This window comes from Coregonus lavaretus (assembly GCF_964263955.1).
Source record: "Coregonus lavaretus genome assembly, chromosome: 8".
NCBI lineage: Eukaryota > Metazoa > Chordata > Actinopteri > Salmoniformes > Salmonidae > Coregonus > Coregonus lavaretus.
In genome coordinates, this window is record NC_139995.1 from 6,040,849 (window position 1) to 6,112,937 (window position 72,089).

The 72,089-nt window shown below is 44.5% G+C and overlaps 1 protein-coding gene across 1 annotated transcript; it reads left to right on the forward strand.

The window, feature by feature from the left end:
• Nucleotides 1-9,542: 9,542 nt before the first annotated feature.
• On the forward strand, nucleotides 9,543-44,179 carry r3hdm2 (R3H domain containing 2). The gene is made up of 24 exons (XM_084167327.1): nucleotides 9,543-9,666; nucleotides 9,803-10,042; nucleotides 11,659-11,700; nucleotides 15,882-16,083; nucleotides 16,583-16,661; nucleotides 17,156-17,215; nucleotides 18,434-18,574; nucleotides 18,752-18,860; nucleotides 19,170-19,265; nucleotides 19,693-19,724; nucleotides 20,864-20,917; nucleotides 25,046-25,281; nucleotides 25,545-25,747; nucleotides 25,954-26,046; nucleotides 27,449-27,745; nucleotides 28,665-28,815; nucleotides 30,433-30,593; nucleotides 31,154-31,326; nucleotides 33,386-33,483; nucleotides 33,842-34,011; nucleotides 34,178-34,325; nucleotides 42,063-42,154; nucleotides 42,320-42,404; nucleotides 42,724-44,179. Exons 2-24 carry the CDS (start codon nucleotides 9,845-9,847, stop codon nucleotides 43,101-43,103), a joined length of 3,300 nt encoding a protein of 1,099 aa, XP_084023453.1. The 5' UTR covers nucleotides 9,543-9,666; nucleotides 9,803-9,844; the 3' UTR covers nucleotides 43,104-44,179.
• Nucleotides 44,180-72,089: the final 27,910 nt, after the last annotated feature.

The following is a 72,089-nucleotide window of genomic DNA, read 5'->3' on the forward strand; positions in this document are numbered from 1 at the left end:
AGTCATGAGTGAACATGGAGTACAGGAGGGGACTGAGCACGCACCCCTGAGGGGCCCCCGTGTTGAGGATCAACGTGGCGGATGTGTTGTTACTTACCCTTACCACCTAGGGGCGGCCCGTCAGGAAGTCCAGGATCTAGTTGCAGAGGGAGGTGTTTAGTCCCAGGGTCCTTAGCTTAGTGATGAGCTTTGAGGGCACTATGGTGTTGAACACTGAGCTGTAGTCTGAGTAGCATTCTCACATACAGTTGAAGTCGGAAGTTTACATACACTTAGGTTGGAGTCATTAAAAATCTTTTTTCAACCACTCCACAAATTTCTTGTTAACAAACTATAGTTTTGGCAAGTCGGTTAGGACATCTACTTTGTGCATGACACAAGTAATTTTTCCAACAATTCTTTACAGACAGATTATTTCACTTATAATTCATTGTATCACAATTCCAGTGGGTCAGACGTTTACATACACTAAGTTGACTGCCTTTCAATAGCTTTGAAAAATACCAGAAAATGATGTCATGGCTTTAGAAGCTTCTGATAGGCTAATTGACATCATTTTAGTCAATTGGAGGTGTACCTGTGGATGTATTTCAAGGCCTACCTTCAAACTCAGTGCCTCTTTGCTTGACATCATGGGAAAATGAAAAGAAATCAGCCAAGACCTCAGAAAAAAGATTGTAGACCTCCACAAGTCTGGTTCATCCTTGGGAGCAATTTCCAAACACCTGACGGTACCACGTTCATCTGTACAAACAATAGTACGCAAGTATAAACACCATGGGACCATGCAGCCGTCATACCGCTCAGGAAGGAGATGCGTTCTATCTCTTAGAGATGAATGTACTTTGTTGCGAAAAGTACCAATCAATCCCAGAACAACAGCAAAGCACTTGTGAAACGAGTCCTATATCGACATAACCTGAAAGGCTGCTCAGCAAGGAAGAAGCCACTGCTCCAAAACCGCCATATAAAAGCCAGACTACAGTTTGCAACTGCACAAGTGGACAAATATCGTACTTCATGGAGAAATGTCCTCTGGTTTGATGAAACAAAAATAGAACGTTTTGGCCATAATGACCATCGTTATGTAGCAAGCCGTAGAACACCATTCCAACTGTGAAGCACGGGGGTGGCAGCATCATGCTGTGGGGGTGTATGTAAACTTCTGACTCACTGGGAATGTGATAAAAGCTTAAATAAATCATTCTCTCTACTATTATTCTGACATTTCACATTCTTCAAATAAAGTGGTGATCCTAACTGACCTAAGACATGGAATTTTTACTAGGATTAAATGTCAGGAATTGTGAAAAACTGATTTTAAATGTATTTGGCTAAGGTGTATGTAAACTTCCGACTTCAACTGTATGTGTAACATTTGTTTTGATTTAGAATTGAGCATTATCATGCACCTGTATCGAAACAGGGGCAATAGCGAATGGAGGACAGTTTTCCCCGTGGTTTATTTTCATGCCAGCCGGGTAAATATAAGCAATGGGCTTAATATTAGGAAAGTTAAGAAATAAATATATTAGCCTAGCCTACAGAAAGCTGATGGGATCCTCCTCTTTTATTAGCGTCCATCACTCTGTTTTCTCCCGCAATTGCATAGCCTACAGAAATGTTACACAACTTGAGCTCATGGGCTCTCATGAATTGTTTGATCAGATTTTTGAATACATTTGCATTGATGTCAGAGTGATTAGACGGACAATAGAGTGCTGAGTACCAGGCAGTTAACAAGTGTGGTAGGCTATTAATGACCATCAGCAGCATCAGCATCATTACCGTGACTGAACGTTCATGTGGAATTTGACTGCCTTCATGACTTGTCTGCCGGGTGTGTCAGTAATACGGTCACCGCAACAGCCCTAGTGTCAATGTGTCCATATGGCAGAGGCTGGTGCTCTCGCATTAGTTGAATTTGGACTTTTAGATTTTTATTATTTGTAATACATTACAATGATTTTGAGAAACAAAAACTTTATTATTGAAATTAAACTGTTCCACGAAAATGCGCATATGATAATCGTAACTGGCACGCAGATCGGGAGAAATAGTAGGATAAATTGTAAGCTTCCACAAACTTGAAACTCACGAGAGCTGCCTGTGGTCTTCACTATAACACCCATAAAAAACAATATGTGCACAAGCGCGTGCACACATAGGTCCCGTGAAAAAAAATCTTGCCCCCCTAAAATCGAATGCCCGTCTAACTGATTCGTTCTGGTGCGTGCCCTGGCCTCATGTCCGTTTTGACTGATGATATTGATCTAGTGTAGGCTTCAGGGCAGGAAGTTTCAGCCTAATACAGCACACCACACAGTAGCTATTGCATTTCAGTAACTTGGAACAGCACAGGGCGATCTAGCCATTTTGGCCGCACACAGGTTTTAATGCGTCTATTTATTTGGCATATTTTCATTGATGGGTTGTGGTTACTTTCAGCCAGGCCCTGGATGAAAACCACTGGACTGTAGTGATGGGGTGGAAAAATCGATAGTTACCAATTGGGATATTAGTTTTGACGATATATTGTATCGTTTTGACTATCGCAATATTATTTTTGCGCCAGTTGGCTGTACCTACACCAAAACTCCTGTATTTTTCCTTCATAGCTTATTCTCCATCTTTTTAATTAGGTCACCAATTTGTTTTCAGCACTTTTATTTCCATGGCTGATCAAAACTCACTTTCTCATAGCTCTCTTTTGTCCCTCTGCAGCAGACATATGGTGAGCAGTATGTTTTGACCATGGAATCGCAATACATATAGAATCGCAATACATATCGTATCGCCACCTATCGTGATAATATCATATTGTGAGGTCCCTGGCAATTCCCAGCCCGACTGGACAGGAGCGCTGCCCAAGTCTGTAGCCCTGTCTAGTGTTGGATGTCTGGGGGAGAGAGGGGGGTAGCAGGAGGCCTGGCTGGATGGATGGAGGGCTGGAGGAAGGGAGAGGGAGGAAGGGAAGGACGTAGCATGGTGCCAGGCTGGCTGGCTGGCTGGCTGGCTGGATGGATGGATGGATGGTGTCCTCTCCATTCTAATCATCCTGTCTTTCCCCACGGGCTGCAGTCTGGCTCAGGCATTCCTGGAAAACTCCTAGACGGATGGATGTGTGGAGGGAGGGAGTGGGAGGCATCTCCACATCAACCACATAAACAGAAGCCTACTGTATTAACTAGCTTTGTGAGATCAATTATAAGGGCCATGTGTTTTAACTAGCAGTGTTTGGAGAAGTATTAAGGTATTTGGTGAATGCTTTTGGCTACGCTGGCGCAGCATGTGGAAAGTAGGGAATAAGGCTGATGTATTGGGCTCACGCTGGGCTGAGTAGGCTACTAGCTGTCCATATGTGAGTGTAGGACCCCGGAAAGGGAAGTTCACCTCCCTATCTGTCGAGGTTTACTAGTTAGCTCCTCAGACCTCACTCCTCCTCCCTCTCTCTGTGTCCTCAATCTGCTTAGTTCAGGGTTCACTTGGAACAGATCTGCTGCAGCCTGCACCAGTTAGCTTATTCACCAACATAACACAGAACAGAGCAGTGTGTGTGAGGGAGTCAACCATCTGTACCTGGGTTTCTGTTAGCCAGTAATAGCTATTCATATTATGTACAGTGCTTTCGGAACGTATTAAGACCCTTTTACTTTTTCCACATTTTGTTAGGTTATAGCCTTATTCTAAAATTGCTTAAATATTTTTTTCCCTCATCGATCTACTCACAATACCACATAATGACGACGCAAAAACAGGTTTTTTGAAATTGTCATGTGCCTTTTACTGAGGAGTGGTTTCCGTCTGGCAACTCTACCATAAAGGCCTGATTGGTGGAGTGCTGCAGAGATGGTTGTCCTTCTGGAAGGTTCTCCCATCACCACAGAGGAACTCTAGAGCTCTGTCAGAGTGACCATCGGGTTCTTGGTCACCTCCCTGACCAAGGCCCTTCTCCCCAGACTGCTCAGTTTGGCAGGGCGGCCAGCGCTAGGAAGAGTCTTGGTGGTTCCAAACTTCATCCATTTAAGAATGATGGAGGCCACTGTGTTCTTTGGGACCTTCAATGCTGCAGATATCTTTTGGTACCTTCCCCAGATCTATGCCTTGACACTATCCTGTCTCGGAGCTCTATGGACATTTCCTTCGACCTCATTGCTTGGTTTTTGCTCTAACATGCACTGTCAACCGTGGGACCTTATATAGACAGGTGTGTAAGTCGCTCTGGATAAGAGCGTCTGCTAAATGACGTAAATGTAAATGTGTGTGCCTTTCCAAATCATGTCCAATCAATTGAATTTACCACAGATTGATTCCAATGAAGTTGTAGAAACATCTCACGGATGATCAAGGGAAACAGGATGCACCTGAGCTCAATTTCAAGTCTCATAGCAAAGGGTCTGAATACTTATGTAAATAAGGTATTTTTGTTTTATTTTTAATACATTAGCAAAAATGTCTAAAACCCTGTTTTTGCTTTGTCATTATGGGCTATTGTGTGCATATTGCTGAGGATTTGTATTTATTTAATCAATTATATATATATATATATATATATATATATATATATATATATATATATATATATATATATATATATATATATATATATATATATTTTTTTTTTTAAACCTGAATTTTTTATTATGAGTCATGTCTTACCCTTCTTCAAAGTAGCCTAGCCAAAATCAGACCATATCCGTGGAGGCTATAATTTTTTCATCAACTTTCTTTCATTGTCCAGTAGCCAAACGCACAATCCGAGTTATATTAGCAACCCATGCTAGTTGTTTAAAATTAGATCTCCTTTCTAAATGTCTAAAGAATATTTTACATCTCTGTCACATGAAACTGTTCTCATGTGTGCTGTGCTTTTGACAACAGTATTTTCCCGCTAATTGCATTATGGATCAAACATTTCCGCTTAGTCTACTGCCTTGTACGCATTGCTGCACTTATAATGTGAAGAAATAATAGTTTATCAACATGTTAAGCTAAACGTTCTGATCTATTGCGTCAGACTCTTGCTTTTTACCGTTTTTTTGGGGGTTGTAGCCTAGGATCTATCATCCCAGAGCTGTCCCAGAGTCTGTCTGGAATAGGCTATTTCTTTCTCGACCAATATTTGCTGTTCGTGACTCGTCTTTTTGGCTGAGGAAAAGTAAATGTGGACAGTTATTCTAAAATCTTCAAAGTGCGCATCAGAATTCGATAAAAAGGGCCGCGCATCGTTGCATCCTCAACTTTTATGCTCTGTTAATATGAATTACCATAATCTAAAGGGGATTTCTGTCATTCTGAGCACCGTGGGTGGACGCCCTAATCAGGTTACTTATACATGTCCGGTAAATTAAAATGCCGCCTGTCAAATGTCCTGGTGAAACCCTGATCTGTACACAAACCAGTGTGCGAAACCCTGATCTGTTTCTCTCCCCCCGGTGTGTGTTTGTGAGAGAGCTGAACTCCTTAAATGCACAGACACAGATAATTCGGGAAGGAAGCGGGGTGATATAGCCTAGAGAGAGAGAGAGAGGTGTGTGTTCGGCAGGCAGGAAGGGGGGTACTACAGAAAGTAGTCTTGGTGACAGAGCCTGTTGCCATGGAGCTGGGCCTCCCATTGGTGGTGGCCTGGGCCAATCACATGGCAGCACAGTCTGTTTCATCATTGAGAATTTCTTTCTCTGCTCTCTGCCATTTCTCTCTCTCCCCCTCTCTCCCCCTCTCTCTCATCACTCACTCATTCACTCACTGCTCCCCCCTTCCTAAACTAGAAAAAGTGCAGAAATTACATAAGATCTGTAATGGGAGCGGGAATAGCTTCTGATGTTTGTCTTGACACATTTATATGTTGTGTTAGTGAATGAAAATGTAGCAACCGATCCGTTGCATGCAGCATCTTTTTGAATGAGGCTAAGCAAGATACACATTCATTGGCACAGACTTATCCTAGATTTCAACATCAGGTGTAGCCTAGTACTAACATCATGCAGTGCATGCAACATGCAGCCGAACTCCAGTGCGTGTAACTCCAATGGTATTTCAGTGTCTTGAATCATCTGCCCGTTTGTTAGAAAATGTGAATGTAAAGACTTGTGGACGTGAATTGATGCTGCATGGTGGAGTCCGCCGTCTGTGAGTAGCAGTGCTGAGAGGTGACTCATACAGTTGTTTTGGGCTTAGGCTACATCCCATCCCAGTAACACACTCATCTGCACTAGTGTTAACACACTCTTAGGTGTACTTGTGACTTGGCCTGACTCCTTATATTCTAATGATAATGATGAACGATATTGACAAGTGTGGCTGAAAATAGTTGTGAGGTAGGCAGAAGGCTAGTGGGTCATAAAGAAGTGCTCTCATGGTAGTGTCTGTGTGTGTCTTCTGTTGTCTCATGATGACTTGTCTTACTGCTGTATGATAAGGAAGGTTTAACCCCTGTCTTTCTCTCGCTCGCTCCCCAGCCCACATTCCAGCACTCCTTCCCTCATCAATAATGGATAGAAAGATCACAATCCCCTCTTCCTTTCTTTCTCGCCGCTCTGTCGTTCATAATGAATGAATGAGGGAGGGGTGACATCCTGGCCAACACCTTTGCTCTTACGCTCCATCTCTTCATATCACTCTCTCGCTTTCTCTCCCCCCCTCCCTCTCTCTCTCGCTTTCTCTCCCCCCTCCCTCTCTCTCTCAATCCTGACCTGCCACACACACTCTTTCCTCTTCTGTGTCATAGAGGATACCCCTGCTCTGCCCCTCCTCCTCTCTCCCTCCGCCTCTCTTCTCTGCAGTGTTGTTTTTTTCTTCTCTTCCTCTTTTAATGTCTTCTCTTAAATTGTCAGCCTGCTGACGCCATCCTCCTCCTCTCTGCTCAGCCCACTCACTCCTGTGGGACACGCTCAGCTCTGACTCATTCGCTCCCTCCCTCCCTCCATCTCCCTCCCTCCCTCCCTCCCTCCATCTCCCTCCCTCCCTCCCTCCCTCCGTCTCCATCTCCCTCCCTCCCTCCCTCCCTCCGTCTCCATCTCCCTCCCTCCGTCTCCATCTCCCTCCCTCCCTCCCTTTGTCTCTCTCTCCCTCCCGCCATCACTCTCTCCCTCCATCACTCTCTCCATCCCTCCATCTCTCTTTCTCCTTCCATCTCCCCCTCTCGTCTCTCTCTTTCTGAGACACACACTCACCCTCCTATCGCTGTCCCATTTTCTCACTATTTCTCTTTTCGTTCTCTTTCTTTGCCCCTTTCTCTCACTATCTCTCTCTCTCTCTAGGTTCCCTCCGTCTGTTTGACAGGACATGTTGCTTTTCTAACCCTTCTCCTACAATTTCCGCGGCCCTTTGGAAATGTGATTAAAATCCCCATCAAAATCTGTCTAAGCAAGAGAGATGTTTTTTTTTTTGCATGGGCTGCGCATCTGCGGTGAAAGGTGGCAGAGCTAGATGTTTTCGTAACTGTTTGGCCTACAAACTATTATGAGACTAAAGATGAGACTCTCACGAAGTCATGAGACAGATATTAAAATTTTTCACACTAATCATCTATGAGGGACTTTGTTGAGCTTGTCAATCAATTTGAGATACTTTCGGGTTGATTTGGACATGCGCGAAAAATGCTAATATCGGTCCAGTGAATTGAATGGGATTAGTGCCACAAATGCTAAAACGTTAGCATTAAAACCATTTTTTTACATTTTCGTCATTTAGCAGACGCTCTTATCCAGAGCGACTTACAAATTAGCATGTGGAAATAGTGCCAGGGAAACTAAACCAAAGTATGGATTGCTGTCATACCTTGTCCATAGACTGCTTGCAGGGTAAGGAAAACAATATAATTTTGAAATTTGAGTTAACTATCCCTTTAAAGGATGCTGTGTAGGCTATTGTTAATTATTGCAAATGTCTAGTGTTGACCATTGAGACCATTTATGTCTTTTTGAAGTTTGAGCCCTGCTCCACCGATGATGCTATAGTTTGTACCATACTGTTGGCACTTGGCAGGCTGCAGGCAAAATAGAGACAGTGAACTGGACAAAGCTTGCCGGGCTTCTCACAGAACCGGGCCAGTAGTGCAATTGTGTTTGTGCTAATGTGTGTGCGGGCGCTGGCACTGCCATGTGTAGATTTGTGTGCGTTAGATGGACAATTAGAAAGCTGTTATGTGATGTGGATGATTGGTGTCTCTTCCTGCTCTCCTCGGCTCTGTTCTCTGCAATCCACATATTTATTTATAAAATCATCCTTCTTCCTGTCTCTCTCTCGCTCGCTCTATCCCTCACTCTCTCGCTCTCTCGACACCAATGGCAGCAGCTGATAATTACGTCACCGTCTCCCTGGCAACTCTGAGCCTGTGAAAAAGGGAGGAAAAGCAGAGGGAGAGAGAGGAAATGGTAGCTGAGAATGGGCTGGCTGGCGTTGCCCGGTTCATTCATAGGCGCCTCAATTTCACACTCATTCAGTTTTTCTGGCAGAGAGCGAGAGCTAAGTGTGTGTTTTAGCACAGAATGTCCCCCATCTCCTCTGCCCCTCAGAGCCACAGTCTCTCAGCCATGTTGTTCTCCACACTAAGAATTACACATTTGTTCTGCTCAGACCTTATCTAGTCATTTGATAATGTTGACGTGTGTGTGTGTGTGTGTGACTGTGTGTGTGTGAGAGAGTTTTGCAGCGTGTCTGTGTCTCCCTGTCTCTCTGCGTAGGCTGTTCAGTGGTGCAGAGTTGTATAAGCCGGGACTCCTCAGCGCTGAGTGCAGTTGGTTGGCATTCATCCGTGTGCGTGCCCTGGTCATTGATGCTGTGCGGCGCTGCTGTTGCCTCAGTGATGACGCTCTTGCTGTGCCTGGGTCCTCCCCTGCTGTGGGAATCCCTGCATGCCATACTGCCTCCTCTCCTCTCTGCTGCAGCAACACACACACACACACACACACACACACACACACAGGCTTCTGATGACGCCGGAGGAAACTGTGTTAAGCTGAAGAGTGTGTTTGTGGGACAGATGGACAGTTTCTCAAAGCTTTCGGTGTTAGTCTGCCTAGCTGTGTTTTTGTTGTCGAGTAGTGAGAGCGCCGCCTGTCCTGAAGGTGTTAGCAGTATGTTGTCATGTTAACGTTAGTGGAGTGTTTTGTTTATGAGTGGGAGCGAGAAACATGCCGTCTCACCTGTGTCAAAACCTAAAGTTTCTGAACGAAAACAAATACTTTTTCAGCCCAGGTCTGCAAGTGGTCATTCATGCATTGGCTGAATTCATACTTCCACAGTCAGCCCTATAGCCTACTCATCCCACGCTTTGAGCTGTGAGTCAGACTGGACCCAGTCAGAGAGCCGGTGTGTTGTAACTGTTGGTGACGTCATTCTGTCTTCCTGTTTTCCCCAGGGGTCCTGGCTGGTGGAACTATCTTCAACATGCTGCTGCACTGAGACTCACAGACAGACAGACGGAAGGATAGACGGACAGACAGACTGATAGACCCATTCAGCGGGTGTTCCCCCCCTTTCCCCCCCCCCTCCCCCCTCCTCCCACTCCTTCCCCGTGTCAGCTGTTTCTCCCCACAGCTACCTCCTCCCTGTACAGAACTTGCTATGGAATGCCCTCACCCAGCAGACGGGCACAGTCCTCTTTAGGACCCTCTCCTGGGTACCCACTCCATAAGGAATCAGCACAGCTGATCACAGAATCAGGTACTGTTCACTGTATACATTAACTACATTGTCTGTGTCTCCTGATTCCTACCATGTTTAGGGTTTTCCTTGGCCCTATACTGCATTGAAACTCAGGACCATTTAACGGATCTATCCTCTCTCCCTCATCTTAAAGTAGTCTCTGGATCCTCCTACCCCTCCACCCTTTCCTGAGAAGATGTCTGTGAGCCTGGCTGGGGAGGATATCCAGATGGAGGGTGAGAGTGGAAGTAGTGGAGTGCTCAATGAGATCAATGATGACTCCAGCAACAGAGGGAAGCTCTCCCCATCCCCTGAGCCCTGCCAGGGGAAAGAGGGCAATGGGGGCACTGGGGAGGGCATGGAGGCAGAGGAGAGTGCCACACATGACTCACAGGTAACTGACCTCCAGGCGACTTTCGTTGCATCCCAATAATCTCTCCTTTCTCCCGAAGTGTGAACTTGTTCACTTTTCTTAATGGATTTGAAAGGAAATGACTGGTATATGGAAATGACTGGTATATGGAAACTCTAGTCCATGCCAACATCATTAAATGTGTGGGCAGTAGTGAACAAGTGCACACTTCAGGAGGAAGGCGAGATTATTGGGAAGCACCCTTTGCCTCCTCGGCACTGCACTAGAGTTGCAATTTCTGGAAAGGTTTTTAAGGAATACTACAGTCCAGAATTGAATGTCTATGAATTTTGTGGCTGTTTAGATTACGACATATTCATCCATTTTATATTGGGATGACAAAGTATATTTTCGCTGACATGGGCTCAAAATAAACTGCACTGAGAGGTATTTTTCAGCTCTGTTTGAACTTAATCTCCCATCATGCATTGCGTCGTTGCTTACGGTCATGATGCGTGTGCTGCAAGCATACGAAAGGAGTGTAGTGGGGGTGGTTTGGAGGGGTTGGATGTGGTTATGGTTGAGACAAATTGCCCCTTCTTTGGAATGACTGTCATTAAAACATTACAAACAAATTGCATGTTATCTTCATGCCTTGCTTGAATATTGAATTTGAAGCAGAGGTGTCTATCTAGCTAGCTCGATTCACTGTAGTTAGCTGCTACTTGCTTCGTCTGGCTGATTAGCTAGCTAGCGACTATGCTGTTACCAGCCAAGCACTCCAAACTAGTTAGATAACAGGTTAGACTGCATAACTACATATAACATGGCATATCATCATGTTAGTTTGCAAGAGTATCTAGCTAGTTGTGTTTCTGCTTGCTGGATGCAGGCAGCTGACTAGTAGTGCCTGCTTGTGCTAGCTAGCAGCATAGCTAGCCATTGTTAGCGAGCCACATGGTCCAGTCAAAAGTAGCTAACTAGCTTGAAACTAGCTAGCTAGTTTGTTGAAACAGTAAAATATAGCTAGCTGTGCTTCTAGTTTCAAACATTATCTACATCTTAATGTAGTAGAAATGTCAGGTGTACAGTACTTTATCAGCAACGTTGTATTCCATTTTGTGCAAATCCAGTGGTTTCCCCTACCAGCTGTGCTTGGCGGGCTACACAGAGAAGCAGAACTGGTAGGCAGAAACCACTGGATTTGCACAAAATGGAATATAAGGTTGCAGATAAAGTTAGTAATTACACAATGTCATGTGTACAACATCCAAAGACCTGCATCACTATACTGAGAGCTTTGCCGTTTCTAAAAGGACGTATTTGGGTGTTTTTGGAGCCTTTGTTCATGTTGTTCCTGAGCCCCCGTACTGCAGAACGAGCAATGAGAAAGTATATTCCGGGTGCGGTAAGTATGTCAAAACCAAGTGAAATCGCAAAAAAAAATGGCTTCTGGACCCTTCTATAACATGCCATTTACATCAACAATAGAGATTTGGTTCTAAAATAGTGAACCAATCCTTTCAAAACGAAATGTTTTTTTCCCCCACTAAAATACGGTTTTCACATAAACGTTATTTAACATTGTAAATCATAGGAAATAGTCGTTTTGAGTGTAGCTAGTATTCTTAGTATTACCACATTTTCTCCCCTTGCAGAGAAGGGCTCAGAACCACGGCCATGGGAGGAAAAGGGCCAGGGTAAGAACTGCATTATTCTGTCTGTTGCATTGTTGTTGTTGGTGTAAGTTTGCATATCATGATCCCAATCCAGTCCACCCGTTAGAAAGGGTCATTCTTACTAGCCCTACTATCCCCAGAGTTCGTTCATCTTAGTGAGCAGGTTAGATAGACCAGGAGAATTCGCAGAGGTGAGGCCTGCCAATCCATGAGCTCAGCTTACCTAGTGTATTTATGGAAGTCAGCTTTTGTGTGTGTGCACTCAGTTTACATGCTAATAGGATAAAACATGTTCTCTTACCTTGCATCTAATTTCTGTCCACACACTCCTTGCAGCTGGGTCTTTGCAGCAAAACCACACTCCCTCTGTCTGTCACGACTTAATTTCTAGTGTAGGCTTCATCATGACATCATCTTCTCTCTCACTAGATAGGGACGATGCCAAGTGAGCTAGCCCTTCCACCAAATGAAATCCTTCCCAACGTTTGGATAATGAAGTCTATACATCTCAAAACGATCATATGCATGTCTGCTAGCGCTGAGCTATTTAGTGCTTTTTGTGTTTGGTAACACCTATCAATCAATTAGATGTATTGTCGGATAGACGTACAGTGCATTCGGAAAGTATTCAGACCCCTTCTCTTTTTCCACATTTTGTTACAGCCTTATTTTAAAATTGATTAAATAAAATTTTTCCCTCATCAATCTACACACAATACCCCATAATGACAAAACAAAAACAGGTTTTTAGAAAGCAATCGTGGGAGAAGTGCTTTGGTCAGGGAGGTGACCAAGAACCTGATGGTCACTCTGACAGAGCTCCAGAGTTCCTCTGTGGAGATGGGAGGACCTTCCAGAAGGACAACGAACTCTGCAGCATTCCACCAATCAGGCCTTTATGGTAGAGTGGCCAGACGGAAGCCACTCCTCAGTAAAAGGCACATGACAGCCCGCTTGGAGTTTGCCAAAAAGCACCTAAAGGATTCTGACCGTGAGAAACAAGATTCTCTGGTCTGATGAAACCAAGATTGAACTCTTTGGTCTGAATGGCAAGCATAACGTCTGGAGGAACCCAGGTACCATCCCTACGGTGAAGCATGGTGGTGACAGCATCATGCTGTGGGGATGTTTTTCAGCGGCAGGGACTGGGAGACTAATCAGGATCGAGGGAAAGATGAACGGAGGTTCACCTTCCAACAGGACAACGACCGTAAGCACACAGCCAAGACGACGCAGGAGTGCCTTCGGGACAAGTCTCTGAAGGTCCTTGAGTGGTCCAGGCAGAGCCCAGACTTGAACCCGATCTAACACAATTTAATCAATTTTAGAACACGGCTGTAACTTAACAAAATGTGGAAAAAAGTGAAGGGGTCTGAATACTTTCCGAATGCACTGTACCTAAGCAACTGTCTATCCCTCTCATTCATGAAGCTTTTTGTCACTCCTTTCCTCTCTGTGTCTGTCTGCTGGCCCCACAGGCTTGCCCAGGCAAGAACCAATAAGAACAGGCAGCTAGGTGCAATGGATTCTGGTCATTGTAGTTAATCACCACGTTTTATGCGCTAAACTATGAATATTGGCCTTTTGAAAACTACACCTTCCTGCAATGTCAGTTTATGCTTGGTTTGATTTCTCTCTACAGAAACGGCACGTTGAGCTCACAAAAAAAAGAACTAAATGGAATTCAAATAATTGAGCCGACGTACACTACCGTTCAAAAGTTTGGGGTCACTTGAAAATGTCCTTGTTTTCGAAAGAAAAGCAATTTTTTTCTCCATTAAAATAACATCAAATTGATCAGAAATACAGTGTAGACATTGTTAATGTTGTAAATGGCTATTGTGGCTGATTTTTTAAAATGGAATATCTACATAGGTGTACAGAGGCCCATTATCAGCAACCATCAGTCCTGTGTTCCAATGGCACGTTGTTTGCTAATCCAAGTTTATCATTTTAAAAGGCTAATTGATCATTAGAAAACCCTTTTGCAATTATGTTAGCACAGCTGAAAACTGTTGTGCTGATTTAAAGAAACAATAAAACTGGCGTTCTTGAGACTAGTTGAGTATCTGGAACATCAGTAATTGTGGGTTCGATTACAGGCTCAAAATGGCCAGAAACGAAGACATTTCTTCTGAAACCCGTCAGTCTATTCTTGTTCTGAGACGCCTATTCCATGTGAGAAATTGCCAAGAAACTGAAGATCTCGTACAACGCTGTGTACTACTACTTCACAGAAGAGCGCAAACTGGCTCTAACCAGAATAGAAAGAGGAGTGGGAGGCCCCGGTGCACAACTGAGCAAGAGGACAAATACATTAGTGTCTAGTTTGAGAAACAGACGCCTCACAGGTCCTCAACTGGCAGCTTCATTAAATAGTACCCGCAAAACACCAGTCTCAGCGTCAACAGTGAAGAGGGTGCTGACCTTCTAGGCAGAGTTGCAAAGAAAAAGCCATATCTCAGACTGGCCAATAAAAAGAAAAGATTAAGATGGGCAGTCTTTTTCTTTGCAACACTGCCTGGAAGGTCAGCATCCCGGAGTCGCCTCTTCGCTGTTGAAGTTGAAACAGGTGTTTTGCAGGTACTGTTTAATGAAGCTGCCAGTTGAGGACCTGTGAGGCGCCTGTTTCTCAAACTAGACACTCTAATGTACAGTTGTGGTCAACATTTTTGAGAATGACACACATTAATTTATTTTCTCTGATGAATCCCCTTTCCGATTGTTTGGGGCATCCGGAAAAAAGCTTGTCCGGAGAAGAAAAGGTGAGCGCTACCATCAGTCCTGTGTCATGCCAACAGTAAAGCACCCTGAGACCATTCATGTGTGGGGCTGCTTCTCAGCCAAGGGAGTGGGCTCACTCACAATTTTGCCTAAACACAGCCATGAATTTTAGAATGGTACCAACACATCCTCCGAGAGCAACTTCTCCCAACCATCCAAGAACAGTTTGGTGACGAACAATGCCTTTTCCAGCATGATGGAGCACCTTGCCATAAGGCAAAAGTGATAACTAAGTGGCTCGGGGAACAAAACATGGACATTTTGGGTCCATGGCCAGGAAACTCCCCAGACCTTAATCCCATTGAGAACTTGTGGTCAGTTAATTGACAGCATGCCAGGGCAGATTGTAGAGGTCTTGAAAAAGAAGGGTCAACACAGCAAATATTGACTCTTTGCATAAACTTAATGTCATTGTCAATAAAAGCCTTTGACACTTATGGAATGCTTGTAATTATACTTCAGTATACCATAGTAACATCTGACAAAAAATATCTAAAAACACTGAAGCAGCAAACTTTGAAGACCAATACTTGTGTCATTCTCAAAACTTTTGACCACGACTGTATTTGTCCTCTTGCTCAGTTGTGCACCAGGGCCTCCCACTCCTCTTTCTATTCTGGTTAGAGCCAGTTTGCTCTGTTCTGTGAAGGGAGTAGTAAACAGCGTTTGGCGAGATCTTCAGTTTCTTGGCAATTTCTCGCATGGAATAGCCTTCATTTCTCAGAACAAGAATAGACTGACGAATTTCAGAAGAAAGTTATTTGTTTCTGGCCATTTTGAGCCTGTAATCGAACCCGCAATTGCTGATGCTCCAGATACAGTGAGGGGAAAAAAGTATTTGATCCCCTGCTAATTTTGTACGTTTGCCCTCACTGTACTCAATTAGACTCAAGAACGGCAGTTGTATTGCTTCTTTAATCAGCACAACAGTTTTCAGCTGTGCTAACATAATTGCAAAAGGGTTTTCTAATGATCAATTAGTCTTTTAAAATGATCAACTTGGATTAGCAAATACAACTTGCCATTGGAACACAGGACTGATGGTTGCTGATAATGGGCCTCTGTACGCCTCTAGATATTCCATTAAAAATCATCCGTTTCCAGCTACAATAGCCATTTACAACATTAACAATGTCTACACTGTATTTCTGATCAATTTGATGTTATTTTAATGGACAAAAAAATGTGCTTCTTTCGAAAACAAGGAAATTTCTAATGGACCCCAAACTTTTGAACGGTGGTGTAAATAAGCCGACATTTCGGCTAACCGCTCAGCACTGTCTGCATGCAGCTTTTTTTTTCTCTCACATCAGTTAACTTCTAGCTTCTTTACGCTACAATATTTAATATATGTTGTCAAATATTTACAGTGTGCAATGTGTTTGGTCTATAAGTTTCTCCATTCATGTGTGTAATAGTCCAATGCCAAGCTGAAGCTGGTGAGGAGCCTGGCGGTGTGTGAGGAGTCATCAGGTCCGTTCTGTACTGACGGACCTCCAGACCAGGACATCATCCAGCTACACATCAGCTGCCCATCAGACAAGGAGGAGGAGAAGTCCTGTAAGGATGAGAATGAGGAAATGAACACGGACAAGACTCCACGCAAGATGCTTTCACGAGGTAAGCTGCTTTCCTAGAAAGAAAAAAAGTTATCCATACAATGAATAATCGGTTCAGGAGTTAGGGTTTTTGAAAGGGAGAGCTGAAGAGGGATATGCAGGGAGTATTTGTATTATTATTATTATTATTATTATTATTGTTAGGGAAAGGGTGTGTAAAAAAACGATCTGCCATTCGTGTGTGTTCAGAAACAACACACTGTGAGCCAAGCAGTCTTCCAGCCTTTCTGCTGCTAGACTCTGACCCCTCTGACCGTGTGTGTGCCTGCACACGAGCGTGATGTGTACGCTAGCGTGGTGTTTGTGTGTAGCAGAAAAGAGTTGACATAGAAACGATCCTCTAAGTGTGTTCAGAAACAACACACCCTCTCTGACCCCTCTGACCGATACTTTGTGTGTGTGTGGATGCTCCTGATTGCGTGCGTGCGGTTTGCAGATGGTGCGTGTGTGTGGTGTCATTTCTGGAGGTATGTTAAGCCTTCTGTCTCTTTCCCTTCCAGACTCCAGCCAGGAGTACACAGACTCCACCGGTATCGACGTGCACGAGTTCCTGGTCAACACACTGAAAAACAACCCCAGGTAACACACACACACACACACACACACACACACACACACACACACTTAAAAACAACACGAGGTATGGCAAGGGAGCCTTATTGATCTCCTATCACAGCCACAACACTCAATGGCATCTAGATGTAGTCTGTGGCCATCTGAGCCTGTAGTTCTACCAGTAATGGAAATGGATTGAGAAACTCTGCTCTCTAAGGGCCGAATCTTAATTTGAGATTTCCGTGAGCAACTCAAGTTTTCTTCTAACTCAAATCTTCTATCATCAATGCATGATTTAAGTGAAAATCCAAGTTAAGTGCACAGATCTCAAGTTGGGTTCTGGCTCTAAGCGAATGCTGCTGCAGCTGTAGTAATCCTGTGGTGGTCTGGACTACAGTAGCTGCCTAGCCTCTGTGAGGACGGATTGCTGAAGTATTCACTGCGATGAAATGAGCCTTTTGATCTTTGTATGAGTAGTTGGAACTCTCTTTCTCTCTCCCTCTCTTTCTCTCCAACAGGGATCGAATGATGCTGCTGAAACTAGAACAAGATATCCTGGAGTTTATTAATGACGACAAGTGAGTGAGACACATTCCCTATATATAGTACACTAAAGTAGCGCACTACAAAGGGAAGAGGATGTCATTTGGGACGCCTACACATTCTCTACTACAACTCAACTCACTCTACTTACATTTTAGCTTTCTATGTCTGTCCGTCACAGTATATTTATTGATGGTATATTGTGCTGTAGTTGGTATATCAGTATGGAAAATCAGCCTGCAACTCTGTGTCCCCCTGTCGATGGGATGGTATCCAGGGTTGGAAATGAACACCTGCCAAATGCGGGTAGATTTTGTCATTGGCGGGTAAGAATGTATATTTTACCATCCACGCTGGCGGCTGGTCACACGGACCATTTGGGAACAGTTATTTTATTTTTTTTATAATCCAAAGGCCACATGTAGAAGAAGTTGGTCAAACTGACAAGTAAGGCTACTAAAATGGGACTTTGTCCTCGTGTTTCATGGCCAGTTACATTGTTTTGTTCACATGCTAGGTTGTTGTTCAATGTTAGTTTGAGTTTGCTGCAACTGTCTGCTGCTAGGAAGACATCACAGTCTAAGATTTTTTAAATCACAGACAAGCGAGTGCCCAAGTTACCATGGTAACTGCCCGTCCCTTAAAGGGGCAGGTGAAAATGTTTGGTCTCACCTAATTATTGTGCTTGATTTAGCATGGATCACTCCTAAAAACTTTTATTCATGAACTTTTTTAGTAATTTCTTATCATTAAAACACTCAAATACTTTTGTTCTCCTAGATGTATTTGTGTGCTTCTATATTTCTACTCGGGAGCACATTATGTACTCCTTGTAAAAAATGTCCGCGTAAATAAACCATATCACTCAGCCTTTTGTGGCAGGGTAGGCACTTTGTTGATTCTTGATGTTCAGTTGTAGAACTGTTTCTATTTTTACTATTGTATCTAAATTATTTATTTTAACGTACTTTGGTTAAAAGACACAGGTCACAAAAAATTTACCACATTACTTCTTACTAGTAATACATTTATTGTTTTAGAAAAACAGAAAGCATGGTCATCCGTATTTTTTTTGTGTGTAAAAAAATCAGTGACTGGTAGATTTTTTTGATTTTTTTTATCTACCTGTCACAGTGGCTGGTGGACCAAAAAGTACATTTTCCAGCCTGATGGTATCCTTACTCTCATCTAAAGTTTATTTTGTTGTGCGTGATTATCCATTTTGTTGTGTCATCTTCTCCTCTCCCCTCTAGTAACCAGTACAAGAAGTTCCCCCAGATGACATCGTACCACCGCATGCTGCTGCACCGTGTAGCTGCCTACTTTGGCATGGACCACAACGTAGACCAGACTGGCAAGGCAGTCATCATCAACAAGACTGGCAACACACGCATGTAAGTGGGAGAATGGTAGAAGTTAGAGGACAATGAGTGGAACATAGAAGGAAATGAATGGAAGTTAGAGGACAATGAATGGAAGTGAGAGGACAATGAATGGAAGTTAGAGGACAGTGAGTGGAACTTGTAAGACAATGAAACACATAAAAAATATATATATGTTTACTTCTTCAGCCCAGATCAGAGGTTCTCAGAGCACATCAAGGATGAAAGGAACTTGGACTTCCAGAAGAAGTTTATCCTCAAGAGAGACGATGTTAGTATGGACAAGGACGATAATCAGGTGATGATAGACGCTTTTTATTATGTAGTGATTAAAATACTTAATTATTCCAAATATATGTTTTAACGTATTTCTTACTGTCTTTAGCTTTGTTGATCTTTATAGAACACGATGCACGAGATATGAGAAGAGTGAATATCATCTATCCAATTGACTCTAGTATTGATAACGAATCGTTGTATAATAAATCTGTTTTACCTTACACTTCTTGTATTGTTGAGAAGATGCTCTGAATTGTATTCAGTGACTACCACTTCTGTCCAAGAGGTTGCTGATCCCACCCCTCTTTTTTCTCTTGTCCAATCGCAGATCCGTGTGCCGCTGCAGGACGGGCGGCGCAGCAAATCAATAGAGGAGAGGGAGGAGGAGTATCAGAGGGTACGAGACCGGATCTTCGCCCGAGAAGTAAGTCGTGGGGGACACTCAACAGTGAGGATGGGCAGTTGACTAACTTGTTAACTTGTCCCCCACTCTGTCTGTTCCACTAACCATTCCTCCCACTGTATCAACTAACAGCTCATTTTAATAACTTATGGGTGGAGAGAGAACGGGTTACTTCATACAATACAGCCTATTCATGTGGTATAGAGTTAAAAGGCAGAGTAATAAGTGAAGTCCATATTCTTGGAGGTCATGAGTGAACCTTGGGTAACCTTGGCTAATACAGTATTTGACAGAATTGACATGAGTCAGTGTTCATTGTCCAGGCAGTTGCAAATGGGAATATGTTCTCAATAAACTACCCGGTCCAATTATAGCTAATAAATAAATCTAGTTCTGGGATCGACTAGCTCTAGCTATTCGTAATTTACAGGTGTCTTTTCCTTTTCAGTCCTCTCAAAATGGATACATCAACGACAACAGGTAAGCTCACGGTACAGTATGCATCACAGTGGATAGCTTCATGTGTGCACTTGTAAAGGGACCCCAGAGTATGGAGTTAGTCCCCAGCCAGTTTACTCCCCTAGGTGGGTAGCAGAAGCAGTCAGGGGGCGGCCTGGTCACATCAAGGCTCTCTAACCCTGTTCCAAACCCCCTGGCACCATCAAACTAGGCCACCAAGTTACATTTAGGTGTATTTCAAGAGATTTTAAAAGTTCACATGCGATAATGCTGGCAATATAATAATTCTGGCAGTATATCATAAGTTGAAGTTTCAAGGACCAGGGTTCGGTTTTGCCGAGTTGGAATCAATGATGTGTATAAACCCTGGATTGCTGATGATATGTATGGGCCATTGAGAGGCTTTGAAGCTACCGGTCAGCCATATTGGCACTCCCCAGCAGGAGCAGTCCTCCATAGGAATGAATGCAATTCTACAGTATTTCAATTAAATGTTTCAAGGACTAAATTAAATGTATTTAGGTATTTTGTTGTTGTAGTGGGGACAGTAACATTAGTTATCTCTAAAAACTATACTTTAATGAAACATTTTTTATATTTTTATTTTATTTGTATGTTTAGCTCACATAATATAATTTAAACGTATGCATTAAGGTGTTTGTAATAGATTAAATGTGGCAAAAACCCCAGAATGTAGACATTAATAAATGCATTTCTATAGCTTCCAAAATATTTTTTACAATGGTAGGGGAGTTCCAAGATGCAAGCCATGGTGGCTTCAACACAGCGCCCCCTAGCAGTCATCTAGTGTATATTTAAATAATTGGTTGGAATGTGAGTTGAATTGATATTCATGTATAGCTGAGAATATTTTTCCAAATATATTCAAAATGAATAAGTACAGCTTTCAACCCCCCTCCATTTCTGATGGAGATGAACGATTATTAAACAGATGTGCTGAGAGAAGGAAAGAAGAAGGCAAACTTTGTTCCTTGTTTAGAGCTGTCAACATTTCTGCTCTGTGTGCATTATTTCTCTGTTTTGGGGGTGGTTAGATACAGTGCAGCACTGTTACCTACCTACCTACCTGGCCCCCTCTCCTATACCCACCCACTAACCCCCCGGCATTGCCTTTCTCTCCCTCCACTATCACCCAACAGACTTTCCACTGAAGGCTACTCCTCTAGCTCTCAAAAGAGGAGGCAGATTTTTAGGTACTGACACAATCGGGTGACGTGTGACTCTAGCAGTCTGTGATTGTGTTGCCGTACCCATCTACCCTCTATCTAGTAGTGATTTTATATGACTGACTGGGTGCGTCCGGAATGGCACCCCTATTCCCTACGTAGTGCATTACTTTCAACCAGAGACCTATGGACTCTAGTCAAAAGTAGTGGACAATATAGGGGATAGGGTGCCATTTCAGATGCAGCCACTGACTGTGGGTGTTCTTGCTTGACGTGGGGTTGGCACTGTGAGGTCCAAGACCTATTGCATGGCTGCTTTGTGGGTGGTTTTTCTGGGAGCGGGTACTACTTATTTATCTACCCGTCATCATCACTACTACATATTTTATAGTACTGTACTACTGCATTGCATCCCCTCCCCCCCACCCCACCCCCCTAAATCTCTGTTTTTGTTGATTTGGTGGTTGTTAATCTGGTTTGGTTTTGTAACCCCTTCTTTATCTTTGTTCTGCTACTTGTACAGTAGTTGTCTCTACTACTACTGTTTGCGGTATCCTAAGGAGAGATCGCTCTGTGTTGGTTGTGATCTGCAGCAGCGAAACAATCACAATGAAACGTCTTTAGCCGATTTACCTCAGTAATGTTGAAAAAGGGATTTGAGGTAGGTTGTTATTAGTTCCATAGACATTAGTGATAGGAAGTGTGACTCTTTTTTTTTTTTTTTACTGATTCGGATCTTTTCAACTCGTTCATTCAAAATAACGAATCTTTCAACTAATTTCGTTCATTTGATTCAGTAATGCCGTGAGTGCGCGGGACCCCCTACCGGCGAACGACAAACTAAAAACTCGAATTACTCATGGTTCTACAAGCCTCTCGTTCACCATAGGGGGCTTATTGGAGCTGTCATTTGTGACTGAGACACAAAAGTGTGCTTCAAACAATGTACATTTGTCATTGCTAGGCGTACAAATAGGATTATTTCTTTATACCTTTGAAACGAGGTCTAGTTGTGGCCACAACCGGACTAGATTGTAAACGACTTTTGGCAGAATGACTTGATTGCCGAGATAATTACATATCGTTCGAACTGCAGCAGCCCCCCAAAACAATTTGTTCTCAAGTTTGAGTTTGTTGAGCAGGGGCAGGCTATGTTTTGGTTCTGCAAAGCTGTGTCAATCAATAATCTATCAATTAATTAAATACATCAATACTTGCCCATAAGATAAATTATCAGTTTTTCTTCTCTATGCTGCATGCAGCATGATCTATTTTCCTGCTTGCACATATGATAAACAGTTGGTGTTTGGATCACGTCTCTGGAGCCGCTGGCCGGAGAATAGCGTATTAATCCTGCTGTAGGATTCATTGTGAGCAGCAGATCAAACAAACGACTAAAATGAAACAAATCTGAATCCAGGTGCAAGCTATGCTCCCTTATTGATGTCACTTAAATCCACTTCAATCAGTGTAGATGAAGTGGAAGATACAGGTTAAAGAAGGATTTTTAAGTCTTGAGACAATTGACATGGATTGTGTGTTTGTGTCATTCAGAGGGTGAATGTTGAAGAACTGGCGCATGTTGAAGAACTGTCCACATTTTACTTTTTGTCAGCCAACAAGATGAGTAGGCCTAACGAACAGCAAAAGAACTAGCCTATGTCAATCTACTATCCCCCATAATATAAAAGTTGACCTATTCTGTGAGATAAATAAATATTCCAAACATAGTCTGGGACAGTTGTGGGATGTGATAGATCCCAAAGTAATACAACCACTAGCATCAAAAAAACATTTTTTATGCAATGAGGCTATTTCTTCACATTATAAGCGCAGCAATGCGCACACGGCATTAGGCTATAAGCGCAAATGTTCCATTAGCGGAAAAACACCATTATCAAAAGTGACCATAAATGCGATTATGCATGTAATGCTTTTATTATAAAGGTGCATTGTTTCTTGCCTTACGCTGGGCATCATTCACAAGTGATATATAATTCACAAGTGATAGGCTAATATTGTCACCCATCAGACTTTTCTTGATTTAATCTTTACATATACTAAATAATATGTGTGAAATTTGTTTGGATTTAGAATGGACCATTATCATGCACCTGTCTCAATCAGGGGCAGGGGGAAAAAATACATGTCATCTATGCACTTAAATAGCAAATGGAGGACGCTTTTTCCGTGGTTCATTTTCATGCCAGCCAGGTAGGCTATACTCCTGTTGTAAAGACAAGCAATGTGCTTAATATTAAGAAAGTTAAGATATAAATATAGTAGGCCTAGCCCATAGAAAGCTGATGGGATCCTCCTCTTTTTAATAGAGGCCATCACCCTGTTCTCGCGTAATTGCATAGCCTATAGAAATGTTGCGTAACATGAGCTCATGGGCTCTCATTAAGTGTTTGATTTGATTTTCCATACATTTGCATTGATGTCAGAGTGATTAGAGGGACAATAGAGTGCTGAGAACCAGGCAGTTAGCAAGTTTGGTAGGCTACTAATGACCACCAGCAGCATCAGAGCTTGGAGAAGCCTAATTATGTGACTAAACGGTCACGTGGAATTTGACTGCCTTCATGACTTGTGACCTCTGGTGTGTCGGTAATACGGTCACCGTAACAGCCCTAGTCCGGAGTATGCAGAACGTCCTGAGCTGCAGACTCATTGAAGTAGACGTTTTCATCCAAATCGAGGTTTGTGATTGATGTTCCAATGTCCAGAAGCTGTTTTTGGCCATAGGAAGTTATGGCAGTACATTATGTACAAAAAAAGTTAAGATCAGCTTTAGGCTACCTCAGTCATTTCTCAGAATATCTGGCACAGACGAGTTTAGCAGAATTGGCCATTTTGCCTGCCTGTGTTGTCTTGCAGAGATATAGCTTGTTATTGTTCTGTGGTTATTCCCCTCCAATAGGGAACCACAGTATTTGCAGTCAGCGCACCCCACTGTATTTCAGTTTAGTTTAATTTTCTTTTGTTAGTCAGAAATCCAAGCATTTGTTGTCAGCATTTTAGGTGATATCGCTGAATATTCGAACACTGTCATCACGTTACTGTCCCAAACCTGCATTTGTCAATTTTTTTGTGAAGTGCAATGCATTAAAATCGGTATTTGATTAAGCTAGAAATAAGAAAAAGTAAGCGACAGTGAGCCGATGACGGGGTTGTATAGTAGGTGATGACAAGTTGATAGCTTCCTGGTCATCGCTGGATGCATTCTAATAATGCCTGGTGTGATTAATTATCTTGGCAGTAGCCCTTACCCAGGGTGACAGCACTATGTGACCTTTGCAACGAGACAGTGTGTTTTTATCGTAGACGTTAAAACCAGTAGATAGTGATAGTGCTGACGTCATCCACGTATTCCTATGGAAAACTCCCGATGGCGCATGAAGCCGGAAGTATTAGAATTTGAAGCGCGCCATATTGATGAATGGGGCTGAATGGCACCAAAAAATCACTAAGGATCATGGCGAAGGAGGCCAAAACTAGCGAAGGATCATGGTCGACGTATTCTTTTTCATCCTGCCTGAGATAGTCAGCATTGACGTCTATGGCATGAGGGCGTGAGCCTCATGGGGGGGGGGGGGTGGTGACAGTGGTTTATTTTGTGTGTGTGTGTGTATCTATGCGTGTTTTGTCCATTGTAAAGAATCCATATAGTCTTAGTGGTGTGTCAGGTGTGCGTTATGGAACTTGTCTCACTCACTCATTCTGCTGTCCTTATGGCTTTTCTTCCTTTGTTCGTTCACCTTGGTGTTGATTTGGAAAAAGCATCGGTCATCTGCATGTGTGTTTCTCTGTGTTGGGTGTGTGCTGGTTGGGTGAGGGTGCACTACAGTGTGTGGTGGTAACTGTTTGGTTTGTTGCCTGAATTTTGGTTTTACCAGCCAGTCAACACCTTTTTGTATTTTGGTTTATTGAATGCCCCATATTCTCTCTACATGTCAAAGTGTATGCTCTTAACCTGTTGCTGATCACCCTGTGCCTCTGTACCCCATTTCTCTCTCCCACCCTCTTTCTCTCCACCTCTGTTCCTCTCTCTCCCTGACCCCCTCCCCCTCTTTTCCCTTTCTCCTTATATCCTTCTCTACTCTGCCCCCTTCACTCTTTCTCTTCTCCCTCTCTTCCCCCTCCCCTCTCCAGGGGTAACCGTGAGAGCTCCAGTCGTGCTTCCAGCAGCCGCCAGAGCAGTACGGACAGTGATATGAAGTGCCCGGAGCCGAGGCCCTGGAGTAGCACAGACTCGGACAGCTCCAATAGGACCCTCCGGCCCCCGGTCACAAAGGCATCCAGCTTCTCTGGCATCTCCATTCTGACCAGAGGAGATAGTCTGGGGAGTAACAAGAGCTCACAGGGCTCCTGCAGGGGCTCACGCACTGGTACGTATTTTACGGCACACACACACACACACACACACACACACACACACACACACACACACACACACACACACACACACACACACACACACACACACACAAGCATCTCCATACTGACTAGAGGAGACAGTCTGGGGAGTAACAAAAGCTCATAAATCGTAGAGGAAAGGAATGCTGAGGTGAGTGCAGAAATGTTGAGGAACAGACATTGCGGTTTCTGTATAACTTTGTTTTGACTTGTGTTGTCTTGTTATCTCCTGCAGGTCTGCCCCTGGTGAGTCCAGACGGGTGTCCTCAGCCCCCAGCTCCCCAGCCTGGCCCCTGCCCTGGGGGTCGCAGTCTGCTACCCTGCCCCTCCCAACAGCCCCAGGTCCAGACCCAGCCTCCCCAGACCGCCCTGCTGCCCACTCCACAGCAACACCCCATGGGCAACCACAACCATAATCACAACCACATGATGGCTCAGGTGAGAGAGAAGCTCATGTCACAAACCCTTTTTTTTATTTAAATACCTGGTGATTTAAATGCTGTTTCAGTTTAGAAAAAATAAACTGCAAATGGCTATATTCCTGCATTTTTCCTCTTTTGCCCAGTAACTGCCCTCGGTTTCCTAACCTAAACTCTGTCTCCATCTCCTCCTCCTCCTTCTCCCACTATCTGTCCCTCTGTTAGCCGGTGGGGTCTCTGCAGCCATCTCAGCCTGTGTCCTACTCCTCCTCCTGTCCCCAGGTTCTGCTGCCTGTCTCTCCTCCCCAGCAGTACATGGTACTTCTACCATCCTGTCTCACTATATACAGTGGGGTCTGACATTATTGACACCCTTGATACACCATGAACACAGGCAGTTTGTAAGGAGGTTGGTGTAAATGAGGAATTATCATGTTGTTACAATGTCATTAATCTAATGACTAATAGTGATTGTTTGTGTGACTGACAGTGAGAAAGGCAAGGTATGGAAGGCTCAGTTGCAGTGGAGTGTTCTGTAGTCATAATACACTCACCGTCCAGTTTATTAGGTACAGCACCCCGTTCACAAAAATGGATGAGTCACGTGGCCCTGGCTTGTTAGATAAAGCAGGCAGAATGCATTGAGGCATTCAGTTGCTGTTCGATTGAATGTTAGAATGGGCAAAATGAGTGATCTTTGAGCGTGCCACGACAGTGTTTAGGGTTTACCGAGAATGGTGCGACAAACATAAAAACATCCAGTCAGCGGCAGTCCTGTGGGCGAAAACAGCTTGTTGATGAGGGGTGGAAGGAGAATGGCAAGAATCGTTCAAGCTAACAGGCGGGCCACAAACAGACAAATAACAGTGCAGTACAACAGTGGTGTGCAGAACGGCATCTTGGAACGCACAACTCGTTGGTCCTTGTCACAGATGGGCTATTGCAGCAGACGACCTCACTGGGTTCCACTCCTATCAGCTAAAAACAAGAAGAAGCAGCTCCAGTGGGCACGTGATCACAAACATTGGACAATTGAGGAGTGGAAATACATTGCCTGGAACATGACAGCAAGTTCAGTTTACTGAGTGGCCTGTGCAGTCCCCAGACCTCAACCCAATAGAGCATCTTTGGGATGAGATGGAACTGGCTGTTCGCAGCATGAATGTACCGCCGTCCAATCTGCAGCAACTGCGTGATGCATGGACCAACATCCTTGTGGAACGTTTCCGACACCTTGTAGAATGCCCCGAATAATTCAGGCTGTTCTGGAGGCAAAGGGAGCTCCGACCCGGAACGAGATGGGTGTGCCTAATAAACTGTATATACGGTGGTGTCCAAAAGTATTGACACCCTTGATAAAGATGAGCAAAAATGGCTGTAATAAAATAAATAATTGAAATACTGAGCTATATTGTATGTGCACATGTTTTGTTTATATAATTATTTTATACAAGTACTCAGAGAAAGTAATAAACAATTCTCAAAATGGTAGGTGTCAAAATTGACACCCCTGTTTTCAATACCTTTCAATACCTCACCTCACCTTGCGAGGATAGTCTTTTTCTAAAATGTTTTATGAGTTGAACACATTGGGAGGGATCTTAGACCATTCCTCCATACAGAATCCTTCCAGATCCTTGATATCGTTCATGAACTTTACCCAGTATTGTTACCGTTTTAAACACACCAGTAACTCTAACCCCTCGTCTCTCTCTCTCAGGGTGAGGAGCTGGCCCCCCAGTTCAGCCAGATGACTCTGAGTAGACAGGGTTCCAGCGAGGCCCCGGAGCCCCCCACCATGTACCAGACCCAGGGGCCCACTGTCCTCACCCAGCACCCCCCACCCCAGACTGGCTACATCATGGCCACCACAGGCCAGCCCCTGGCCCCTCTGTCTGGCTACCAGCCTAACTCTGGACACCCCCACCCCCCTCCTCTTCCACCCCCTCCCTCCCAGACCGTCATGCAGCCCCCTCCACCGCCACAGGGATACATGCAGCCGCCTCCCCCGCAACAGGTATTATTTAAAAAAATTTGCAATCAATCACGTTTGTAAAGCCCTTTTTACATCAGCAGTTGTGCACAAATAGAATGAATACAGAGCAGAAGTTGGATATAAGTTGCATTTCCACGAGTTACAGACTGAGAGTATACACACAGCTTGAGAAAGGTAGAGAGAGTCAAACACTTTGGTTAGACAACTTTACCATCAAATGTGAGAAAGTGTCAATGGTGTGATTCCTGTGAAATCGCGGCGGGATTCACACGGCGGTGGTGTGCGCTCTATTCTCTCGCTCTCTCTCTACCTCTACCTCTCTCTACCCCTCTCTCTCTTCTCATCACACTGCCCTCCAGCTGAGTCAGTAATGAGGCGCTTGGAGCCATAAAATATTCATTTATATTCTGGAGGAGAAAACCTCCACGTCATTGACCCTGCACTAGGGGGGTGGGATAATGCCCAAGTAGGAATTTGGCAAATAGCTGCACTGATGTCTTTTACTGGCTTTTGTGAGGAAGTGGCAGTTCTAGTTCTTTTAGCACTTTGTGAGGTAGCTGGTGGCAGTGCTTTCACAGTAGGGAGAATAGCATGGGCAGAGTGAGATTTCTGTAGAGCACTAGTGTTCCTGTAGTGTGCCCTTCAGGACAGCCACTAGCTATAAGGCAGCATGGCTCACAAATGACAGATCGGTCTCTTTCGTAGAGCTAAACAATAGGGGGCTAACTCAGATGGAGTCACGCTCGTAGGGGGGCAAGCAAAACACCCTACACCGCTTGTTGGATGTGCATACGTTACCTTCGAACTTCCATTGTCCTCCAGCAGTTGATTTCTAGTTTGCTCCTCTATTCATGCACCTTGGTTGGAAAGTTAATTTTTCTACCTTCTATGAACGAACTGACTGTGTATTTCTCCCTCCCTCTACCGAACCCCTCCACAGATCCATGTGTCGTATTACCCCCCTGGGCAGTACCCCAGCACGGGGCAGCAGTACCAGCCTGGACCCATGTCTCACCAGGTGTCCTACCCTGCCCAGCACCCAGCTCATACCCAGCACTCCCAGCCCATGCCCCAGCCCACACAGCAGTCTGGTCAGTACCATGCTGTCCCTCTCATGTAACTATCTGACTGTCTTTAAAGTGCTGTACAGTTTAAATTACATCCGACCACGTTCTCGTTCACACACCAATTTCGATTAATCTACTTGGATGGGGGTACCCAATACAACCCCCGCGTATCGTAATGATCCATCCAGCCGTTTTTGAGAACCAAGTACCAGATTTGAATTAGGATCATTATTCCGATGTCAAATTCCGATTTTTGGGGCCAAACGCTAACTACATTCCTACACTTCATATTAAAATGAAGATACACAGTTGCGTGAGAATCTTAATTAGATCCGGTAGGGTGGGTGAAAAGTAAGCAGCTGGGGAAAGCCTGGACTCCTGTACACTGTGTGTATCACTGTGTGTATTTGCTGAATAAACATTTATCAACAGTGTGTTGCGTTTCGGGCATAGAAAACCTTCATCAAGGCATTGATGACCGAATCGCTGCCTACCTGATTTGGCAACGCTGTATTCGGGAGTCCGTTCGGCCACCCAGTCAACACAATCAACAGAAACAACACCAGAAAGGCTCAGATGTCTAAAATAAATCTAATTTGATTTGACACATGCGCCAAATCCAACAGGTGTAGACTTTACGGTGAAATGCTTACTTTACGAGCCCTTTCCCAACAACGCAGAGTTAAAAAGTACAAAAACGAAATGAAAAAACAAGAGGAAATGGTAACACAATAACGAGCCTATATACAAGGAGTACCGGTACTGAGTCAATGTGCAAGAGTACAAGGTAGTTGAGAGGTAATATGTACATGTAGGCAGGGGTAAAAGTGACTAGGCAGTCAGGATAGATAATAAACAGGGTAGCAGCAGGGTGAAGTGTGAAAGTGTGTGTGTGTTGGAGTGTCAGGGTAGTATGTGTGGGTAGAGTTCAGTGAAAACAAAGGTAACAGGGTCAATGCAAATAGTCCGGGTAGCCATTTGATTAACTGTTCAGCAGTCTTATGGCTTGGGGGTTAGAAGCTGTTCCGGTACCACTTGGCGTTCTGGTACCGCTTGCCATGCGGTAGCAGAGAGGACACTCTATACCAGGCGGTGTCAGGAAGGCCCTAAAAAGTCATAGAGGTCCTACCCTCTGTAGGGCCTTGTGGTCGAATGCCAAGCAGTTGCCATACCAAGCGGTGATGCAGCCAGTCAAGATGCTCTCAATGGTGCAACTGTTGGACTTTTTGATATCTCTTAACACAAGGCTCAAGGTCAGCCAAATAATGGTTACCAGGAATAAATGGCTATTTTAGTCACCACATTGTGTAGTTGGGGAGAACAGTACTGATGCAATGAGTCCTGGAAAGTTACCATGATTATACTCATAGGAACCTGAGCATTAAGGCTGCAAGAAGCCTACCCCCTGCTAGACTGTCCTTTGCAACTTTTTAAGCTTCACCCCCTTGGCTTTAGGTGTACATTCTTTTCTTTCTAGACAGCCTGTGTTAACATGACCATGACATGTGCTATGGTCGTCACCAGTAGGTCCAGGGGTAATAGGAGTGCAGCATCCCCAGAATACACACACACACACACACACACACACACACACACACACACACACACCTGTATTAACACACTGCATGTTGTCTCCAGCAGCTCTCCAGACCATGATGCCCAGTCAGCAGCCCCAGTACCAGGGGATGATAGGAGTACCCCAGCAGCCCCAGAACCAGGCCCTCCTCACCTCCCAGAGGCAGAGCATACAAGGACAGGTGACAGGGATGATGGTCCAGTACCCACAGATGCCCTCATATCAGGTACAGTTGGCCCTCAATTCAAGTCAATTCAATACAACTTTATTTATCCTCTCAGGGGCAATTAAGAAAGGCAAATTGCCTGTCTGAATTATTCCTGAGGGGATACATATAGGTATATTGAATTGACATGAATTCCATGCATGATGTCACTCTTAAATCATGCGAGTGTACATGTACGTTTTCGAGTTCCTCAAGGCTCTGTTTTTATTGAATATGATACTTCTCTGTGATGCGATTCCTAGTGTCCGTTTTTTCCAGCTATGTGGATGATAGACAGCTGGTACAGTTCAATGAATCATGGTACATGAACTACCACCCTTATCTTGATAAAAGTCGTACCCAAGTCTTGTCTATTTAACATGTGGATCTAAAGAGGAGCAAGACAACTTCTCTCTTCGATTATCAATATTGATTTCTTATTTAGTTCAAAGACAAACCCCAGAACATGCCTGAACCCCAATAACCTTTTCCCAAGTCAAGTATTCCACAGTGTCATTACTTTACGCACTGTTCTGGCTAAGAGATATCTACAGTGTATCACCTTCTACATCTCCCACCAGGTGCCGGTGGCCAATGAGTCTCAGCAGGTGGTACAGCAGCAGTACCAGCAGCAAGTCATGGTGCCAGTCAGCCAGTCTCTCCAGACTGTCCAGGGGGTACAGGGACCCATGCCAGGCCAAGGCATGCCCATATACTACAGCGTCATCACCCCCACACAACAGAACAGCACAAGGTAGATGCATGAAATATGATTTATACACTGCTCAAAAAAATCAAGGGAACACTTAAACAACCCAATGTAACTCCAAGTCAATCACACTTCTGTGAAATCAAACTGTCCACTTAGGAAGCAACACTGATTGACAATACATTTCACATGCTGTTGTGCAAATGGAATAGACAACAGGTGGAAATTATAGGCAATTAGCAAGACACCCCCAATAAAGGAGTGGTTCTGTAGGTGGTGACCACAGACCACTTCTCAGTTCTTATGCTTCCTGGCTGATGTTTTGGTCACGTTTGAATGCTGGCGGTGCTTTCACTCTAGTGGTAGAATGAGACGGAGTCTACAACCCACACAAGTGGCTCAGGTAGTGCAGCTCATCCAGGATGGCACATCAATACGAGCTGTGGCAAGAAGGTTTGCTGTGTCTGTCAGTGTAGTGTCCAGAGCATGGAGGCGCTACCAGGAGACAGGCCAGTACATCAGGAGACGTGGAGGAGGCCGTAGGAGGGCAACAACCCAGCAGCAGGACTGCTACCTCCGCCTTTGTGCAAGGAGGAGCACTGCCAGAGCCCTGCAAAATGACCTCCAGCAGGCCACAAATGTGCATGTGTCTGCTCAAACGGTCAGAAACAGACTCCATGAGGGTGGTATGAGGGCCCGATGTCCACAGGTGGGGGTTGTGCTTACAGCCCAACACCGTGCAGGACGTTTGGCATTTGCCAGAGAACACCAAGATTGGCAAATTCGCCACTGGCGCCCTGTGCTCTTCACAGATGAAAGCAGGTTCACACTGAGCACATGTGACAGACGTGACAGAGTCTGGAGACGCCGTGGAGAACGTTCTGCTGCCTGCAACATCCTCCAGCATGACCGGTTTGGCGGTGGGTCAGTCATGGTGTGGGGTGGCATTTCTTTGGGGGGCCGCACAGCCCTCCATGTGCTCGCCAGAGGTAGCCTGACTGCCATTAGGTACCGAGTTGAGATCCTCAGACCCCTTGTGAGACCATATGCTGGATGCTTTAGTCCAGGTCTGGGAGGAGATCCCTCAGGACACCATCCGCCACCTCATCAGGAGCATGCCCAGGCGTTGTAGGGAGGTCATACAGGCACGTGGAGGCCACACTCACTGCTGAGCCTCATTTTGACTTGTTTTAAGGACATTACATCAAAGTTGGATCAGCCTGTAGTGTGGTTTTCCACTTTAATTTTGAGTGTGACTCCAAATCCAGACCTCCATGGGTTGATACATTTGATTTCCAGTGATAATTTTTGTGTGATTTTGTTGTCAGCACATTCAACTATGTAAAGAAAAAAGTATTTAATAAGATTATTTCATTCATTCAGGTCTAGGATGTGTTATTTTAGTGTTCCCTTTATTTTTTTGAGCAGTGTATATAACACGCTTTGAACAGATGCTAAAGTGCTTGATATTGTATAGGAAGAACTCCGCTGCTCCCAACGTGTTGCGCACACCTGGGTGATGCCACAGCAGACATTTCGAGCTAGAACCCCAGATAACTTCTTCTTAATAAGTATTAGTAACACTTCTCACTTCTAGAATAACAAAAATGCAATAAAGTACACTTTAAAAACAAAAGCATTACATTAGAATTTGTCTGAACTCCAGGAGCAGAGTAATGGTCTGAATCCATCCAGGTATGAATTAAGTTGTTTAACACTATCTGTAACAAGAAGTGTGCTGCCAGTGCGTCTATCTGTAACAAGTTCTCCTGCTGACACGCCAACCGCTTGAATGCACTCTAAGTGTTTGACAATCAGAAGTCATTACAAACTATTGAATACGATAGAAACTCAAATGACTGGCATCAATAAGCCACCTCTTTAACACTTTAATCTGTATTTCCTGTGACACACACACACACACACACACACACACTTGCTGCTTTCACATTCCTTCTACACGCTTGCTAAACAAAATATTAGCATTGTAATTGAAGCCTAGCAGACCGCAGCTTGTCGATGTGATATGCCTACCGTTTGGATGTGGAGGGCTGCCAAGTGCTTACACAGTGTGTGTGTCGCTGTGTGTGTGTGTGTCTCTCAGTCCATCAGTGGGGTACCTGCAGCCCAGCTCCGAGCAGTACCAGATGAGCCAGTCTCCGTCCCCCTGCAACCCTCAGCAGATGCCGCAGCAATATTCAGGTGACAGTTAATCTGGTCCACTCTGAAACCGAAGAAAGGCCACATAGAGATGTTTTCGGAATTTGTTGATTACGTCAATCACCTGTGTTAGTACTGGCCTTGACATATAAGCCTAGACCAGGGTTGCGCCTAGGAGGTTGCAACAAACTGTACATGGGCCATGACAGATAGAAATGCCACAAACAGAGCTATCATGATTCCTAACTCTACTTTCCTAACAATACAGAAAGTCTGTTCTGCACTATATCTTTTTCAGGACACTTCACAATATTGTGTCCTACTAAATGTGGCCTTGCCTGGGTTGAAGAACACTGCTCGACTGTGTAACTTCATTCAACTTTGTCTGTGTGTGCTACAGGAGTGCCGCCCCCAGGCCCCGGAGTGATGGTCATGCAGCTTAGCGTCCCCAACGGACCGCAGCCTACCCAGAACCCTCCTCTGGTACAGTGGAACCCCTGCAAATACTACAGCCTAGAGCAGAGGCCCAGCAAGCCTGGAGAACTCTACAAACCAGACAACACACAACAGGTACACTCTACCACTATACTCATACCTCTCTCACTCACATACTCTCACTCACATACAATACAGCATACACATACTGTATAGCATTCATATAAAGGATCCTTGAGGAGTTCTGACTCTGTCTCTTGGAGTTCTGACCCCCCCCCCCCCCCCCCCCTTTCCTCACCAGGCCAGTACCCAGATGAGCAGTCCCCTGGCCTCCCCCACCCAGTCCCCCACTCTCTCCCCCTCAGGCAGCGTGAGCAGCGTCTGTCCTGGCCTCGGCCCCCTGCCCCTACTGTCACAGTTCCCTCGGCCCGGACCAGGGCCTGCGCAAGGTAATAACACATGGACACACACGCAGACATGGAGGCACACATGCAGTCAAACACACACACACACACACAGTCACGCTCGTGCACATACATGTGTATATACAGTGCTTTCGGAAAGTATTCAGACCCTTTAACTTTTTCCGCTTTTTGTTAGCCTTATTTTAAAACAGCCCACTTGGAGTTTGCCAAAAGGCACCTAAAGACTCTCAGACCATGAGAAACAAGATTATCTGGTTTGATGAAACCCAGATTGAACTCTTTGGCCTGAATGCCAAGCGTCACGTCTGGAGGGAACCTGGCACCATCTCTACGGTGACGCATGGTGGTGGCAGCATTATGCTGTGGGGATGTTTTTCAGCGTCAGGTACTGGGAGATTAGTCAGGATCGAGGGAAAGATTAATGGAGCAAAGTACAGAGAGATCCTTGATGATAAACTGCTCCAGAGTGCTCAGGACCTCAGACTGGGGTGAAAGTTCACCTTCCAACAGGACAACAACCCTAAGTACACAGCCAAGACAACGCAGGAGTGGCTTCGGGACAAGTCTCTGAATGTCCTTGAGTGGCCCAGCCAGAGCCTGGACTTGAGCCCGATCTAACATCTCTGGAGAGACCTGAAAATAGCTGTGCAGCGACACTCCCCATCCAACCTGACAGAGCTTGAGAGGATCTGCAGAGAAGAATGGGAGAAACTCCCCAAATACATGTGTGCCAAGCTTGTAGCGTCATACCCAAGAAGACTCGAGGCTGTAATCGTTGCCAAAGGTGCTTCAACAAAGTACTGAGTAAAGGGTCTGAATACTTATGTAAATGTGATATTTCCGTTTTTTTATTTTCTATAAATTTGTATATTTCTAAAAACATGTTTTTTCTTTGTCATTATGGGGTATTGTGTGTAGATTGATGACGGGGGGAGAAAAACGATTTAATCAATTTTAGAATAAGGCTGTAACGTAGCAAAATGTGGAAAAAGTCAAGGGGTCTGAATACTTTCCGAAAACACTGAGTGTACAAAATATTAAGAACACCTGTGCGTTCCATGACATAGAATGACCAGGTGAAAGCTATGATCCTTTATTGATGTCACTTGTTAAATCCACTTCAATCAGTGTAGATGAAGGGGAGGAGACAGGTTAAAGAAGGATTTTCAAGCCTTGACAGTTGAGACATGGATTGGTTATGGGGTATGGTAGTAGGTGCCAGGCACTCCGGTTTGTGTCAAGAACTGTAACATTGCACATTTTTCACGTTCAACAGTTTCCAGTGTGTATCAAGAATGGTCCACCACCCAAAGGACATCCAGCCAATTTGACACAACTGTGGGAAGCATTGGAGTCAACATGGGCCAGCATGGGCCAGCATCCCAGCGGAATGCCTTGGACACCTTATAGAGTCCATGCACGATGAATTGAGGCTGTTCTGAGGGCGGGGGGGGGGGGTGCAACTCAATATTGGGAAGGTGTTCCGAGTGTTTGGTATACTCAGTGTATATGCACACTGTATACACACTCTCTCACACACTACACTGACACTTTCACACAAAACCCATATCGTATCTATTGTGATGCCTATTCACCTTTATGTAAATATACTGAACAAAAATATAAACGAAACATGCAACAATTTCAACGATTTGACTGAGTTACAGTTCATATAAGGAAATCAGTCAATTGAAATAAATTCATTAGGCCCTAATCTATGGATTTCACATCACTGGGCAGGGGTGCAGCCATGGGTGGGCCTTGGAGGGCATAGGCCCACCCACTTGGGAGCCAGTCCCAGCCAATCAGAATGAGGTTTTTCCCCATCTAAAATGACAGAGTCAGCTTATGGTAGAGAAATTAACATTAAATTATCTGGAAACAGCTCTGGTGGGGCCTCCCGAGTATCGCAGCGGTCTAAGGCACTGCATTGCAGTGCTGGAGGCGTCACTACACATCCGGGATCGATCCCAGCAGCCGGCCACGACCGGGAGACCCATGAGGCGCCGCATAATTGGCCCAGCGTCGTCCGGGTAAGAGGAGGGTTTGGGATGTCCTTTTCCCATCGCGCTCTAGCGACTCATGTGGCGGGCCGGGCGCGTGCACGCTGACACGGTCACCAGTTGGATGGTGTTTCCTCAGACACATTGGTGCGGCTGACTTCCGGGTTAAGCGAGCAGTGTGTCAAGAAGCAGTGCGGCTTGGCAGGGTCGTGTTTCGGAGGATGTTTCTTGAGACATCTGTGACTAAACTGCACATTTTAAAGTGGCCTTTCATTGTCCCCAGCACAACATTTACATTTACATTTTAGTCATTTAGCAGACGCTCTTATCCAGAGCGACTTACATGAGCAATTAGGGTTAAGTGCCTTGCTCAAGGGCACATCGACAGATTTTTCATCTAGTCGGCTCAGGGATTAGAACCAGCGACCTTTCGGTTACTGGCACAACGCTCTTAACCACTAAGCTACCTGCCACAAGGTGCACCTGTGTAATGATCATGCTGTTTAAAAAGCTTATTGAAATGCCACACCTGTCAGGTGGATGGATTATCTTGGAGAAATGCTCACTAAAAGGGATGTAAACAGAGTTGTGCAAAAACATTTTGAGAGAAATAAGCTTTTTGTGCGAATGGAAAATGTCTGTGAACTTTTATTTCAGCTCATGAAACATGGGACCAACACCTTACATGTTGCGTTTATATTTTTGTTCAGTGAAAATAAATTATTACAAGGTTGAAATAACATTCCTTTATGTGCACGTTTTTGTTATTAATGTATTCATTAATGTAGCCTATTAGTAGGTTTATGAATAAAAATGTTTAATTTATACTGTCTATAAGGAAGGCAATGGAAGGTATTTATTTTATACAATATTCTGCCCATATTAATAAAACATTTTTAGGGCCTAAGTGAACCAATATATGAGAGCCTTCAGACAGATTTAAACAAGTTTTTAAATGAGTTTCCCCACAGAAGAGATATGAGAGCCTTCGAGTTTCCCCACGACGGCGCCACCACCAGCGCGTTATTCCCCAGCCAATCGCGCAAGCGCAGACGAAAGAGTCAGCGATAAAGGAGTTTGCTTCTCCTACAGCCTTCGCTGTAAAATATAATGCGCTGCTTTGGTTAAGACGAGACCCTGGTTCTTGATCTTTCACCCACTTCCACACTGGCCTGTTTATGACCTTTCCATTTGGTCTTTGGCCAGCCACCAATAGGCCCCGAGAACCTGACCTTGCGTTACTCACCTTACCCTCATGGCTGGCACTGACCCAGACACACACACACATAACATGCCCTCTCACTAGTGCTGAGCAATTAGTGCTTTTTGAGGTCGATTACGGTGCAATCATTTTTTTAAACATGAAATGCACTATGCATTATGTGGGTAGAATGCTGTAACAACACAGAATAAAACAATTAATAAAAGTCACATGATGGTAGTGACTGCTCGTTACTGCTTATTTACATGTTGGTCATTTAGCAGACACTCTTATCCAGAGTGACTTACAGTTAGTGAGTGCATACATTTTTTCATACTGGTCCCCTGTGGGAATCGAACCCACAACCCTGGCGTTGCAAACGCCATGCTCTACCAACTGAGCTACAGGGGACTGGTTATCACTTATTAACCATTTATTCACATTACTTTAATAAAATATTTCAGTTGTGTATATTACATTTGTTTTATTTGATGACTTTTTTTCATTCCAAGTACTTTAACATCTATATACAGTGAGGGGAAAAAAGTATTTGATCCCCTGCTGATTTTGTATGTTTGCCCACTGACAAAGAAATTATCAGTCTATAATTTTAATGGTAGGTTTATTTGAACTGTGAGAGACAGAATAACAACAACAACAAATCCAGAAAAACCCATGTCAAAAATGTTATAAATTGATTTGCATTTTAATGAGGGAAATAAGTATTTGACCCCCTCTCAATCAGAAAGATTTCTGGCTCCCAGGTGTCTTTTATACAGGTAACGAGCTGAGATTAGGAGCACACTCTTAAAGGGAGTGCTCCTAATCTCAGTTTGTTACCTGTATAAAAGACACCTGTCCACAGAAGCAATCAATCAATCAGATTCCAAACTCTCCACCATGGCCAAGACCAAAGAGCTCTCCAAGGATGTCAGGGACAAGATTGTAGACCTACACAAGGCTGGGATGGGCTACAGGACAATAGGCAAGCAGCTTGGTGAGAAGGCAACAAGTGTTGGTGCAATTATTAGAAAATGGAAGAAGTTCAAGATGACTGTCAATCACCCTCGGTCTGGGGCTCTATGCAAGATCTCACCTTGTGGGGCATCAATGATCATGAGGAAGGTGAGGGATCAGCCCAGAACTAAACGGCAGGACCTGGTCAATGACCTGAAGAGAGCTGGGACCACAGTCTCAAAGAAAACCATTAGTAACACACTACGCCGTTATGGATTAAAATCCTGCAGCGCACTCAAAGTCCCCCTGCTCAAGCCAGCGCATGTCCAGGCCCGTCTGAAGTTTGCCAATGACCATCTGGATGATCCAGATGAGGAATGGGAGAAGGTCATGTGGTCTGATGAGACAAAAATAGAGCTTTTTGGTCTAAACTCCACTCGCTGTGTTTGGAGGAAGAAGAAGGATGAGTACATCCCCAAGAACACCATCCCAACCGTGAAGCATGGAGGTGGAAACATCATTCTTCGGGGATGCTTTTCTGCAAAGGGGACAGGACGACTGCACCGTCTTGAGGGGAGGATGGATTTGGCCATGTATCGCGAGATCTTGGCCAACAACCTCCTTCCCTCAGTAAGAGCATTGAAGATGGGTCGTGGCTGGGTCTTCCAGCATGACTATGACCCGAAACATACAGCCAGGGCAACTAAGGAGTGGATCCGTAAGAAGCATCTCAAGGTCCTGGAGTGGCCTAGCCAGTCTCCAGACCTGAACCCAATAGAAAATCTTTGGGGGGAGCTGAAAGTCCGTATTGCCCAGCGACAGCCCCGAAACCTGAAGGATCTGGAGAAGGTCTGTATGGAGGAGTGGGCCAAAATCCCTGCTGCAGTGTGTGCAAACCTGGTCAAGACCTACAGGAAACTCTGTAATTGCAAACAAAGGTTTCTGTACCAAATATTAAGTTCTGCTTTTCTGATGTATCAAATATTTATGTCATGCAATAAAATGCAAATTAATTACTTAAAAATCATGCAATGTGATTTTCTTGATTTTTGTTTTAGATTCCGTCTCTCACAGTTGAAGTGTACCTATGATAAAAATTACAGACCTCTACATGCTTTGTAAGTAGGAAAACCTGCAAAATCGGCAGTGTATCAAATACTTCTTCTCCCCACTGTACATGCCCATCTGAAGTTTGCCAATGAACATCTCAAATCAAATCAAATCAAATCAAATTTTATTGGTCACATGCGCCGAATACAACAGGTGCAGACATTACAGTGAAATGCTTACTTACAGCCCTTAACCAACAGTGCATTTATAAAAAAATAGAAATAAAAAAAGTGTTAAGAAAAAAATTTGCAGAAGTAAAATAAATGAATGATTCAGAGGAGAACTGGGTGAAAGTGTTGTGGTCAGATGAGACCAAAATGGAGCTCTTTGGCACCAACTCAACTCACCGTGCTTGGAGGAGGAGGAATGCTGCCTATGACCCCAAGAACACCATCCCCACCGTCAAACATGGAGGTGGAAACATTATGCTTTAGGGGTGTTTTTCTGCTAAGGGGACAGGACAACTTCACTGCATCAAAGGGACGATGGACGGGGCCATGTACCGTCAAATCTTGGGTGAGAACCTCTTTCCCTCAGCCAGGGCATTGAAAATTGGTCGTGGATGGGTATTCCAGCATGACAATGACCCAAAACACACGGCCAAGGCAACAAAGGAGTGGCTCAAGAAGAAGCACATTAAGGTCCTGGAGTGGCCTAGCCAGTCTCCAGACCTTAATCCCATAGAAAATCTGTGGAGGGAGCTGAAGGTTCGAGTTGCCAAACGTCAGGCTCGAAACCTTAATGACTTGGAGAAGATCTGCAAAGAGGAGTGGAACAAAATCCCTCCTGAGATGTGTGCAAACCTGGTGGCCAACTACAAGAAACGTCTGACCTCTGTTATTGCCAACAAGGGTTTTGCCACCAAGTACTAAGTCATGTTTTGCAGAGGGGTCAAATACTTATTTCCCCTCATTAAAATGCAAATCATTTTATAACAGTTTTGACATGCGTTTTTCTGGATTTTTTTGTTGTTTATCTGTCTCTCACTGTTCAAATAAACCTACCATTAAAATTATAGACTGATCATTTCTTTGTCAGTGGGCAAACTTACAAAATCCGCAGGGGATCAAATACTTTTTTCCCTCACTGTAGCTGCTGCCTATGCTGTCTGACAAAATCACTATTTTAGTAGTTCTTCAAAGTAAATAAGGCATACTTTTATGACTGACTGCTGAATGCCAACTATCAATTACATTTACATTTACATTTTAGTCATTTAGCAGACGCTCTTATCCAGAGCGACTTACAGGAGCAATTAGGGTTAAGTGCCTTGCTCAAGGGCACATTAACGTCATTTAGCAGACGCTCTTAGCCAGAGCGACTCACAAATTGGTGCGTTCACCCTATAGCCAGTGGGATAACCACTTTACAATTTGGGGTGGGGGGGTAGAAGGATTACTTTATCCTATCCCAGGTATTCCTTAAAGAGGTGGGGTTTCAAATGTCTCCGGAAGGTGGTGAGTGACTCCGCTGTCCTGGCGTCGTGAGGGAGCTTGTTCCACCATTGGGGTGCCAGAGCAGCGAACAGTTTTGACTGGGCTGAGCGGGAACTATGCTTCCGCAGAGGAAGGGGAGCCAGCAGGCCAGAGGTGGATGAACGCAATGCCCTCGTTTGGGTGTAGGGACTGATCAGAGCCTGAAGGTACAGAGGTGCCGTTCCCCTCACTGCTCCATAGGCAAGCACCATGGTCTTGTAGCGGATGCGAGCTTCAACTGGAAGCCAGTGGAGTGTGCGGAGGAGGGGGGTGACGTGAGAGAACTTGGGAAGGTTGAACACCAGACGGGCTGCGGCATTCTGGATGAGTTGTAGGGGTTTAATGGCACAGGCAGGGAGGCCAGCCAACAGCGAGTTGCAGTAGTCCAGCCGGGAGATGACAAGTGCCTGGATTAGGACCTGTGCCGCTTCCTGTGTAAGGCAGGGTCGTACTCTCCGAATGTTGTAGAGCATGAACCTGCAGGAGCGGGTCACCGCCTTGATGTTGGCGGAGAACGACAGGGTGTTGTCCAGGGTCACGCCTAGGCTCTTCGCACTCTGGGAGGAGGACACAGCGGAGTTGTCAACCGTGATGACGAGATCATGGAACGGGCAGTCCTTCCCCGGGAGGAAGAGCAGCTCCGTCTTGCCAGGGTTCAGCTTGAGGTGGTGATCCGTCATCCATACTGATATGTCTGCCAGACATGCAGAGATGCGATTCAATCACTTAGATCATGTATTTTCTCGTGCATTCCTGTCACAGACCGGACAAGTAGGTGCACAATGGGTTAAGGTCATAGTTTATCACAGAAAATGTAGTAATTAACAATGTAGAATATTGGCCTGTTGGAAACTACAACTCCCTACTACATCGCACAGTTCAGGTTTGATCTGAGTTATCTCTAGAGAATGTGCGCAATGAGCTCACAGAAGAAAACCCCCAAAAATGGAATCCAAATAATTGAACCGACGTTGGTCTATTAGTTGTTTATTATATTTCTGTTTGTGTTGTGCAGGTGACGGGCGCTACTCTCTTTTGGGTCAGCCTCTCCAGTACAGCCTCTGTCCCCCTCTCATGCACAGCCAGACAAACTACAGCTCACATCAGGTACTACCTCTCTCCCCCTCTATCTCTCTCTCTCCCCATCCCTCCCTTCTCACCCTCCTTGAAGCACACTGCAGCTACTCCTCCAGCCATCCCTCCCTCCACTCCATTCCTGCATATCTACTAGCCTGTAACCTTGTTGACACTTTTGCTGTTGGTGTGTTGCAGAGCCAAGTAGGAATGAAGCATGGTGCGAGAGGGAAGAGGCAGACACTGAAGTCTCAATCTACAGATCTGGGCGCCACTGACGTAGGTAAGACAACACAGACGTCTCCATTACGGTCTATATGGTATATCTACAGTATATTTTGTGCTTTCACGATCCAGATGACCTCAGGACTCAAGGTTTGGGCCTCTCTATGATTCAGTACATTTGACTTACGTCCTGCACACACACACACATCCAGAACACAAATACTAGATTTTTTTATTAATTCATTTATTTCATTGTACCTTTTATTTTACCAGGCAGGTCAATTAAGAACACATTCTTATTTACAATGATGGCCTGGAATGGGTCTGATTGTATGGAAGTTGTATTAGTGTCTGATCTCTCTCCTCCCTGTCTCCAGTGGTGAGTCGGGTGCTGGAGGTGACTGATCTCCCAGAGGGCATTAGTCGTCCAGAGGCTGAGAAGCTCTTCAACCAGCTTTCCATGTGTGGTGCCAAAATCCAGTGGCTCAAGGACCCAGTGGCGGGGGGCCGTGGAGGCTATGGTGGCCCAGGAGTGCATCACGGTCCTGGGCATGGTCCTGGGGCTGGAGGGGGGAAAGGTGACTGCCCCGGCAGTGACCCAGCTCACCTCTACACAGTGGTGGCTGTGTTCCCCTCCACCATGGCTGCACAGAGTGCTTCCTTTAAACTCAACAACAGTGGGGTCAGCCTCTTCAAACTGAGGGCCGCCAAAAAGAACTATGACCTGAGAGTCCTGGAGAGGGCCAGCTCCCAGTGAAGAGAAAGAGAGGGGGGACGAAGAAAGAAAGACTTTTGGAAAGGAGGAGTGGAAAGGAGTTGGACTGAGGGGAAAAGATGGATAAGACGTCACACATTAAAGGGAAGGGGTGAACACAGAACACAAATGGAGAGGATGGTGTTTGCAAAATATACAATTATTGTTTTTGATTGTTTTATTTTATATTATTGATACCTTAAGAGCACATAAGATACGTGAGCATGTGGATCACTGTTGCCATGTATGAGTGCCATCACACACACACACACAAACACACACATTCTTATGTACAGACGGGCAACAGGATCACGTAGCACACACCTGAACACACTAGACAGTTCAACCTCAGTCCATCCTTCCCCTCCCTCCCCCTGCTCTCCTCCAGCCTTCCTCCTTTTTCTTTCTAATACCCTCTCTTACACTCCCGCCGCGTGTCTCATGCTCTCTTCTTCTCTGCATAACCCCACTCAATCCTCTCTCCTCTTGCTTTCTGTTTGCCTTATACTGCTGTTGTGGGTTTCTGTATTGCGCTGTTTTTCTCAGAAGAGTATTGTTCTTTTTCGGTTCGATATATTTATATATTGATGTAAGGAATAAATCTATATATTCAGTGATTTTTTTCAGTGGATAAGTTTAGGACCCCCTTTATGATACCCTCTCTTTCCCCTACCTCACGCCTCCAACTTACCCCTTCCTACCCTACCCCTCTTACCCCGTTCTATCCTACTCCACTACCATATCCTCTACCCTTACTCTCCCAACTTACCCCATTGTCCAAATGTACCCTGTGCTTCCCCAACCCACTACCCTGTTACTTCTTACCCATTCTCCCCCACCCCACTATCCCAAATTACCCCTTTCTCCCCTACCTTACGACCTCAATTTACCCCATGTTCGCCCACCCCAATACCCAAACTACCTCGTTCTCCGCCACCCCTCTGAACCCAATATACCCCACTACCCCCAACTTACCTCTAACCCACTCTCTCATCCTCATTGTGCTTGCGTTTTTCGTTGACAGCTGTGCAGAACGTATCAGAATAAATAGTTAAAAGTGCACAATGATTGCATAATGTCTGCTGTAAATTTTATTTAATCTGTTATTTTTTGTTTGTTTTTAAAAATATAAAAGCAACAAAAAAAATACTGTCTGTCGTCATTGTTTGAACAGATCTGGGTGGAATCTTTGCTGTGGGATTTATTTAATCAATTTGACTTCTATCTAATCTCTGTAACACACAAGGTGAATCATGAGATTGAGGTGCATTTTGCAGTTTACGGAACACAGACTTCCTTATATCCAAGGAATTTATTAAGTTCCGGGGGTATTATGATGCATCTGACAGTTGCTCCTTTTTTTATTTTTTATTCCTTGCTTCTATCCCATGGAATGAAATAGAACACTCAGTGGCCAGTTTATTAGGTACAACCATCTTGTATGGGGTCAGACCCCCCTTTGCCTCCAGAACAGCCTGAATTCTAAGGGGCATAGCGTTAAATTGCTGCTCAATTGGTATCAAAGAACCTAGCGTGTGCCAGGAAAACATTCCGCACATCACCGACACCAGCCTGTACTGTTAACACCAGGTAGGATGGGGCCATGAACTCATGCCGCTTACGCCAAATCCTGCCTGCCATCAGCATGATGCAACAGGATCTTTGATTCGTCGGACCAGGTTTTTCCACTCCTCAATTGTCCAGTGTTGGTGATCGCGTGCCCACTGGAGCCGCTTCTTGTTTTTAGCTGACAGGAGTGGAACGCTGTGTGGTCATCTGCTACAATATCCCATCCGCGAAAAGGATCGACGAGTTGTGTGTTTTAAGATGCCGTTCTGCACACCACTGTTGTACTGCACTGTTATCTGTTTGTGGCCCGCCTGTTAGATTCTTGCCATTCTCCTTCGACCTCTCACCAACAAGCTGTTTTCGCCCACAGGACTGCCGCTGACTGGATGTTTTGTTTGTCACACCATTCTCGGTAAACCCTAGACACTGTCGTGCGTGAAAAACCCAGGAGGCCAGCTGTTTCTGAGATATTGGATCCAGCCTGCTTGGCACCGAAGATCATACCACGCTCAAAGTCGCTTAGGTTACTGGTTTTGCCCATTCTAATGTTCAGTTGAACAGTAACTGGATGCCTGTCTGCCTGATTTATATAGCAAGTCACGGCCACATCACTCACTGTCTGTAGGAGCGATCCATTTTTGTGAATGGTGTGGTGTACCTAATCAACTGGCCACTGAGCGTATGCAGTGTGTTCGGAAAGTATTCAGACCCATTTACTTTTTACACATTTTGTTACGTTACAGCCTTATTCTATAATGGATTAAACTAATATTCTCCTCATCAATCTACACACAATACCCCATAAGGACAAAGTGAAAACCGTTTTTTAGAAATGTTTGCTAATTTATTTTAAAAAACAAATACCTTATTTAGCTAAGTATTCAGAACCTTTGCTATGAGACTTGAAACTGAGCTCAGGTGCATCATGTTTCTATTGATCATCCTTGAGATGTTTCGGCAACTTGGAGTCCACCTGTGGTAAATTCAATTGATTGGACATGATTTGGAAAGGCACACACCTGTCTATATAAGGTCCCACAGTTGACAGTGCACATCAGAGCAGAAACCAAGCCATGAGGTCGAAGGAATTGTCCGTAGAGCTCTGAGACAGGAGTGTGTCGAGGCACAGATCTGGGGAAGGGTACCAAAAAAAATTCTGCAGCATTGAAGGTCCCCAAGAACACAGTGACCTCCATCATTCTTAAATGGAAGAAGTTTGGAATTACCAAAACTCTTCCTAGAGCTGGCCACCCGGCCAATCGGGAGAGAAGGGCCTTGGTCAGGGAGGTGACTAAGAACCCGTTGGTCACTCTGACAGAGCTCCAGAGTTCCACTGTGGAGATGGGAGAATCTTCCAGAAGGACAACCATCTCTGCAGCACTCCACCAATCAGGCCTTTATGGTAGAGTGGCCAGACGGATGCCACTCCTCAGTAAAAGGCACATGACAGCCCGCTTGGAGTTTTCCAAAAGGCACCTAAAGGACTCTCAAACCATGAGAAACAAGATTCTTTGGTATGATTGAACTCTTTGGCCTGAATGTCAAGCGTCACATCTGGAGGAAACCTGGCACCATCCCTACGGTGAAGCAGGGTGATGGCAGAATCATGCTGTGGGGATGTTTTTCAGCAGCAGCGACTGGGAGACTAGTCAGGATCGAGGGAAAGATGAACAGAGCAAACTACAGAGAGATCCTTGATGAAAACCTGCTCCAGAGCGCTCAGAATGTCAGACTGGGGCGAAGGTTCACCTTCCAACAGGACAACGACCCTAAACACACAGCCAAGACAACGCAGGAGGGGCTTCGGGACAAGTCTCTGAATGTCATTGAGTGGCCCAGCCAGAGCCCGGACTTGAACCCGATCGAACATCTCTGGAGAGACCTGAAAATAGCTGTGCAGCGACACTCCCCATCCAACCTGACAGAGCTTGAGAGGATCTGCAGAGAAGAATGGGAGACAATCCCCAAATAAATGTGTGCCAAGCTTGTAGCGTCATACCCAAGAAGACTCGAGGCTGTAATCGCTGCCAAAGGTACTTCAACAAAGTACTCAGTAAAGGGCCTGAATACTTATGTAAATGTCATATTTCCGTTGTAAATTTTTTATACATTTACAAGGATTTATACTAACCTGTTTTTGCTTTGTCATTATGAGGTATTGTGTGTAGATTGAGAAGAAAACATTTAATCCATTTTAGAATAAGGCTGTAAAGTAACACATTGGAAAAAGTCTAGGTCTGAGTACTTACCGAATGCAATGTATCGCTATGTTCTATCCCCTCTAGAATCCTGAAGTGAGTCACCTGTTGACATCAACATCACTGGAGAGATGTGATGACTTCTACCCTTCCAAGAGACGTTTGTGTGTTTCAGAGACGTGACACTCTTGTCAGCATCACATCATCACTGGACAGCTATAATGACTTTGTACTCTTTAGAGATGGTTCTATCCATCTCACTGTCCGGTTCACTGTTGAAGGTACAACAATACTGTTTGAGCATGGGGACAATGCATACTAATATTAATTTGATTTATTAACAATGTTCACCGTGTGAGGCTGGTCCTGGGTCAGGTATTAGGCCTAATGCAAACACTCAACACTTGATTTCTGAATTACCAGATGGTCACCAATGTCATTGATATGAAAATCAAATCAAATCACATTTTATTTTGTCACATGCGCCGAATACAACAGGTGTAATGCTTACTTACAAGCCCTTAACCAACAATGCAGTTTTAAGAAAAAATAAGTGTTAAAAGTATTTACTAAATAAACTGAAGTAAACAATAATAAGAAAAAAATAAGAAAATAGAAAAATAACAAATAATTAAAGATCAACAATAAAATAACATTAATGAGGCTATATACAGGGGGTACCGGTACAGAGTCAATGTGTGGGGGCACAGGTTAGTCGAGGTAATTGAGGTAATATGTACATGTAGGTAGAGGTAAAGTGACTATGGATAGATAATAAACAGAGTAGCAGCAGTGTAAAAATGTGGTTAGCTGTTCAGGAGTCTTATGGCTTGGGGGTGGAAGCTGTTAAGAAGCCTTTTGGACCTAGACTTGGCGCTCCGGTACCGCTTGCCATGTGGTAGTAGAGAGAACAGTCTATGACTAGGTTGGCTGGAGTCTTTGGCAATTTTTAGGGCCTTTCTCTGACACCACCTGGTATAGAGGTCCTGGATGGCAGGAAGCTTGGCCCCAGTGATGTAGTGGGCTGTACGCACTACCCTCTGTAGTGCCTTGTGGTCGGAGGCCGAGCAGTTGCCATACCAGGCTGTGATGCAACCAGTCAGGATGCTCTCAATGGTGCAGCTGTATAAGTTTTTGAGGATCTGAGGACCCATGCCAAACCTTTTCAGTCTCCTGAGTGGGAATAGGCGTTGTCGTGCCCTCTTCACGACTGTCTTGGTGTGTTTGGACCATAACAGTTCGTTGATGTGGACATCAAGGAACTTGAAGCTCTCAACCTGTTCCACTACAGGAATAAGAATGGGGGCGTGCTCGGCCCTCCTTTTCCTGTAGTCCACAATCAACTCCTTTGTCTTGATCAAGTTGAGGGAGAAGTTGTTATCCTGGCACCACACTGCCAGGTCTCTGACCTCCTCCCTATAGGCTGTCTCATCATTGTTGGTGATCAGGCCTACCACTGTGTCGTCGGCAAACTTAATGATGGTGTTGGAGTCGTGCTTGGCCATGTAGTCATGGGTGAACAGAGAGTACAGGAGGTGACTGAACATGCACCCCTGAGGGGCCCCCGTGTTGAGGATCAGCGTGGCAGATGTGTTGTTACCTACCCCTTACCTCTTGGAGGCGGCCTGTCAGGAAGTCCAGGATCCAGTTGCAGAGGGAGGTGTTTTGTCCCAGGTCCTTAGCTTAGTGATGAGCTTGAGGGCGCTATGGTGTTGAACGGGCAGTGTGGAGTGCAATAGCGATTGCGTCATCTGTGGATCTGTTGGGGCGGTATGCAAATTGGAGTGGATCTAGGGTTTCTGGGATGATGGTGTTGATTTGAGCAATGATCAGCCTTTCAAAGCACTTCATGGCTACAGACGTGAGTGCTATGGGTCGGTAGTCATTTAGGCAGGTTACCTTGGTGTTCTTGGGCACAGAGACTATGGTGGTCTGCTTGAAACATATAGGTATTAGAGACTGGGCCAGGGACAGGTTGAAAATGTCAGTGAAGACACTTGCCAGTTGGTCAGCGCATGCTCGGAGTACACGTTCTGGTAACCCATCTGGCCCTGCAGCCTTGTGAATGTTGTCCTGTTTAAAGGTCTTACATCGGCTACGGCAAGCATGATCACACAGTTGTCAGGAACAGCTGGTGGTCTCATGCATGATTCAGTGTTGCTTGCCTCGAAGCGCGCATAGAAGTCATTTAGCTCGTCTGGTAGGTTGGTGTCACTGGGCAGCTCGCGGCTGTGCTTCCCTTTGTAGTCCGTTATAGTTTGCAAGCCCTGCCACATCCGACGTGCGTCGGAGCCAGTGTAGTATGATTCAATCTTAGTCCTCTATTGATGCTTTGCCTGTTTGATGGTTCGTCGTAGGGCATAGCGGGATTTCTTATAAGCGTCGGGGTTAGAGTCCCGCTCCTTGAAAGCGGCAGCTCTACCCTTTAGCTCAGTGCGGATGTGGCCTGTAATCCATGGCTTCTGGTTGTGGTATGTACGTACGGTCACTGTGGGGACGACGTCTTCGATGCACTTATTGATGAAGCCAGTGACTGATGTGGTGTAATTCTCAATGCCATCGGAAAAATCCCGGAACATATTCCAGTCTGTGCTAGCAAAACAGTCCTGTAGCTTAGCATCTGCGTCATCTGACCACTTCCGTATTGAGCGAGTCACTGGTTCTTCCTGCTTTAGTTTTTGCTTGTAAGCAGGAATCAGGAGGATAGAGTTATGGTCAGATTTTCCAAATGGAGGGCGAGGGAGAGTTGTGTACCTGTCTGTGTGTGGAGTAAAGGTGGTCTAGAGTTTTTTTTTCCATCTGGTTGCACATTTAACATGCAGGTAGAAATTAGGGCAAACAGATTTAATTTTCCCTGCATTAAAGTCCCCGGCCACTAGGAGCTCCGCCTCTGGATGAGCATTTTCTTGTTTGCTTAAGGCCTTATACAGCTCGTTGAGTGTGGTCTTAGTACCAGCTTCGGTTAGTAGTGGTAAATAGATAGCTACGAAAAATGTAGATGAAACCTCTCTTGGTAAATAGTGTGGTCTACAGCTTATCATCTCATACCTCAGGCGAGCAAAACCTTGAGACTTCATTAATATTAGATGTTGTGCACCAGCTGTTATTGACAAATAGACACAGACCGCCACCCCTTTTCTTACCAGAGGCAGCTTTTCTATCTTGCCGATGCAGGGAAAACCCAGCCAACTGGATGTTGTCCATGTCATCGTTCATCCACTACTCGGTGAAACATAAGATATTACAGTTTTTAATGTCCCGTTGGTAGGATAGTCTTGATTGGAGCTCATCCAGTTTATTCTCCAATGATTGAACATTGACTAATAGGACTGATGATAGAGGCGGGTTACCCACTCGCTGTCGGATTCTTACAAGGCACCCCAACTTACGACTCCTATATCTCCGTCTCTTCTTCATGCGAATGACGGGAAATTGGGCCTGGTCTGGTATCTGCAGTAAATCCTTTGAGTCCGACTCGTTAAAGAAAAAATCTTCGTCCAGTACGAGGTGAGTAATCGCTGTTCTGATATCCAGAAGCTCTTTTCGGTCATAAGAGACAGTGGCAGAAACATTATGTACAAAATAAGTTACAAATAATGCGAAATAACACACACAATAGCACAATTGGTTAGATGCCCATTAAACGGCAGCCGTCTCCTCCGGCGCCATTATTTCAAAATCTGTCTGGGCCCAGTTCTGACAGAATCTGTGCCGAAGATTCACATTCTAAATTGTGAGTCATAAATTAAACACTTTGAGGAAACAAAGGGTTCTCATTTTTTTCCTACTACTCAGCTGTCTTAGACACACACACAGACCAAAAAACACTCACAGGAACACACACTGAAAAACACACACCGATACATGACCCCACAAACCCCACAGGAAACCGGGTTGTGCTGCAGCCTTACTCACTCAATCTCCCACCTGTTCAACCCCATTTGGACAGTTGACTATAAATGTGTCCCAAATGGCACCCTGTTCCCTATTTAGTCCACTACTTTTGACCAGCATCCTGGGTCCTGGTCAAAAGTACTGCACTATGTTGGGAATAGGGTGGCATTTGGGAAGTTGACTATGTAAAGACCCAAACAAAGGACCAGGGGAATAAACTGGAACTGATGCCCAGTGCCTACCAAGCCGCCCATGGTTTTGTAGGACAGAGCTTGGGTTGAGTGGACCACTCTGGCTGGATGCGGACCTCTTCAGCTGGTGAGGAACTTTCAGAAGCAAGGTGAGTTCAAATTATCTCACTCCATTGTCAAAATGAAGTTGAGAATTTAGGATTCCTTTATGCAGTAATATAACTTGTAATAAGAAAATGTACAATATTAATTTTATATAATGTATGTCATTACCAATTGATGTACCCAGTTCTGTTGTCCACTTGTGTACTAAATTGACTGTTGATGGTCAAGCAGTGGTTGACTTGAGTGACCATGAAAACTATAATAAGTACCATGATCATAGATTTATACACCTACTTTTTTATGCTACAGAAAATGCCCAGATGGCTAGCTACATGTCCTAAGAAATGACATGGTAACATGGTAAATACACAGTAATTACAAATGATTTACTGTATTTGTTTGTTTTATGGCATATTTGTACCTATTTATTATGGAAAATAAATAACTGATGCGCAGTCACAAGAGAATCAGTAGCAGCTTTAGCAGTGGCTTGTTTGTCTCAACAGCATCTTACAGCTCCCTCTACTGTTCCACAGGCACCAAGACTTGAGCACACAGCATAGCAGCACAATGGCTATATGACACTTAATTTACTCTTCAAAATATTTGTTTTTAAATCCAGAGAGATTTTAATTGGGGCTATTTTGTCCCATATTTTTCACTTAATTTGTGTCCTAATTAACAATATATTTGTTGCATATATTTTGTCCATTTATCTGTCCTACATTCCAGATTGGACAATAAGGACTCACTCATCCATGACAACCCTCCAGCCCCTGAGAATTTAGTCAGAGGAGGAGAACACGGTGAAAGGATGCCTGCATCCCAAATGACACCCTATCCCCTATATAGTGCACTATTTTTGGTAAAAAATAGTGCACTATATAGGGAATAGGGCACCATTTGAGATGCAGTTGTTGAGTGTTCTCAGTCAGTCTGACAGACAGAGGTCCCCACATTCTCCAACTAGCTAACACACCAGATAATATGTGAACAATGGGCAGGTATTAAATAGTTATAGTGAGAATAGAGCTACTCAGCCTGGCGACAGTTTTAATCCTGGTTGTATGGGGGGCGTGGGGGCTTCAGTGTGTGTTTGACAAGTTTATTAGGAGCAATGTCACTCTCCATTAATAGCAAATGGCATTTCTCTGGATCTCTGTTGAAGGTTATTTTAGGAGCTTCCCCACTAATTGCCCAGTTATGCTCCCTCCCTGTCTAGGTGTACTTCATATATGATGAGGAGGAGCCACCTCCCCCCTTAGCCAATCAGACCCATCAATGATAAACGTCATACGTTCAAAGACCACTACTGCAAGAAGCCCAAGTTCTGTGATGTCTGTGCTCGCGTGATAGTCCGTAAATTCATCACAATCTACAGCCTTGAAGTGAGATGATTAGAGAGTGCTATATGGACATTGTTGTTTATATAGAGTTGCTAACATGGCTGCTTCTCTCATTCACTCATGATTGATTAAAGATATTGATGTTTCAAGTTTGATAAAGTTTCAAGTTTTATTTGTCACATGCACAAGTACAGAGAAATGCTTAACTTGCAACATATATTTAAAAAATGCAAGAAATAAGAGAGGAAGCTATATACAGGGTCAGTGCCCCGTACCAAATGTACAATGTGCAGGGATACTGAAGTGCTTGAGGTAGATATGTACATGTAGACAGGGATTAGGAGAAAGTGACTGGTAGCAGGATAAATAATAATAATCATAATAGTAAACAGTATGGCAGCAGCATAAGTTGTTGGTGTGTGTGGTGGTGAGTGTGTCTATGTAAGTGTAATTGTGTGTGTGTGTGTGTGTGTGTGTGTGCGCTAAGCGGATATACATGCAAACACAAACAAGGCTGAAAAGTGACTGGTAGCAGTAATATATAAATACTTATGGTAATAAACAGGAGTAATAGTGACTATTAGCAGGATAAATGGATAGATACAAATGGTAATGGCAATCACTAATCAATGAACAGCAACGTAGTGTTAATAATCAATCGAATCAATAATAATTTTAGCAGCAGCGTAGGTGAGGCGGGAGCAGTAGCTGTCAGCCATTTAACAGTCTTATGGCCAGGGGATAGAAGCCGTTTAGGAGTCTGTTGGTCTGAGCCTTGATGCACCGGTACTGTCTGCCAGATGGGAGCACGAACAACAGTCCATGTCTCGGGTGGCTGGAATCTTTGACCATTCTTTGGGCCTTTCTCACCCTCTCATCAGGGTGGTGAGTCAGACTACAGTCGTGTCTAATTCCATACAGAGTTCCATCTCTGCTCACACACTCTTAGATACCTCAGAGGCACAGCTGGCATACCTCACTCAGCATGCTAATAGGGGATAAACAGGTGCCACTGCTGAGCTTTTACAAGTGTTTGTCATTCTGGTAGGGAGCAGTGCTTGTATGACTCTCCATGGGGTTGTTAAAGAATGGTGTAGCTGACATTGTGTGTGTTGTGTGATGTTTCAGAAAGCAAACTGGGAGGGAAACAAGAAAGGAGACAAAGCTGCCGCAGATGACAAGGTAAGAGAGAGTGATGATGGTGAATGACTGCCTGCTGTGTGTTGTCAGAATAAGAAACCTCAGCCAGAGGGGAAGCTAGGTGTATTCTCTGTCTCAGTGGAGAAAGAGGACCTGGAGTCATCACTGCCTAATAATTATACTGTAGCCTATAGTAATTCATTCTTCATGTTCACCTAACTCCATGCACGGATTCACTCTCTCTGTGTCCTGATATCTCTACATCTTGATCTTCATGTCGATATTTATCTTGATATTTGTCTGTGTATGTTTGTGTTGTAGTACAGGGGACCGGATCACAGTGATAGATGATCCCAATGAGGGTGGAGGGACTGAATGACATATCGATCCCTAACCCCTACCACATTTAATGTAGATCAAAAAGGATTGGATACAGTGAGGGAAAAAAGTATTTGATCCCCTGCTGATTTTGTATGTTTGCCCACTGACAAAGACATGATCAGTCTATAATTTTAATGGTAGGTTTATTTGAACAGTGAGCGACAGAATAACAACAAAAAAATCCAGAAAAACGCATGTCAAAAATGTTATAAATTGATTTGCAGTTTAACCCCTCTGCAAAACATGACTTAGTACTTGGTGGCAAAACCCTTGTTGGCAATCACAGAGGTCAGACGTTTCTTGTAGTTGGCCACCAGGTTTGCACAAATCTCAGGAGGGATTTTGTCCCACTCCTCTTTGCAGATCTTCTCCAAGTCATTAAGGTTTCGAGCCTGACGTTTGGCAACTCGAACCTTCAGCTCCCTCCACAGATTGTCTATGGGATTAAGGTCTGGAGACTGGCTAGGTCACTCCAGGACCTTAATGTGCTTCTTCTTGAGCCACTCCTTTGTTGCCTTGGCCGTGTGTTTTGGGTCATTGTCATGCTGGAATACCCATCCACGACCCATTTTCAATGCCCTGGCTGAGGGAAGGAGGTTCTCACCCAAGATTTGACGGTACATGGCCCCGTCCATCGTCCCTTTTATGCGGTGAAGTTGTACTGTCCCCTTAGCAGAAAAACACCCCCAAAGCATAATGTTTCCACTTCCATGTTTGACGGTGGGGATGGTGATCTTGGGGTCATAGGCAGCATTCCTCCTCCTCCAAACACGGCGAGTTGAGTTGATGCCAAAGAGCTCCATTTTGGTCTCATCTGACCACAACACTTTCACCCAGTTCTCCTCTGAATCATTCATATGTTCATTGGCAAACTTCAGACGGCCCTGTTTATGTGCTTTCTTGAGCAGGGGGATCTTGCGGGCGCTGCAGGATTTCAGTCCTTCACGGCGTAGTGTGTTACCAATTGTTTTCTTGGTGACTATGGTCCCAGCTGCCTTGAGATCATTGACAAGATCCTCCCGTGTAGTTCTGGGCTGATTCCTCTCCGTTCTCATGATCATTGCAACTCCACGAGGTGAGATCTTGCATGGAGCCCAAGGCCGAGGGAGATTGACAGTTATTTTGTGTTCCTTCCATTTGCGAATAATCACACCAACTGTTGTCACCTTCTCACCAAGCTGCTTGGCGATGGTCTTGTAGCCCATTCCAGCCTTGTGTAGGTCTACAATCTTGTCCCTGACATCCTTGGAGAGCTCTTTGGTCTTGGCCATGGTAGAGAGTTTGGAATCTGATTGATTGATTGCTTCTGTGGACAGGTGTCTTTTATACAGGTAACAAGCTGAGATTAGGAGCACTCCCTTTAAGAGTGTGCTACTAATCTCAGCTCGTTACCTGCATAAAAGACACCTGGGAGCCAGAAATCTTTCTGATTGAGAGGGGGTCAAATACTTATTTCCCTCATTAAAATGCAAATCATTTTATAACATTTTTGACATGCGTTTCTCTGGATTTTTTTGCTGTTATTCTGTCTCTCACTGTTCAAATAAACCTACCAGCCCCCGCACATTGACTCTGCAACGGTACCCCCCTGTATATATAGCCTCCCTACTGTCACTTTATTTTACTTCTGCTCTTTTTTTCTCAACACTTTTTTTGTTGTTGTTTTATTCTTACTTTTTTTGTTTAAAATAAATGCACTGTTGGTTAAGGGCTGTAAGTAAGCATTTCACTGTAATGTCTGCACCTGTTGTATTCGGCGCATGTGACCAATAAAATTTGATTTGATTTGATTAAAATTATAGACTGATCATTTCTTTGTCAGTGGACAAATGTACAAAATCAGCAGGGGATCAAATACTTTTTTCCCTCACTGTAGGTGTCCGAAAAAAGGTAGTAGATCCAGTGGTGTGTATACATGGGTGCCAAGGGAAGCCAGGCTTCCCCAAATATTTGACCAATAAATAAATGTAAATGATAAAATAATGTATTTTTCATCTCTCTCTGTGTTTTCATCATTTCCCGTCAATTCGCAAGGGGCTGAATCTCCCCGGAGAAATAATCAAAGCGAGGGAAACAGTGCCTCATCTGTCTCAGTATGTGTAGCCCATGTATCTGATGCTGTCTGGACCAAAAGAGTATAACATGTTGCCGCCGTAGCATTTGATTGATTAACGCCAGCAAGCATGGGCTCCCGAGTGGCGCAGCGGTCAAAGGCACTGCATCTCAGTGCTTGAGGTGTCACTACAGACCCCCTGGTTCGATTCCAGGCTGTTTCACAACCGGCCGTGAGTCCCATAGGGCGGCGCACAATTGGCCCAGCGTTGTCCGGGTTTGGCCGGTGTAGGCCGTCATTGTAAATAAGAATTTGTTCTTAACTGACTTGCCTAGTTAAATAAAGGTAAAATAAATAAAATAAAATAAATTTGGCCGCCCTTCATAAAAATAAATAAAATAATTAGCCAATCAGCATTGAGCTGAGCTCAACTGTGGGTTGTCCCGGTGCAGCAAAACGCCCCCCAAGGAGGCCAGTTTGGATTTGGCTTCAGACCAGTCATATCACTTCCTTAGCAAAACGTCGTTTTCAGAACAAATGTGTCTGCTTGTGTTGATGTCCTGCAGTAGCTAGCTTGCTGAATCAGCCCATTCCTAAACCATGGTTGGGGATTTGGACTTGTGGTTTTGACTTAATTCTCAGTACAGACCAATGATTATGACGCCGATTCTGTCTAAACCACTGGCCTGAGACGTTCGAAGTTCAATATGTAGCCTAGTAGGCTCACATTAACTATCTAGCTAACTTAGCTGGTTCATTGTTGCCCATGTGAAGAAGTAAGGCTAGGAAGCATTTTAGCTAGGTAGCCTATGACAACAAAAACTAAACGTGTACTGTATGACAGAGCCATAGACCGTTTTGCCAACATGAAAGAGAGGAGGATTGAATTGGTGTTCAACTAGTCTACAAGTAGGGTGAGTCCAACTTTTTTTCTTTACTTGCGCACACACACACACAAATCAGTGCAATGGACAGCCACAAAAACTACATTGTTTTTGGTACCTTTGTTTGTTTTCAGTGTATTAAACTAAGCGTATACAGTTGAAGTCTGAAGTTTACATACACCTTAGCCAATTACATTTAAACTCAGTTTTTCACAATTCCTGACATTAATTCCTAGTAAATATTCCCTGTCTTAGGTCAGTTAGGATCACCACTTTATTTTAAGAATGTGAAATGTCAGAATAATAGTAGAGAGTGATTTATTTCAGCTTTTTATTTCTTTCATCACATCTCCAGTGGGTCAGAAGTTCACATACACTCAATTATTATGTGATTCCCACTCCAATACCTTGACTTTGTTGTCCTTAAGCCATTTTGCCACAATTTTGGAAATATGTGCACCGGTCCCTCCTGCAGCAAAGCACCCCCACAACATGATGTTGCCACCCCCGTGCTTCACGTTTGGGATGGTGTTCTTCGGCTTGCAAGCAACCCCCTTTTTCCTCCAAACATAACGATGGTCATTATGGCCAAACAGTTCTGTTTTGTTTCATCAGACCAGAGGACATTTCTCCAAAAAGTACAATATTTGTCCCAATGTGCAGTTGCAAACCGTAGTCTGGCTTTTTTATGGCAGTTTTGGAGCAGTGGCTTCCTCCTTGCTGAGCGGCCTTTCAGGTTATGTCGATATAGGACTCGTTTTACTGTGGATATAGATACGTTTGTACCTGTTTCCTCCAGCATCTTCACAAGGTCCTTTGCTGTTGTTCTGGGATTGATTTGCACTTTTCACCCCAAAGTACGTTCATCTCTAGGAGACAGAACGCGTCTCCTTCCTGAGCGGTATGACGGCTGCGTGGTCCCATGGTGTTTGTACTTGCGTAGTATTATTTTTACAGATGAACGTGGTACCTTCAGGTGTTTGGAAATTGCTCCCAAGGATGAACCAGACTTGTGGAGATCTACAATTCTTTTTCTGAAGTCTTGGCTGATTTTCTTTTGATTTTCCCATGATGTCAAGCAACGAGGCACTGAGTTTGAAGGTAGGCCTTGAAATACATCCACATGTACACCTCCAATTTACTCAAATTATGTCAATTTGCCTATCAGAAGCTTCTAAAGCCATGACATCATTTTCTGGAATTTTCCAAGCTGTTTAAAGGCACAGTCAACTTAGTGTATGTAAACTTTTGACCCACTGGAATTGTGATACAGTGAATAATAAGTGAAATAATCTGTCTGTAAACAATTGTTGGACAAATTACTTGTGTCATGCACAAAGTAGATGTCCTAACCGACTTGCCAAAACTATAGTTTGTTAACAAGAAATTTGTGGAGTGGTTAAAAAACGAGTTTTAATGATTCCAACCTAAGTATTCAGACCCCTTTACTTTTTCCACATTTAGTTACATTAAGGCCTTAATCTAAACTGGATTAAATTAAAATTTTCCCTCATCAATCTACACACAATACCCCATAATGACAGAGCGAAAAAAGGTTTTTAGAAAATGTAGAAATACCTTATTTACATAAGTATTAAGATCTTTTGCTATGAGACTTGAATTTCAGCTCCGGTGCATCCTGTTTTCATTGATCATCCTTGAGTCCACCTGTGGTAAATCCAATTGATTGGACATGATTTGGAAAGGCACACACCTGTCTATATGAGGTCCCACAGTTGACAGTCCATGTCAGAGCAAAAACCAAGCCATGAGGTCGAAGGAATTGTCCATAGAGCTCTGAGACAGGATTGTGTCAAGGCACAGATGTGTGTAAGGGAACCAAAACATTTCTGCAGCAATGAAGGTCCCCAAGAACACAGTGGCCTCCATCATTCTTAAATTGAAGAAATTTGGAACCACCAAGACTCTTCCTACAGCTGGCCGCCCGTCCAAACTGAGCAATCTGGGGAGAAGGGCCTTGGTCAGGGAGGTGACCAAGAACCTCATGGACACTGACAGATCTCCAGAGTTCCTCTTTGGAGATGGGAGAATCTTCCAGAAGGACAACCATCTCTGCAGCACTGCACCAATCAGGCCTTCATGGTAGAATGGCCAGACGGAAGCCACTCCTCAGTAAAAGGCACATGATGGCCCGTTTGGAGTTTGCCAAAAGGCACCTAAAGACTCTCAGACCATGAGAAACAAGATTATCTGGTCTGATGAAACCAAGATTGAACTCTTTGGCCTGAATGCCAAGCGTTACGTCTGGACGAAACCTGGCACCATCCCTACGGTGAAGCATGGTGGTGGCAGCATCATGCTGTGGAGATGTTTTTCAGAGGCAGGGACTGTGAGACTAGTCAGGATCGAGGCAAAGATGAATGGAGCAAAGTACAGAGAGATCCTTGATGAAAACCTGCTCCAGAGCACTCAGGACCTCAGACTGGGGCAAAGTGGCTTCGGGACAAGTCTCAATGTCCTTGAGTGGCCCAGCCAGAGCCTGGACTTGTACCCGATCGGACATCTCTGGAGAGACCTGAAAATAGCTGTGCAGCGTCGCTCCCCATCCAACCTGACAGAGCTTGAGAGGATCTGCAGAAAATAATGGGAGAAACTCCCCAAATACAGGTGTGCCAAGCTTGTAGCGTCATACCCAAGAAGACTTAAGGCTGTAATCGCTGCCAAAGGTGCTTCAACAAAGTACTGACTATGACTGTAAGTCGCTTTGGATAAAAGCGTCTGCTAAATGGTATATTATTATTATTATTTATTAATATAAAGGTCTGAATAGTTATGTAAAAGTGATATTTCCGTATTTTTTTTTTTTTTCATAAATGTGCTAAAATTTCAAAAAAACAATTTTTGCTTTGTCATTATGGGGTATTGTGTGTAGATTGAAGAGAACCCCCCCCCTATTTAATCAATTTTGGAATAAGGCTGTAACATAACAAAATGTGGAAAAAGTTAAGGGGTCTGAATACTTTCCGAATGCACTGTTTGTATGCAATATTTGCTTTGTGGACATCACCGGACAGATGTTGCTTTCCGATTTTGTTATTAAGCAAACCTATGTGTAGTTGAATTTATTCCTCCACTGTGTGACTGTAGTCTTTTGTTGTCACAGCCTTATTGTATATCACGGTGGCGTATGAGCTAATGGGTTATAGAGCAAACAACGCAATTATCAAAATATGTAATATGGCTTTTTTACTGGCTTGGCTTGACTTCCTCAGTGATTTTACCCATGCACCGCTATTGAGTAGATCCACCATGCCTTATCATGTGTGGACAATGTGGTATTGCTAATACCTTTCAGAAGTGCACAGGCTTTAGGGGCTAGGGGTTGATTTGGAACTCGGCAGTAGTCAAATCACTCAGGGCACTGCTATCCCTTCTTACTCAGCACATAAGATGGGAAGTCAAACTTGTATCACTTCACCTCGCTCCTTACCTGTGTTTCAGGGTAAGATATGGAAGAGGGCTGGCTTCCTGCCAGCTAACTACATCGTCAGGGTGCGTTCGGGAGGGTGTGCAAGGTGACGCATTCCTTCGTAGGCAACCAAGCGCAATGCCTGAGGTTCACTGGGAAGAGTCTACACTATTCGGTCCCCGTCCCGCCGGGATCCAGCGGATTCTGGGACATCCGCTGGGCTACGTGCCAAACTCCTCCCCACAACACTGCAGTCCATTTACCATGCCATGAGATCCTTACCAAGCCTGGAAGGTCTACCACGCTTCACTCCCCTACCCGGAGCACATCCGTGCCCCCACACTACGAGAGCTACCACATCGAGATACGCAGCCAGATGGAGCAACGCATGAGCCGCCTTTGTCGGAGCATGACCCTCCTGTGCAAAGACATGGAAGATGCCATGTGCGCTCGTCAGCCCTCCGATGAAGGACATCACCTCCCTTACCCAGAGGTGACCAGCCCTCAGCACTACTAGTCCTATCCTGAGCACTACAGCACTCTACTGCTCTCTGAGCATGGCTACCCACTAGGAAGCCAGACAACCGTGCAGCGTGCCACTTCACCCTGCACACACCCTTAGCAGCTTCAGTAGCTTCCCCCATGGTTCTCCAGAAGCCTACGTCCTCCAAAGCCGAGCCTCCGCAGTGGAATCCAGCCCCCACCGTAGTACATGGACACACAAGCCCTAGCTCACCCACGGAGTGACACCAGCCTAGAGCCATCCTTTTCCTGACTCGCACGTCCATGCAGCCCATCATGGAAGAGTCTCTACTTACGCCGCTGACCTCCAACTGGAGGTCATCACTCAGCATTGCTGCCTTTTCCAAGGAGCCTATACTGTTTGCCACCATGGAACTCGTCACAACCTCCGCCATGGAGCCTCAATCGGACGCTGTTAACTTGCTGTCTGAGGAGCCTTGCGAGTTGCCATCCAGGAGTCACCGGTCACTCCTCCTGACCTCCGACCAAGTTTGGTCCCCTCCATCGTGCCTCAGTTGTCACCGACACTGGGGACCCATTCTGTACTTCTCCAGATGACTTTGCCTGCTCTACTAGGGCCACAGTGAGCTCAGCCTGTTGTGCTTACCAAGCATAGGCCATAGTTGACTTCACCTGTCCTACCAGAGCCACAGCCATCCTCCCAGCCAAAGCTACAAACAGCTCTACAATGAGCTCAACCAAAGTTGCAGCCCAAGCCACAGCCGGTTCCGTCTGCTCTACTGGGACCACAGCTGACTTCGCCTGCCCTGTCTGAGCCTTAGCCAGCTCCACAGCTCAAGCCACAGCTGGTCGTAGAACCTGCTCCTCTTGTGTCACCGTCCAGGCCAAAGACTGTTATGCAGCCCATGCTACTGCCATCTACTCAGCCTGTGATGCAGCAAGCTCCTCCCTGGGAGCATTTGACTTGTACTGTCTCAGGTTTCCAGTCTGGGGCTTTACCTACTACCACTGATATCCAGCCAGTGGGTAGCATTACTTTATTTTTCTTCTCTCCCTATAGGTTCCTTACCCAAGTCTGCTGTGGTGTCCAGTTCTCCTGTCTGGGTACCTTATCAGTCCCTTTCAAGCGTTATGTCCTGGGTTCCTCGCCAGCTCATGTCAAATTAAATCAAATCAAATCAAATTTTATTGGCCACATGCGCCGAATACAACAGGTGCAGACATTACAGTGAAATGCTTACTTACAGCCCTTAACCAACAGTGCATTTATTTTTAACAAAAAAGTAAAAATTAAACAACAACAAAAAAAGTAAAATAAAATAACAGTAGGGAGGCTATATATACAGGGGGGTGCCGGTGCAGAGTCAATGTGCGGGGGCACCGGCTAGTTGAGGTAGTTGAAGTAATATGTACATGTGGGCAGAGTTAAAGTGACTATGCATAAATAATTAACAGAGTAGCAGCAGTGTAAAAGGATGGGGTGGGGGGGCAGTGCAAATAGTCTGGGTAGCCATGATTAGCTGTTCAGGAGTCTTATGGCTTGGGGGTAGAAGCTGTTGAGAAGTCTTTTGGACCTAGACTTGGCACTCCGGTACCGCTTGCCGTGCGGTAGCAGAGAGAACAGTCTATGACTAGGGTGGCTGGAGTCTCTGACCATTTTGAGGGCTTTCCTCTGACACCGCCTGGTATAGAGGTCCTGGATGGCAGGAAGCTTGGCCCCAGTGATGTACTGGGCCGTATGCACTACCCTCTGTAGTGCCTTGCGGTCGGAGGCCAAGCAGTTGCCATACCAGGCGGTGATGCAACCAGTCAGGATGCTCTCGATGGTGCAGCTGTAGAACATTTTGAGGATCTGAGGACCCATGCCAAATCTTTTCAGTCTCCTGAGGGGGAATAGGCTTTGTCGTGCCCTCTTCACGACTGTCTTGGTGTGTTTGGACCATGATAGTTCGTTGGTGATGTGGACACCAAGGAACTTGAAGCTCTCAACCTGTTCCACTACAGCCCCGTCGATGAGAATGGGGGTGTGCTCAGTCCTCTTTTTTTTCCTGTAGTCCACAATCATCTCCTTTGTCTTGGTCATGTTGAGGGAGAGGTTGTTGTCCTGGCACCACACGGCCAGGTCTCTGACCCCCTCCCTATAGGCTGTCTCATCGTTGTCGGTGATCAGGCCTACCACTGTTGTGTCGTCGGCAAACATAATGATGGTGTTGGAGTCGTGCCTGGCCATGCAGTCATGGGTGAACAGGGAGTACAAGAGGGGACTGAGCACGCACCCCTGAGGGGCCCCCGTGTTTAGGATCAGTGTGGCAGATGTGTTGTTACCTACCCTTACCACTTGGGGACGGCCTGTCAGGAAGTCCAGGATCCAGTTGCAGAGGGTGGTGCCTGTCCAGAGCCACGCTTTGGGTATACGCAGCTCGCCATCCTTGGGTCCTCCATGCTGCTCCTTGGGTGCGATGCAGCTCCCTGTACCTGGGTCTACGCTGCTTTCTGGGTCCACTCAGCTCTCTGTCCCTGGGTCCATGCAGCTTCCTGCCCTGCATCCCTCATCAGCGCCATCCTTGGGTGCTTCAACATCTCCAGCCTTGAATGAGTCCACCACTCCAGCCCTGAGTTCCCTGTCTCCAGCCCTGGAGACCCAGGCTCTTGCTGCTGCCTGATACATGCAGTAGAAAAACACAGAAAGGATGAACAGAGACTTATGGAGCAGGGGAGAGACATTCAGAGGAAACTGACTCAACTCCAATTGGAAGAACTGACAAACAGAGGGAAGAAGAAAATCCAGGCCCCAGTAACAGCACCTGTGAATGAAACAGGAATGATGGCTGCAGTTACTCCAGGAGGGCCATATCTGCCTCCCGCGCCACAGGCCCAAGTACAACCCACAGTACCAGTAGTGAATGTGTATGCACAACAACCCCGGCAATGGAATAATAACAATAAACAACAAACATTTCAGCAAAATAATCAAAAAGGAGGAAATCAGGGCCCACAAGGGCAACCTGGAATTTGCTGGGGATGCCAGCAGCAAGGGCATATCAGACGAAACTGCCCCACAAACCCTTGGCAACAACAGGGGAACAAAAACCAAAATAATTGGAAGCAACCTGGCGGCTGGCAACAAAATCAGCAACAAATCCAAGGTCCTGTGAATCCATGGGCTGGGCCTAATCAGGGGTACTAGGGGTGCCCAGAGAATCCTACTGGGGAGGGTCAGTTTACAGTACTAACTACACAAGCTGATCAAGAACCTATGCTGCAGGTTCAAATAGAGAACAGAGGCACACCAATGATGGTTGATACTGGAGCCACTTACACTTGTGTAAGTCCAAATTATGCCTCTCACCTCCCCATGTCTGGCAAATATGCAAAAACTATAGGATTCTTGGGACAAACGCAGTTAATTCCAATGACAGCTCCAGTTCGCCTGACAGCGGATGACAAATCCGCAACCCTCCCTATACTTGTATCAGAACACACCCCTGTCAATCTATTGGGAAGAGATGCCCTATGCAAAATGGGTATACAAATTCGATGTTCCTCTGAAGGAGTAATTATAGAGAGGGCAGGGTTAAACTTACAAATGGTAAACAGGATACAGCAAATGTCTATTGGTTAGGGGATATTGAGACAGAAGTAGATAGAGTAGTAAAGAAATGGGGTAGGTTTATTCAGGCTCAGATACCAGAAGCGGAAAGAGGAAAGTCAGAATTTCACTGCACCATGCAATATGATCCCTATCGTGATGATCTTTTAGAGCAACTGTGGTTGTTAAATACAAATGGGAAATCAGTACCTATAATGTCTCAGTACATAATTATAGGAAAACAAGGAGCAGCAATGGAGGTGACGGACATGGATGGCTCAGACTTTGTGGCAAAATGGTATAATGTTTCTGAAGCTGCCCCACACATTACCTTGCTGGTGAACAAGGGAATGGAGGCTAAGGATTTGGGCACCATGATGATGTGAGCAAAAACAATTCAATGGAACAAAACAGAAAATCCACAGATTTATCACTCGAAAGATAAAGCCTTAATCAAGATACACCATACTACAATAATGACTGGGGACCCCAGGGCAGTGGAAGTTACATCCCAACAGCTAACACAGCTAGGGGAAGTAACAGAATTTGAGGACAAGCTAAAACAGGAAATGGAGAAAAACATACCTCAGGAGGTATGGTCACAACATGATACAGATGTTGGATTGGTAAAATCGGCAAGTCCTGTGTTTGTCAAAACAAAGCCAGATGTTAAGCCCCCTTGGATGGCTCAATACCATATGAAACCTGAAGCAGAAGAGGGCATCAGTGGCACAATTGAAGGACTGATAAAAGCAGGAGTACTAATAGAAACACAAAGTTGTTGTAATACACCTTTGTTGCCGGTCCTTAAAGCAGATGGGAAAACGTGGAGGCTGGTACATGATTTAAGGGCCATAAATGAAATAGTACAAGATTGGCCTGCTGATGTTCCAAACCCTCATACGCTACTCACCAATGTTCCCCCAGAAGCAAAGTACTTCACAGTGATTGACATATGTGGAGCATTTTTTAGTGTGCCCCTGGCAGAAGAATGCAGACACTTGTTTGCATTTACCTACAAAGGTAAACAACTTACATATACTCGAACTCCACAGGGATTTAAGCATTCTCCTCATGTGTTCAATCGGGTGTTAAGAGTAGATCTAGAAGATCTAATACTTGAAGGAACATTGATCCAGTACGTGGATGACCTGTTGATCTGCGCTCCCTCCTTAGAACAATGCCATGCTGATTCTATGAAGGTTTTAAAGCGACAGGCAGAAGGAGGACACAAGGTGTCAAAAAAGAAACTTCAGTATTGCCAATCTCAAGTTGAATATCTAGGAAGAACAATTGCACATGGAACAAAGGCAATAGCACCAGGACAATTGGAAGGGATCAGCAAGGCACCACTACCTCAAACAGTTGCTCAGATGATGACGTTCTTAGGGATGACTGGATTCAGCTCGGACTGGATAGAGGAGTATGCAGTTAAAACTGCTCCTCTGCGAGAAATCATGAAAGAAGCAGGACAACTAGACCTTAGAGCAAGCCTGGAATGGAACAGTGACGCATTGACTGCGTTCGAAACAATAAAGAAGGAAATACAGTCAGCTCCGGCTCTAGCAGCCCCAGATTACACAAAACCATTCTTGTTGTATGTGGCAAATAGATGTGATAGGTATGCAACAGCGGTACTTATGCAAGAGACATGCAGTGGAAGACGAAAACAACCTATTGCGTATTATAGTTCTAAACTAGATTCTGTTGCCCAGGGATATCCACCCTGTTATCAAGGTCTAGCTGCATTACAATATGCATATGACAAAGCGTCCACAATTACTATGGGATACCCGGTAATAATATATACACACCATAAAATAGTGGAACTAATAGAACAAGGGAAGTTTGTCCTTACCAATGCTAGAACTTTGGAATACTTGACTCTATTGACCTATCCAGATGTTTCCATTAAACGATGCAATACAGTAAACCCAGCTGAAAGAATCCCCTTAGAGTTTGAGGGGCAAGCACATGACTGTGTAGCAGATTCATTGACATTTACTCGACTAAGGCCAGACTTAGAGTCAACCCCGTTGTCCAGCCTAGGGGAAGAGTGCATAGAAGAGTATTTTGTTGATGGATCCTGTTATAAAGATCATGTGGGAAATCATGCAGGCTATGCAGTAGTGAAAAAACAAGGAGAAAGTTTCAAAGAGGTGATAGCAGAGTACTGTCCACAGCCATGCTCAGCCCAGTTGGCTGAACTAAAAGCACTCACTGCAGCTTGCATCCTAGGAAAACGAAAAACTGTTAATATCTATACTGATTCAGCATATGCACATGGGGTGTGTCATCTATTTGGGGCAGTCTGGAAGCAGCAAGGGTTCAAGAAAAGCGATGGTACACCCATACAACACCATGAGCAGATTGTGGAATTAATGATGGCGTTAATGTATCCCACTAAATTGGCGATAGTGAAATGTCAGGCGCATAGAAAAGGAAAAGGATTTATAACTAAAGGAAACAATGCAGCTGATGAAGCTGCAAGAAAGGCATCTAGATGCACCGTCCCAGTGTTAACAGCACCAATGGTCATTATTGAATCCATGCCACAGCCAGACGATATAATAAGGATGCAGGAAAGAGCAGGACCTTATGAACAGACTATGTGGCACCAAAGAGGGGCCACCAAAGATGTGAAGGGATTATGGAGGTCTCATGAAGGAACCATAGTAGCCCCCATTGTGTTGCTCAGCTTACTGATAACTGATGCGCATGGTTTTGACCATTGCGCAAGGGGGGAAATAGTAAGGAAAATTAAAAAACAAGGATACTGGTCTCCATACCTACAGGCAACAATAGATGAGGCATTAGCAAGATGTGAGGTGTGTGCACAAAACAATGTAAGGAAAGGAATAACAACGCCTATAGGGCACATACCGGTTCCTGAAGGACCATTTCGACATTTAGTCATGGACTATGTAGATATGATAAAAAAGGTGAATGGCAAAAGGTACATGCTAGTGATCATAGATAGATTCAGTAGATGGGTAGAAGCGGTACCCTCAGTAGATCTAGGATCAGGAACAGTAATCAAATTTCTAACTAGAGAAGGAATACCCAGATTTGGAATACCAACAGAAATCAGTTCAGACAATGGATCAGTGTTTATTCAGAAAACAGTGAAGCAAGTATTACAGCAGCTAAGGATTAAGCAAAGATTAGGGTGTGTGTATCGGCCGCAATCTCAGGGGATGGTTGAGAGAATTAATGGCACCCTCAAGGCTAAACTGAATAAAATCTGTGCTAGTGCAAAGCTGAATTGGGTGGATGCACTACCACTAGCATTGATGAGTTATCGCATGCAAACTAACAGAAATACGCATCTAACCCCGCATGAAATGCTTACGGGTCGACCCATGCCAGTGCCAGGTCTAAGAGGGCCCTACAAAGGACCCTCATTGGAACAATTAGAGATGGAACTTAAAGCATATGTAAGACAACTAACTGCTATACATAAAGTGATCTATCTCCAGGAAAAAGGGCGAGAACCGGAACCTGGACCAGAGGAGCCAGGGCCGGTGATTCCAGGAGATCAAGTCTACATCCGAGTGTTTCGTAGGAAGTGGAACGAGCCCAGGAGAGAAGGACCATATATGGTGATCCGAGCGACGCCCACAGCAGTACAGGTGGAAGGAAGCACGACGTGGTACCATCTAAACCACTGCACCAGGGTCCCGAAGAGAACCGGTCTGCCATCGGCGAGCCATGGGGAAGAGGAGGATGTCGAGGCACCAGATGGAGTCCAAGAAGAAGAAGCATGCACGAGTCCAAGTGCCAACGTCGAAGGACAACAGGCACTCCCACCTGAAAATCCGGAGAGTCGGGAGGTGGGGCCTGATGATGTGGGGAATACTGCTGCTAGGATACCTGCCATGGCAGATCCCCCAAACACAAGCAGACACCCAGGGAGTGGAGGGACAACAGGAGAAGGAGGAAGAAGCGATCTTTCTACCATTGAAGGAAGAGACTCCTCTGCTGTTGAGGAAAGAGACTTTTCCACAATTGACTTCTCTGCCCTCACATGATCTCCGACAATTTAAGAACTGTGGAATTGCTCTAACGGTAATAGCAGTTAACCTAGGAGAGATGGTGGTGAGTCTGCCTACAACTATGCAATATTCTAGAGATAGTCTTACTGAGCCAGGAAGAATTGCAGTTGTAAACAAAGAACAAGTATCGTATACAGGATGGCCTAGATTGGGGAAATGTCAGATTGAAGGATATGTAATGTTTAGAATAAAATGTCTAAAAAATCATTGTGTAGAAGTTGAGCTAAAAGGGAATGTACATGAAAAAATAATGGATATAAAACAAGCCAATCATCTCATGATTTCGTCAATACTTAAAAAATTGGTTCCTGAAGCTAAAATAAGGAATAGAATAAAAAAGCATGTACCTTTTGGAAATAGCTTGAAACAGTATTTCTATTCCAGCCCAAGTACTGACAGTTATGGAAACTCAAAAATCCTTTTCAATACGAAGGATGAAACCTCTGCCGGAGAAATCACTTTGTGGGTGGGCTAATCATCAAACAAGAGGAGAAGCAATCTGGGATGAATATGGCTGCCAAATAGAAGTTAACAAAGGAGACACTAGTTGGGAAATTACCTTTAAGGAATTGGCTCAAGAAAATAATGCAAAGTACATATTGGAAATAGTTAGTGTTAAGGGGTTAGAAGGGAATAGTATGATAACAATGGATATTGATCCTATTTCCAAACACCAATCTAGACAGGAAGAAGAACCTGAAATAGTTAATGTAACTATGATCACTACCCAAGGACCACTGATTACTATAGCAGTAGAACCAACAAAGACAGGATTAGAAAAAATAGGAACAAATGGGTTTTTTCAAAATGTATGGGATTCTTTAACAAACTGGGGAAGTCAGGAAAATAGACAATCTACCTCAGCCCCAACAGTAATACCGAAAGTAATAATAGCATCACCAAAAATAGAAAGGCTATGGGAGGGAGCCATGCAGAATGATTGGTACAAATGGGCACAATATTCAGCTAAAATAATTAATAGAAAACCTAATTGTTTAGTATGTGCTCCTTCTCCATTAAAATAATTGATAGTAATACCAAGTCCACACAGTTACAAGGACTGTGCTAACTTTAAAAGGAGCTACTGTCATCTTAAAAGAGGAGAAAGGCCCTACTGTCCTGCAGAATGTTTATCATTTTTGGGAAATCCCTATCATTACAGATTCTATAATCAAGTAGGATGGGGAGAGTGGTGTAAAAAATTTGATACCAGAATAGAGCCGAGGAAAATGGAAGCACCGGAAAAATACCGTATAGACTATAATCAAAATTATGAATGCTACAATAAAACAGATGGGGAGCACGATTTGGGAAAATTTGAGGGAAAGTGTGAGATCATATGGCACCTAAATAATGATATGTCCTGGAATGCAGATACCCCCCACAGAGCAGTTTATCAGGCAGCAGGATCAAGTACTGGGGCAATAGCTACAAATGGAGGGCCGGGTGACCCTGGGGAATGTGAGAAGCAAACACTGGCAATGCCATTGATTTCTCCTTATGAGGATCAATCGGTGGCAGTGGCAGATTTATTTTGGGTATGTGGAGGACAAAGGATTAGAGCTACTTTGCTTAAAGGATGGAAGGGAGTATGTGCTAGAGTACAAATGCTTCAGGAGGTGGTTATATCGGAGTGGGAGGTAGACCAAACAACAAATAGGGATGCACAGAATAATAATAAAAGGGTAAAAAGATCATATGAACATGACCCCAATGTATATTTGGATGCAATAGGTCAACCCAGAGGAATTCCAAATGAATATAAGGCAAGAGATGAAATTAAAGCAGGATTTGAATCAATATTTGTCTGGATTTCAACCAACAAAAACCTAGAATGGATCAATTATATTTATTATAATCAACAAAGGTTTATTAATTACACAGACTCTGCATTATCAGCTTTAGGAGATCAAGTACAGGCTACCAGTAGAATGGCATGGCAGAATAGGCAGGCTCTAAACTGGCTATTAGCGGAAAAAGGTGGAGTTTGTGTTATGTTTGGAGATGAATGTTGTACTTTTATCCCCAATAATACTGCCCCGGATGGTTCTTTCACTGAAGCAATGACTAAACTCAAGGGACTACGAAAAGAGGTTAAGGATAATGCTGGGTATGATGCTCATGTTTGGGACTGGATGGAATTAACTTTGGGAAAATGGGGTGCAATGTTTACAAAAATGGCAATAATGATAGGAATATCACTTGTAGTAATGGGAGTAGTGTTTTGTTGTATACTACCTCTGTTAAAATCACTTTTGATTCAAACCACAGTAAAACAAATGACTGTACAGACAATTGTTACTAGTTCAGCCAAAGAAATACACCCAGTTCAGGGAGCTCCAGGACAGTATGTTAATAAATATGGGAAATCTTGTAATGTTAAAGGAGGACCAATGGACTGTCCATTTGGGAATCCTGAATGTCTGTATGGAGTTGTTCCTGGGGGTGGATGGGCCTGCCATGGTTACAAAGCCCAACAGGAAAATGGGGAGGTTAATTTAGAGGAAAACCTTGCAGACTTGTATCCAATACCTGACTGGGCTATGGGTCCTCATCAGGATGGGTCAAGTAATGAGGAAGATATATTGGTTTAAATATATGCGTGTGAAATGAAACCACATATGGCAAGGCTAAGAATAAGTAAATGCACATGCTTACATTCATTTTAAAATTAATCTTTGTATTATTTGGGACATTGTTGGAATGTCCCATAGGGGGGATTATATAGGATTATTTTATGTATCATTATGGCACATGTAGGGAGATGCCAAAGGTAAAATATAATAAACATGTTTGATATTTTATAATCCAGATACATGCTTAAATAAGGAATATAGGCATGTAGTACAGTGGGGAAAAAGGATTTAGTCAGCCACCAATTGTGCAAGTTCTCCCACTTAAAAAGATGAGAGAGGCCTGTAATTTTCATCATAGGTACACGTCAACTATGATAGACAAAATGAGAAAAAAAAATCCAGAAAATCACATTGTAGGAATTTTAATGAATTTATTTGCAAATTATGGTGGAAAATAAGTATTTGGTCACCTACAAACAAGCAAGATTTCTGGCTCTCACAGACCTGTAACTTCTTCTTTAAGAGGCTCCTCTGTCCTCCACTCGTTACCTGTATTAATGGCACCTGTTTGAACTTGTTATCAGTATAAAAGACACCTGTCCACAACCTCAAACAGTCACACTCCAAACTCCACTATAGCCAAGATCAAAGAGCTGTCAAAGGACACCAGAAACAAAATTGTAGACCTGCACCAGGCTGGGAAGACTGAATCTGCAATAGGTAAGCAGCTTGGTTTGAAGAAATCAACTGTGGGAGCAATTATTAGGAAATGGAAGACATACAAGACCACTGATAATCTCCCTCGATCTGGGGCTCCACGCAAGATCTCACCCCGTGGGGTCAAAATGATCACAAGAACGGTGAGCAAAAATCCCAGAACCACACGGGGGGACCTAGTGAATGACCTGCAGAGAGCTGGGACCAAAGTAACAAAGCCTACCATCAGTAACACACTACGCCGCCAGGGACTCAAATCCTGCAGTGCCAGACATGTCCCCCTGCTTAAGCCAGTACATGTCCAGGCCCGTCTGAAGTTTGCTAGAGTGCATTTGGATGATCAAGGAGAGGATTGGGAGAATGTCATATGGTCAGATG

Coding starts and splice junctions, on each gene's coding strand:
- r3hdm2 (XM_084167327.1), top strand. CDS start 9,845: ATGTCTGTGAGCCTGGCTGGGGAGGATATCCAGATGGAGGGTGAGAGT. Junction 18,861..19,169: donor TGGACAAGGACGATAATCAG/GTGATGATAGAC, acceptor GTCCAATCGCAG/ATCCGTGTGCCGCTGCAGGA. Junction 25,748..25,953: donor ACAACCACATGATGGCTCAG/GTGAGAGAGAAG, acceptor TCCCTCTGTTAG/CCGGTGGGGTCTCTGCAGCC.